Source organism: Myotis nattereri, assembly GCF_964212035.1.
Source record: "Myotis nattereri genome assembly, chromosome: 17".
In the NCBI taxonomy this organism is placed as follows: domain Eukaryota; kingdom Metazoa; phylum Chordata; class Mammalia; order Chiroptera; family Vespertilionidae; genus Myotis; species Myotis nattereri.
Window position 1 is genome coordinate 3,606,092 of NC_138092.1, and position 52,299 is coordinate 3,658,390.

The 52,299-nt window shown below is 58.2% G+C and overlaps 1 protein-coding gene across 1 annotated transcript; it reads left to right on the forward strand.

The window, feature by feature from the left end:
- The first annotated feature begins 3,155 nt into the window (after positions 1–3,155).
- On the forward strand, positions 3,156–44,049 carry NDRG1 (N-myc downstream regulated 1). The gene is made up of 16 exons (XM_081111725.1): positions 3,156–3,205; positions 16,676–16,756; positions 18,957–18,992; positions 26,010–26,115; positions 28,128–28,248; positions 28,768–28,830; positions 29,852–29,912; positions 30,550–30,636; positions 33,005–33,061; positions 34,579–34,682; positions 35,456–35,512; positions 36,303–36,354; positions 37,591–37,638; positions 38,504–38,539; positions 40,295–40,346; positions 42,151–44,049. The coding sequence occupies exons 2-16, from the start codon at positions 16,694–16,696 to the stop codon at positions 42,390–42,392; spliced, it is 1,185 nt and encodes a 394-aa protein (XP_080967851.1). The 5' UTR covers positions 3,156–3,205; positions 16,676–16,693; the 3' UTR covers positions 42,393–44,049.
- Positions 44,050–52,299: the final 8,250 nt, after the last annotated feature.

Below are 52,299 nucleotides of genomic sequence, written 5' to 3' on the forward strand. Positions count from 1 at the left end.
CCCGGCGGCGTGGCTCAGTGGCTGAGCATCGACCTATGAACCAGGGGATCATGGTTCGATTCCCGGACAGGGCACAGGCCCAGGTTGCGGGCTCCATCCCCAGTGTGAGGTATGCAGGGGCCAGCTGATCAATGACTCTCTCTCATCATTGATGTTTCTCTCTCTCTCTCCTTCTCCCTTCCTCTCTGAAATCAAGTAAAAATACATTAAAAACAAACAAACAAATAAAAGTTTGATGGTTCCACTCCCCCACGTCCTCTGTGGGCACATGGAGGAGGTGGATGCACAAAGAGGTGGGGTAGCCGCCCAGGGGACCACAGCCCCCAGGTGCTGAAATAGATGTTCTTCCCCATGAACTCCAGCTGCCCCTTGCGTCTCCCTCCGCCCGGCGTACTCACACATTCTGAGGAAGAGGGTTGGGAACTGCTGACCCCTCTGGTCCTTTCAGTTCAAACATCCTAAGATAAAAGCGGAGGTGTTGCTAAATATAATTCGCTGGGGGACATTCGTCCAGAAAACTCAGCCTCACCTGTGGTGGATTTGCAGCACATGCACATGTACTAAGCGATCTAATTCCATTGCTGACCAGCGAGAATGAAGTAATTAAACAGCTCAGTACAACCGCGCCTGCTTCGGGCTCCAAGGGCTGCCTCCGCCGGCCTGGGCTGGGGACTGAGGTGTGGGCGCCTCTCAGTTCCCAGGGTGGGGGGCCACTCCATTGAGTGAGCATCCTACACCTGGGTGCGCACCAGGGTTGCCCCGAAGCCAGTCTTCCTGGAGCATCGCCACACAAAAACGGCTGCATGCAGCACTCGGTGGGAGAAGCCACAATCCATCCCAACAGGAAGACGCTGGCTGAGGGGGCCTAGGAGAGGGAGTGTGGGGTCCGCGGGCACCGTCCACAGCACTTTTCCAAGCTGATCTGGACTCTGCAAGGGTCCCCTTTTCACCCGGGTTTTATTTTATTTTATTATTATCTTTTAATTCTCATGGGAGGATATTTTCCCATTGATTTTTAGAGAGAGTGGAAGGGAGGGGGAGAGACAGAAAGAGAAACATCGATGTGAGAGAGGCACATCGATTGGTTGCCTCCTGCATTTGCCCCAACCAGGGCCGGGGATCAAGCCCGCAACCAAGGTACATTCCCTTGACTGGAATCGAACCCGGGACCCTTTGGTCCACAGGCCACCACTCTATCCACTGAGCCAAACCGGCTGGGGCTACCCTGGTTTTAGAAAATCCTCCTTCACTGTTTTAATTCTTTTCTCCTCCCTGTGCTCCTGGAACCACCCCTCTCCTTACCCCTATGATCTCTGCTCATTGTCGTTTGGAAATCTGGGGCTCCTCAGCACAAACCCAGACTCCCATTGTGCAACTTGGGGGCCCCTGGCTGCAGGTCTGTGCTGCTCTGCCCCAGAGACTTCCTCAAAGGGGCAGGAAATGACCTCGCCAGGCAGAGCGCCCTGCGCCAGCACCCACACGGGGTTTGCATGCGTTCCTGAAGGAGTAGGCGTTTGAACTCCACGCTCTGTACCTTGGGCAGGTAGCAAACCACAGGTGCTCAAGACATGGTTGCTGGAAGCCCAAGCAGTCGAGGTCAGTGCGATGGGTGAATGTGAGGGGGTACAAGCACGCTGCTAGAGAGATGGCTGGGCATGGGAGGGTCTGCAGACAGCAGGTGGCTGTGGAGGTGGCACGCTTCCGGTCACCGCCCTGCCCCCAGGTCCTGCATGGCGCCTGGACAGCGTGGGTGCCCGTCCAGCGAAGCGGCGTGGCTGCCCTTTCTGTGCGTGGGGGCATTGAGCACCAGGCTCTCGGCTGTGCCCTGGAAGGACAGGACTTTGCCTTTTCGGTGTTTTTCCCAGTGGCTGAGCACAGAGCCTGGCTCAGCAGAGGCTCCATAAATATTTGTGGAGCCCTAGCTGGTTTGGCTCAGTGGATAGAGCATTGGACTGCGGACTGGAAGGCCCCAGGTTCGATTCTGGTCAAGGGCACATGCTCAGGTTGCAGGCTTGATCCCCAGTAGGGGGGCGTGCAGGAGGCAGCCGATCAATGATTCTCATCATTGATGTTTCTACCTCTCTCTCCCTCTCCCTTCCTCTCTGAGATCAATAAACATACATTAAAAAAATATTTGTGGAATGACAGGGAAAGTAGATGTCAGGGACCAGGGAGGTAATGGGGCGCCCAGGGGAGAGCCAAGTCCCCAGCTCTGAGCAGAGGGAGGAGGTTCCCAAATGCCAGAGGAGGGTGGGTGGTGAGGGCACGGGAGCCTGCACATGCCAGGCGAGCAGGGGGCTGGACAAGGACGGTTGATGACATCCCTTTCCTCTGCAATGATGTTCCTCCAGCGCCGTGTCTCTCCCCAGGGCTGCACATTAGAATGACCTGGGGAGCTTTTAAAACACCCCCAATGCCTGCTCTGCACTCCCTGAGGTGCTCCCCTTCCTACCTTGTTAAAGAAGATCCGCTGGGGATTCCAGTATGTGATGCAGGTTGAGCACAGAGAGGCAGCCTTTAAACAACCCCGCAGAGGCAGGCTAAGGCTGGGAAGGTGTTGGAGAAGTTCCAGGAACCAGGAGAGGAGCCTTGAGACTTCCCAGCCAGGCTGGGGGGAAGGGGAGAAGGCCTTGGGGGCAGAGGGACAGGTGGGTTTAGAAAGGGAGGCGGAGAGGAAGGGCCTCCCCAGGCAGTAGGATGGGGCGGGCAGGAGGGGTGAGATGACATGAGATCGAGGATTTCAGCGGAGAGCTGATGCAACAGGAGGGGCCTGGAGTGAGAACGGCAGGGCGCTGGTGGGGGCGGGGAGCGCAGGAGGCAGCAGGGCAGGAAAGCCGCCACATGGGGCTTGGGAGCTAAGACCTGGAAGAAGTCGGGGAGTCGCCCCAGAGGGATGTCAGCGGGTAGCGCGACGGGACTCAGAAGAAGGAACTCGGAGGCCGAGATGGGGGCCACTCTGTCACACGGGGACACACGGAAGTCCACATGCACACACATGAGCGCGCGCACACACGCACACGCACAAGCACACAAACGCATCCCCGTGCACGTACGCCCACTGCAATCGGAGAGGTCCCGGCCATGCGGGAGAGGGAGGGGACGGCGGAGCCAGCGGTCCCGCCCCGCCCCGCCGCGCCCCTGCTGGGCTTGCGCAACAGGCGGCGGATCCGGCGGGCGCTGGCCGAGCTGCCGGAGCGGAGCCGAGGTGGGCGCGGGCGGGAGCGGGAGGAGCGGCCGGGAGCCGAGCGCGGGGAGGGGTGTGTCCGGCGGGGCGGGGCGGGGCGAGGCGCGGGGCGGGGCCGCGGCGCCTATAAAATCTCCCTCCTCCGGGACATAAACAAACCTCGCCTGGCTCTCCGCTTGGTCTCCGGAGTGCGCGCACGCCCATCCTCGCGGTTCCTCTCCGTTCTCGCCTGGCACCGCCAGCCTCTCTCCAGCGCCTGTTGCCTCTCCCTCTGCCTTGGGTAAGCCCATGCCCTCCTCTCGCCGGGCAGAGGGGGTCTGTCGCCTGTGGGCGCTGCTGCAGCCCCTGGACCGTGCTTTGTGGTCCCAGGAGCTGCAAGTGCGCGGCGACCCCGGGCGCGGGTGTGTGGAGGGCTTTGGGGTGCGCGCACCTCCGGAGCGGGAGGCTTCCACTAGGGAAGAGGAGGGAAAAAGACGAGTCCCCGCGCTTCTTTCCTGTAGCTGGGGATGCGGGGTCCTGAGGGTCGGGGAGGCGGTGGAGAGCCGGCGGGGAACACCTGGATCCCCCTTCCCAAGGTTCTCCCAGAACCACCGCTGGCCGCGCTGAAGTGGGAGCAGGAGAAGGGCCTGGGGGTGTGAACGCCTGTGTGTGGAGGGGGCTGTGGGGGTCGAGGCTGTGTCGCTGGAGTGGGGTGTCTGGGGAAGGAGGGATCGCGCGCGCGTGTGTGGAAAGGAGGTGGGTAGAAGCTGGAGATGTGGCTGGAGAAGGGGTGTGGCTGTGTCTGGTTCCCAAACTGACTGAGCCAGAAAGGATACGTCTCTGCAAAGCAGGGGCTGATTGAGCCTGGACGCCAGGGTGGGGTGTGTGTGTGTGTGTGTGTGTGTGTGTGTGTGTGTGTGTGAGAGAGAGAGAGAGAGAGAGAGAGAGAGAGAGAGAGAGAGAGAGAACGAGGTGTGTTACAGCTCCCACAACATGCGCAGGAGCCAGTGTGTGCGTGCGCTGCTGGGCAGGGTGCGCCCCCAGAGGTGGCTGGGGTTGGCGCTGTGGCGGCGCGTGATAGGTGACCTGGCCCGGAGGGGTCCTGCGGGCCCCTGGTGGCCCTGCGCCCGCTGGGTTATGAATGGCGTCATTTTCGCCTCCACCCACCCTCCCCCGCTTTCCTCCTTGTCCCTGCCTGGCCTGCCTGGCCTGCTCTCCAGGGGAGAGAACAGCTGGAATGGCTCGGCCATCCCGGGGAGCGGGAGCGCCTCCGCGGTCTCTGATTCAGCCCTGGGCAGGGCGTGCGCAGCGTGGTGGGGTCAGGGGAGCGGCGCTGTCCCCGCCTCTGTCAAAGAGTAGCTGAAGCTGGATTTTAGTGGCTGGTTCTCTTAACCCACCCCCCACCCCATCCCTCTACCCTCACCCCCAACATACAAGCTCCCCCTGCCAGCCCAATTCTGCTGTCTGTCGCCTCTGCCTCTGTTGTCAGACACCCCTGCAGGCAGCGGCAGCCCCCATCTGTGGCGGGGGAAGGGGGAGGTGCCTTGCAGGGTGTGGGGCAGCCGTTATCATGGCCAAGACCAACTCTTCACTGATGTCCTGGGCACTTGAGGTTGTTGGGTGCCGTTAGGTTCCTGGGAAAGATGGAATGTTCTGGCCCTTTAAATAGACTTCCTCATGTTGTGACCCAACCATAAAATTATTTTCGTTGCTACTTCATCACTGTCATGTTGCTACTGTGATGAATCGTCATGTAAATATCTGATGTGCAGGATGGTCTTAGGCGACCCCTGTGAAAGGGCCAAAGGGGTCGCGACCCACAGGTCGAGAACAGCTGTTCTAAGAGAACCCAGCCCGTGGCCACACGGGAGGGCTCCAGTCGCCTCGTACGTACCACCCACCCGCCGTGCCAGGCTTCTCAGCCACCTCGAAGGGAACAAACGTCTAAATGCAAACCTTCGCGCTATGAAAACCCAGTTTCCCCGGCCCCGCCCAGCCCCGCCTGCTCCTGTTGGCGTCTTTACTAAGTTTCCCGAAGGCGAATAGAAATAAGCAAGGCACAGAGAGAGCAAGCCCAGAGCCTGCCTGCAAGGGGCTCACCAGCCCGGGGAGAAGTGGGGGAGGCACAGACCACAGGCCTGGGTGCCCAGTGCTGAGGTGGCACAGGCTGGGGTCGGGGTAGGGAGACTCAGGAATTGAGACACCTCCAGAGGAACAGGGATCTGGTATCAGGAGCGAAAGCTGGGGTGCCCCTGACCTGTGACCTCCAGGATGAGCTGCAGGAGGGTGAGGAGGAAGGCTATGCCGGCCGCGCCCTGTCACCTGGCGCCTGGCCCAGGGCCTGGCACGGGGGGGGGGGGGGGGGGGGCGGGGGGGGGAGCTCGGGCACTGGATGCCCAGGTGGTCTCCGCAGACAGCACAGCACGGGGTTTGGCTTCTCCTGGGGCAGCCAGCAAGGCCAGGTCTGCCGGCCGTTGCTTGGATCGCTTGGGATGGAGCTACACATTCGCACACCTGGCTGGCCCCCCTGCTTCCCATTTTACAGTTGGGGACTGAGGCCCAGGGACAGGGAGCAACTCGCCAGGCCCAGGTAGCACTGGAACCCGCCTCTCCAGGCCCCGCTCCTGTGGGGGGGGATTGGAGGGGTCGGAGATGCTATCAGAGGGTAGAAGTCAATCGATCTCGAGCAGTTTCTGGTGAGGAAACGTCCCGGACAGCATGTGGGCGGGTTTCGTGTGTTTACATGTGTTTAGTGCACAGCAGGTGTTCTTGAGTCACCAACAGAAGCAGTCTGGCGAGAAAGAGCGCCGCACGCCTCCCTCCTCCCTCCTCCCTCGCTACCCGCCCAGGGGTGGCTGCTGGGTCCAGGCTGCCCCCTCCAGGTTGGACTGAAGATCTGATCTGAGCTGGGGCCCCTGGGGTGCCCGGAACCTCCGGACCTGAGCCGCCTCGGTGCGGATGGGAAGGAAGGGTTCCATTGTGCTTCTCTGATGGGACCCAGCTCCAGGGAACCCCATCCAAGGCATGACTGAAGTTCCCTGAGCCTCCCAAAGGAAGCCAGGGCGATGACTCAGCATCTAAGATTCCAGCGGGAGGGGTCAGGGGACGGGCAGGACATCTCTCTCCAGGTCAGCTGCCGAATCCCCTCACCCCTAATGTCCTCGAAACAGCTCTGGTTCTGCCTCAGCCGCGTTGGCTCCACTGAATGGATGAGCAAACTGAGACCAGGGCTTTGAAGGGACTCGCCTGTAGCCAGGGGCTCCGAGTGGGAGAGCCAGGCTTTGAACCCAGAGAGTCGGACTTGAAAACCGGTGTTCTTTTCCCTGACACGTTGGGGTGATTGGAGAGCTGCCGGGGTGAGAGGCGTAGACAGGCAATTAGGGGCTCAGTGCCTCAGTTTCTTCCCCTGGAAAATGGGAATAATACCCTTGGCCTCATGAGGACGTCTAGTATTAACTGAGTTAATTCATGTTCAAGAGTTGAGAATAGGGCTCAGTTGAGAATAGGGAACACCACGTAGGTTTCTGCCAATAATTCGCACACATGACCTTCTCAAGGCATCTCCTCGGCCTGCATCAGGGACCTGGAGCTGTCTTTGGACCATGGACCTGGTGCCCTGGTTCATTGCAAGCTGCCCTTCCTGCCTCCTGGTCTCAGTCTGGTCCCGAGCCTGCCCTCGTATTTGTCCCTTCTCTCTGCAGCTGACGACAGGGACTGCTGTGTGTCAGGCTCTGTTGCAGACCCGAGGATGAGTTCCCGAACGCTGCCCGGCCTCCCGCTGGGCCGGCGCAGGCTTGCTGCAGGGGGTGTGCACAGAGGAGGGGGGGCTTGGGTGCCAGTGGAGCCCAATGATGCTCTGGGTGGGTGTCCTGCGAGGAGAGACCTGGGCCCCTGGGTGCCTGCGTTGGCAACACGGAATGGTACAGATTACAGAATTCGGGGCCACCGGCAGGTCTGTGTGGGATCTGGCCTTTGACTTTCCTTCCTGACAATTCCTGTAGTCCTGCCCACACCGCCCACCTCTGGGGACCCTTCTGGAGACCTTTGCAGCTTCAGGGGGCGTTCCTCCAACTGAGGTGGGAGCAAAGGAGACTCCGTAGCCGTCTGGAATGCCCGTGCCGGAGTTCATCCACTTTATACTCCCGCCTCCTTAGACCCGTGGAGACCTCTAAAGAAGTCTGACATGTATACCCAGGAGCAGCTCTGCTTACAGAGGTGATGGGGACCGGGCTTTCATCCAGTTGCCCCATCCTGAGCCCGGCTCCACCCCCTTGGCTTTGAGAAGGTTCTAGGTGGCCCTCTGAGTGTGGGTACAAGAGGCATTCTTGAGGATGAGGTCTTTGTAAGGCTCCAGCCCGGGACCCTCACCCTGCCCCCTGTCCACGCCATCGCCCGGCTCCCTGCTCTCTCCAGACGCTGTCCTGCAGGCGGGGTTGGGCGCCCTCCAGGTCCCCATGTTGCCTTCCTTGGACCATTCTGGACTGTGTTTCTCTCCTCACCCCCTGGGGCCCGAGGGCCTGGCACTGAGCAGGCACTCCGAGTGGGTCAGAAGGAAACCTCCATTCGAGAAGGAGAGGCCTTGGGCCACAGTGTTAGGAAAGGTCGGAAGGCCCCCCCGGACAGAGGGTGGAAGGACCGTGGTGGCGGGGAGGGCACTGTCGCCGTGGCGAGCATCCCATCTCGGGTCACGGGGTTTGTAGGAAGAATCTGGTTCCACTTCCTCCGCGAACACTGGCCCCGTTTGTGTGCGTTCAACACACTACCTCCCGGGCCGTCCAGCGAGCTCAGCCTTGTCCCCCAGATTCGCAGAAAAACGCTGTAGCCTGACCCGTGGCCTCGGCTTCTGGTTATTACACGCGTCCCCTCAGACCAGGGGCGGGGAGGGCCATTGGGATGTTTATAACGTCATTTGCGGGCCATACACAATGATCCACTTAAAAAGCAGCCTGATATTGGGTCAAACATCTCATTAACTCACCCCTACTGCCTTGGCAGGGCCAGACCACATGGTTTCGTGGGCCTTATGTGGCTGGCTGGTCGGACGTTCCCCACCCCTGCCTCAGACAGTCTGCCAAACAAATCGTTCCTGCTACCTCCTGGCCAGTGTGGCTCAGTGGGTTGAGCTCCGGCCCAGGCACCAAGAGGCCACGGGTTCGATTCCCAGTCGGGGCACATGCCCGGGTTGCCCACTCAGTCTCCAACAGGGGGTGTGCAGGAGGCAGCCGATCGATGTTCCTCTTGCATAGATGTTTCTATCTCTCCCTCTCCCTTTCTCTCTCTCTCAAATCGATAAAAAGATATTTTAGAAAAAAATTGTTCCAGCTGCCAAAACTCCACCGAGCAGCTGCCTGCAGGTTTCGGGGTGGCGCTGCAGAGAAGCGGGTGGGCAGTGATGACCACCGACCCTCTGCTTCCTGCTGCCTGGGCCCAGACCCTCTCCCCGCCTCTCCGCGGGCCTGGGCTCCGGGGAGCACAGAGGAATGCCGTGCCAGCTCCAGCCTTGCACCCGGGGACGCGTGCCGTCGGCGCGCTCCTGCTGTGCACGTTCCTGCTCCGTTCTTGCCACACCAGAGCATTCCTTGAATGCTGCCGAGTTGCAGGCTCCGTGCAAAGCACCGGGCGCCCCGGGAATTCCTGGTCTGGCTGTCTTCTCAGGCATCACTGCCTGGACTTGGAGAGCTTATTCTCCACCTTCCTTCCCCGAGGCTGGAGGGCGTTCTCGAAGGTCCTAATTGTTGACGAGGTTGATTACATAAGAAGAAACATGGAGAGCCCCGCCGGCGGGGCTCAGTGGTTGTGCGTCGCCCTGTGAACCAGGAGGTCCCGGTTCCATTCCCGGTCAGAGCACGTGCCCGGGTGGCGGGCCTGACCTGCAGTGTGGGGTTTGCGGGAGGCAGCCGATCCATGATTCTCTCTCATCATTGATGTTTCTATCTCTCTCTCCCTTCTTCTCTGAAATCAATAAAAAACATATTATTTTAAAAAGAAAGAAAAACATCTAGAGCGTGAAGGCCCCGAGTTTCAAATGTGCGGAAAGCACCCAGAACCCGTGAACGGCCCCGCAGCTTGTCGCCAAAACCTCTTTGGCCAAGAAAGGACCGAGAACATATCCACAGCAAGGTGGGGTGTCCAGGGCGTACCCCAAGGCTGCTTTCCATGAGGCCCGTGGGGCCCCGGCCTGTTCTCTGGAACCTTCCGGGAAGATGCCGAGCCCCTTCCCCGCTCGTCCTAGAAGCGCCCAGTGAGCTGGAAAGAACTGTGGCTGGGAGCCGCGCGCTGCGGCGCGGACAGCAGCCGGGCCGGTGCTGCCAGTCACAGTCGATGCCAGTTGTCAGCGATCTCTCTCCCGCCCTCTTTCTCTGCCTCATTAAAGACTCCAGTAGGCCGTGGCCCCCCCTTCCCCCCACACCTGTACCCACATCCTAGGGGGGAGTTTTCATCTTTCTCTGTGGGGAGCAGTCAGGCTTTTAGGGAGTCACATGGGCCTTTGCCCTGGGGCCTCAGGTCCCGCGCCCCCCCCCCCCCCCCCCCCGTGAGTTGGGATGATGACACCCACCCTCCCGGGCCTCCTTGCAGAATGAAGCCGTGGCCGCTCTTTCAAAGTGTGGAGTTGGCAGTTCCAGGAGCCCTCTGAGTCCTTCGAAGGGAGAAGAGGGAAATCTAAGCGGTGAACTTTGTCTGAAGCCTGGCCTGCTTGTGGCGGCACCTGGGGACTTTGGAGGGTAGGGGGAGATGCTGTTGAGCCCCCCCGCCCCGCCTCAGCTCCCTTCCTTAGAGCATCCTACCTCGGCTAAGGTGGGCGCACAGTGTGTGTGCACATTTACTGCGAGCGGAGGTCATGGTCATCTGAGCTGTGAGGGTTGTTTTCACCTGTGCCGGCATGACGCTCAGTGACTCGGGGCACACTTCCTACCGTCTCTGTGCCTCAGTTTCCCCATCCATGAAATGGTGCCTATTTGCTAGGGTTGCTCAAAGGGAGGGCAGAGTTCGGAGCCCAGCAAGCCCCACAGAAGTCGCCCCTGTTGCTGGGATCATGGGCGTCCGTGTGGGTTGCTCCTGGGCCAGTCCTGCTGGGGTGGCCGCATCCCAGAGACCCCTGCGCGTGTCACCAGACACCACCTCTGCCCCCATCGTGGAAGTTCCAGGGGCCCAGGAGGGTTTGCTGAAGAGGGTGTGTGCCCCGAAGTGCCCTAGGTGGGTGCCCCTAGGTGCCCGAGCTGGAGGGAGGCTCCCATCTCAGACAGCGAGGGGCCTGAGTCAGGAGCGGGACAGGGACTCCCAGGCAGATCCAGGCAGTGCTGAGCTGGGCCGCGCCCTGGCGAGACGCCTGTGTCCATGGCCTCTTTGCCAGCCCTGTCCTGCCTCAGTTCCCATCTGCCCATGTTTCTCATGGACCATGTGATGCGCATGGAGCACAGGCTGCCTATTTTACAGATGGGGGATGAATGCCATGGTCAAAGTCATGTGGTGAGAGGGTGGCGGCGTTCCCACGCCCTATTCCTAAGCCAGGGTTCCCGCTGCTCCACCGCGGCTTTTGAGAATGGCGGGCTGTGTCCCTCTCTTCACAATTCTTCAGCTCTCATGCGGCCTCAGCGTGCCCGAGGTGCCTCTGCCCGCTGCCCTCCAGTCCTCAGGGTCACGGTCTTGCCTTCTCCCTGCAAATCCCAGGCTTGGCTTCCCCTGGAAGCCAGGAGGCCCAGCTCCTTGCTGACTGTCCCCTGGACCTGTTGGACTGGAAAGGGATCTGCCCAGCCCCTGGGCCTTCCTTACTCAGGGACCAGCGTCGCTAATGGAGAGGAGACCCCCGAGGTGGCATGTTGGGTCCGATCGTTGAAAACTCATGTGGTGTTTGCCAGGCGTCTTCTATGACCCCCTCCCCCCATCCTTGCTGGGTCGCTGTGAGGCTAACGGCGTATAAAACACAGGCTGTGTCCTCATAGATGTCCCTGGTGTCTGAGGCAACCAGGAAGGGAAACTGCACTGGTTAATTAAGCAGCTATTTAGCAGGTTCTATGTGCCAGAGTTTAAGCCCCACTGGTACTCACCGGGAGCAGGATTATTTATGCCCATTTTACAGGTGAGCAAGCCGAGGCTAAGAGGTTAGAAAACTTGCGGGGAATCACAGATCTAATACATGATGACAGCCAGGTCTGACCCTCCAGTCTTCTCCTAGCTCCTGGCCACCTGCTGCTTATCTGATGTTGGTTTTCTCTGAATTCCTTCTGGGAGGGCAGAGCGAAAGGAAGACGTGGTGATAGGAACCCGTCGGGCAGCTGGTGGGTGACGTGGGCCCCGGTCATGGCACCGAGTGGGTTTTAGTGGAAGGAGCCCGGGCCGACTAACTCCCTGTCTGGAGGGCCTTCCGCCTGCGCTTCCTGGAGGGACCGCACCATCCACCCTCCTGCCCGGTGGAGCGGGAGGCCCGGGAGGGGACATCTGGGCTCCTACCCACGGCGCCCCATGTGGCCTGGCCCTGCCACCCGGTCTGCTGAATGGTCTGCTGAACGATGACCTTGGCCCTTTCAGCCCGACATGCTGGGCTGGGACTTTCCAGGAGGCGGCAGAGGGGGGCGGGCACTGGCATCCAGCGCTCGGCCTCAAGCCCAGGGGAGAACCTGCTGAGCCAAGCAGGGCCTTGAACGGTGGGGGGTGACCCCTGGTGTGGGCGGTGGGGGGGCATCAGCGGAGCAGCCCCAACCAGGTAACCCCCCACTGCCCCTCCCTCCCAGCGAAGGAGGTCCACGCGGGACCTGCTCCTTCCTGTGGGCCTCCTGGTCTTGGGGTTGGTGCATTTGAACCCACAGCGAAACTTCTGGAGGGAGAGCGAGAGAAGCAGTAAGAGTGTGACACCGCATAGCGGCCTCTCGTCCCGGCCACCCTCCTGTGCTGGCCGATCTCAGGATGTGCCTCCAACCCCTGGGACTTCAGCCTCGTCCTCAGAAACCTGCAGCTGGTGGTGTGTGTGTGAGAGAGTGTGAGTGTGTGTGTGAGAGAGAGAAGTGAGTGTGTGAGAGTGTGGGTGTGTGAGTGTGTGTGTGAGTGTGAGAATGTGAGTGTGTGTGTGAGAGAGTGTGAGTGTGTGAGAGAGTGTGTGTGTGAGTGTATGTGTGAGAAAATGTGAGTGTGTGAGAGCCTGGGTGTGTGAATATGTGTGTGTGAGTGTGAGAATGTGAGTGTGTGAGTGTGTGTGAGAATTTGAGTGTGTGTATGTGAGAATGTGAGTGTGAGAATGTGTGTGTGTGTGTGTGAGAATGTGTGTGTGAGTGTGTGTGAGTGTGAGAGTGTGTGTGAGAATTTATGTGTGTGTGAGAATGTGTGTGTGTGAGTGTGTGTGTGTGAGAGTGTGTGTGTGAGTGTGTGAGTGTGTGTGTGTGAGAATTTATGTGTGTGTGAGAATGTGTGTGTGTGTGTGTGTGAGAGTGTGTGTGTGAGAATGTGAGTGTGTGACAATGTGAGAGTGAGAATGTGAGTGTGTGAGTGTGTGAGTATGTGTGAGAATGTGTGTGTGTGAGTGTGAGAGTGAGTGTGTGAGTGTGTGTGTGTGAGTGTGAGAGTGTGAGAGAGAGTATGTGTGTGTGAGAGTGAGTGTGTAAGTGTGTGTGTGAGTGTGAGAGTGTGAGAGAGTATGTGAGTGTGTGAGAGAGTGAGAGTGAGAGTGTGTGTGAGTGTGAGATTATGAGATAGAGTGTGAGAATGTGAGAGTGTGAGTGTGTGAGTGGGTGTGCAGGCACACGAGATAGAATAAAAGTCGGATCTACCAGATACTCTGCATTCATACAGGAACCGCCCTAGGCCAGTGGTTCCTAACCAGGGCGGTTTTGCCCCCAGAGGGCATCTGGCAAAGTGCACAGATGTTTTCGGTTCTCACCGGGGGAGGGGAGGGTGGGTGTGGGCTATTGGCATCTGGGGGCGAGGCCAGGGGGCGGCTGACCTGCAGTGTAGCGCCAGCCTCCACCACCAAGGATGACCCACCCAGGCCCAGGGTGGGCAGGTCGGGGTGGGGAACTGCCCTGGAGATACGGTGGTCACGGAGGCCACATCCGCCCCAGCCTGCAGGACAGCGCGGCCTCCTGGGCCAGGGCCGTCAGGACTGGCCTGATGGTGGGCGGTGCTGGGGGACCCCGGGGCGTACCTGCCCCATGAGCTGGGGGCTCCGTGGGCCAGGCCCAGGTCTGCTGATTCGTGGCCATGCCCCCGCTTGTCACATGGTAGGGCCCCATCCACAAGGCTGTTACGGGTGCTTCGCTCCGTGCTGGGCACATGAGGGCCTGGCCCAGGAAGCCACGTCCGGATGAGTCACGGTTTGGAACTGAGCTTCCTGAACCCCAGGGGTCTTTGAGGTCAGGTCTTGCCTCATGGGGTAGGGACAGGTGGGAGGGAGGGGGAACCCGGGGCTGCTGGGGGGCGGGGGGGTCAAGCTTTTTTCCCTGGCTTCATTCAAAGCATGTCTGCCTCCCCCCACCCCTTTTTCCCCCTTTTTTGGGGGGAAGGGTGTATGTAAGTCTGTTTTTTTATATTGAACTTCCTTATAAGATTTGCTTTAGACAAACAGCCTCAGAAATACACGTTTGCAGAGTTCAAGGCAACAGAGATAGGGCAAGTGTTGGCCTTCAACCGGCCCAGGTTGGCAGGATGGGGCAGCCAGCTGTCTCCCTGCCCATTGCCCCGGAGTGGGCAGCCTCGGGCATCGGGCAGTGACCTAGATGGAGGGCCAGGTCCCGCCCTCCCTGCCGGGGCATTTGCACTCATTAAAGGCAGGCCGTCCCAGGCCTGCCGCGCCCCCACCCCAGGGGACAAAGAGTGCAGAGGCTGCCTCTGCTGTGCTCCGTCTCCCTGCAGACTCGGGGTCCTGGGGCGCTTCCTGGTGTAACCAGGGTGTCAGCTCAGCTGTAGGGGCCAGAGGACTCCGCTCTGGAACTGTGCTGTGCCCCGTCGGGTGATTAGCTGGTCATCCGCATCGTGGTCTCCACCCACTGGACGCCAGTAGCATCTCCCAGTCATGACACAAGTGTCTCCAGCCGGGCTGGCATGGCACAGTGGTGAGCGGTGACCTATGAACCAGGAGGTCACAGTTCGATTCCCGGTCAGGGTACGTGCCCGGGTTGCGGGCTCGATCCCCAGTGTGGAGTGTGCAGGAGGCAGCCAATGAGTGATTCTCTCTCACCATTGATGTTCTATCTCTCTCTTCCTCTCTGAAATCAATAAAAAATATTTTTTAAAAATATCTCCAGCACAAGGCTGGGCTCCCTGAGCCCCCTCCGGCTCCATACTCAGTAATTCTCAAATATTTAAGGGAGACTGGCCAGTTTTCAGCCTCTGAGTTTAGCCCTAGCTGGTTTGGCTCAGTGGATAGAGCGTCAGCCTGCGGCCTGAAGGGTCCTGGGTTTGATTCCTGTCGGGGCACATGCCTGGGTTGGGGCTCTGTCCCCAGTAGGCGGCATGCAGGAGGCAGCTGAACAAGGATTCTCTTTCATTATTGATGTTTCTCTCTCTCCCTCTCCCTTCCTCTCTGAAATCAACCAAAATATATATTTTAAAAAAGAGTGAATTTAAACACAGGCCTTGCTAGTAAGCTGCATAAACCCTGTTCATCTATTCAGCAAGCGAGTGGTGGCCCCACTTTGCCCCTGGTGGAATGGCAGGAGCCACAGGTGGGCCAGGTAGCGATACAATTAGGCTGCCCTCCTCAGAGCCCACGGGGGTGGGGGTGGGGGCTGAAGATGGCCTGGGGGGGGGCTGAAGATGGCCTGGGGGTTAGGGGGGCTGTAGAAGGGCTGCCTGAGCCTGGCCGGGGGGACAGTGGCAGACCCCACTCTCACCCTGGTCCTGTCACTCTCTGCAGGGGGTGGCACTGCCTGGGCTTCTGGAAGGCTCTCTAGGCTGTGTAGGCGGCGTGGCCGTGGGGCCAGAGTCCCGGGACCATGAACACGCTGAGTTAGCGAGGCTGTCCGACCTCGGCTTTCATGCCTCCGGCCTCCGGGCTGGCCGCTGCCCAGGAATGCTGGCAGATATAAAACCGACTTTGTTTTCAGAATGTTCTGGAACCTGGACTCCAAAGGCTGCATTCTTGTGGGGCTGCTTATCGACTGGGGAATTATATGGGGCCCAGACCGGAGCGTCGCAGGGGATCTGCCCCCAGAATGCCATGTGTCGGCGCCGGGGCGGGAGGAGGCGGCCGGGCTGTGCTGCTGGCTGACCTCTGAGAGGCCTCGCCAGGTGGGTCCGGGGGGTTCCAGGGGCCGGGCCTCGGACCAGCCCACCTGGTGGGATTTCAGAGGCTGCGCTCTCTCCGGCGTGGCGTCCCTGGGGCCCTGGGGAGCTGGGGGCCTGGGTTTCTGCTCTGGAGCATGACAATGGAGGGCCTCGCCGGCCTGGTCTTCAGCAGGTTGCCTGGTCAGTCCAGGATGCAGGAGGCCGGGTCTGTGAGCGGGGACATCTGGACGCCTGTGGCTTCCTCCCTGTCCCTGCCGCTGCCAGCTGTGGCGCTCACCCTCACTCTGGGACTGTGTGCCTCGCCCAGTGTTGGTGGGGGCTTCACTTGCCTTTATCTGAGAATAAATGTTTCTATCTCCAGCTCCCAGACCAAGCTCCCGGGCGTGTGCTCAGTACACGCCCCGCCCAAGCCCAGCTCCTGGGGAGTGGGTGACGGCAGATCCACCCTCTGGGACCCTGTTCCTCGCCTCCGTCCTCTGCTCCTGCCGCGCCACAGCCAGCGGGGCCTCCTCTGGCCCCCAACCCCAGCTGCTTTGGCTCCTTTTGTTTGAAAATCCCACCTCCAGCCTGGCAGGCCCTGGGTTTGAGGCTGCCCCTGCTGGGGACACGCGGAGGGTGAAGGAGGAGGAAGTGTGTGCCATGCCTGCACATGGCGGGCCTCCCGTGACCTCCTGTCCCCTTTTGGCTGTCAACCTGGGGATGCAGTTCTCCTTCTAAAATGCAGCGAGAAATGTCCTGGGTGGTGGGGGGTCTGGACTGGATATGAGGACTGGTTTTGAGAATCGATCTGTTTCATTAGCAACGTGGTTGCTTCCATGAGCCTCAGTTCCTGTCTCAGGGGCAAGGCTGGGATGGTGATGTGGGTATGAGGGCCCTTGTGGCCTGTAGGAGGGGCTTTGTGACTTGTAGGAGGGGCCTGGTGACGTGTAGGAGGGGCTTTGTGACCTGTAGAAGGGGCCTCATGACCTTTAGGAGGGGGCCTCATGGCCTGTAGGAGGGGCCTCATGGCCTGTAGGAGGGGCCTCATGGCCTGTAGGAGGGGTCTGATGGCCTGTAGGAGGGGCCTCATGGCCTGTAGGAGGGGTCTGATGGCCTGTAGGAGGGGCCTCATGGCCTGTAGGAGGGGTCTGATGGCCTGTAGGAGGGGTCTGATGGCCTGTAGGAGGGGCCTAGTAACAGGTGCAGAAGGGAGAAGCCGCGGGGCAGAGTGAGGGCTCATTTTCGAGCCTCGGATCTGCTTCCTTCAGGAACCATCTCTGAGCAGGAAGTGCTAACCTCCTGGCCTTTGTCCCCTCCCAGGCAGCTGACAGCAGGGACATGTCTCGGGAGCTGCAGGACGTGGACCTGGCCGAGGTGAAGCCTTTGGTGGAGAAAGGGGAGGTGAGTGGAGATGCTCCTGGTCCCCCCCATCACATGCACAGTCATACAAGGGCACACGTGTGTGCACAACATGAACACATACACACACGCGTCCACTACTTCCTGGTTTCCACGGGTCTCCTTGTCCAGGTGTGCAGAGGCACAAGGTACCTGTCCCAGGCCCAGCGTGGCCACTACGTGCTCTGGCACTGCGGGCCGGGCCCCTGCCCACAATCTGGGCTTCTCTGAACACACCTCCCTGATCCCATCTGCAAAGAAGGGCATTGAACTAGAGCTCTGGTAGGCGCCGTCCACCTCTGACATCTGTGGTTCTGGAACATGCGACCGGAAGCCCACTGCCCACAGGCTCTGTCTACCCCCTCGTTTCGAGGTGAAGGTCATACACATCCCCTGGGCCCGCCTGCCTGGCTTCAGATCCTGGCCCTGACACTCGGCAGCTCTGTCCACCGCTGGCAAACGCGTCAACCTTCACGCTCCAGTTCCCCAGGTTTCCACCAGTGACACTGGCACTCATGTCCTGGGGCCACAGTGAGGATGGAGTGGCTGCTGCCGCCGCCTGGCTCGGGGGAGATAAGCTGTGCGCCTGAGCTCCTGCTGCTACAGCTCTTATCGTCTTGTCGGCCAAACCTTCCATGTCAGCCAGGCCTCCCTGGGAAAGAGCCGGCCCTGCCCTGCGGCCGAGCAGGCAGGTCCCTCCTGGCCTGGCCTTTCCAACGTTGGCTTTCCATTATGGAAATGCGACGAGCCTTCACATTTGCTGTAGAAGTGGCATCGTCTTTTAAACTATGTTCCCTTCCCAGCTCTCACTGAGAGGCAACACCGCCTGTGAGGATGCCTCTTTTCAAAAATGTAAAGTTCAGGCTCAAAAGTGAAGTTACCCTAAGGCAGGGGTGGGAACCATTTTTTTTTTTTTGCCAAAGGCCATTTGGATATTTATCACATCATTCGCAGGCCATACATAATTATCAACTTAAAAACTAGCCCGCTGTATTTGGTCAAGCATTCAGTGAACTCACCCCTAATGCCTTGGCAGGGCCAGACCCCATGATTTCGAGGGCCTTACACGGCCCGCGGGCTGGACGTTCCCCACCCCTGTTCTAAGGTCAACCAAATGCTTTCCAAGTAGGAATCAGCATGAAGACCAGGTCCTGCGAGCCTGGGCCACTGCGTCCCTTGGGTTCTCTCGTGCGAACAGCAGGATGAGAACTGGGGTTGTTCCCGTTTGACAGAAGAGGAAGTTGAGTCTCATGGAGCTTGAATGTCCTCGGTCACGTAGTTCCACTGTGTGCGGGCCTGGAGCCAAGCCAGACCAGCTGCCCATGGCGAACGGACTGCTCATCGGGCTCCTTGGTGACGCTGGGTGTGGTCGCTCTGGTTTAGCTCGGTCGCGTCACAGACTTTCCCTTCCGAGTTTTACAGACACAGACACTCATCTCTGACGGGAGGGGAGCTGCCCGCGTGGGTGGCAGCTGCGTTTAGAAGCTGCCAAACCCTTGTTATGATTGTACATTCGGGATCTGCAAGCATGTTCTGTGAAGGGCCACCTAGGAACTACCGTAGGCTCTGGGGGCCATACCATCGTGGCACCACTCAGCTACACGATTACAGCATGAAGGCAGCCATAGCAACATGGAAGTGAACGGGCCTGCTGTGTTCCAGTAAAACTTTATTTACAAAAGCAGGCGGCAGGCCTTCGTCTGCTAGCCCATGCTGTTCACCCTGCGTGCTCCACATCCGGATAGCTCTGGGCGAGATGGGCTTTGGGCTGGAAACAGAATCGTAGGACTGAGGGAAATGCGCAGAGGTCTCTGTTCTCCGTGTCCATTCAGGAGAGACTGAATTTTAATCCAGAAGACGGGCAGCCAGGGAAGAAATGTGAGGAGAGTGGCATGGTCGGGCCTGAGATTTTACAGTGTAGCACATGGGTGAAGGTCAGACCAGGTCATAGGTAATTACAGTCTTGTCTCTCACAAGCTTGTGGTCAGCTGAGACCTTCAGATCTTTTTCGCACGGAGGCAGTCGTTAAAAAGGAACCCAGCTAATGTGTCTCCTTTCCTGCCGGACTGTTCTTTGAGATGAAAAGCCTCCCTTTGTGAGGAATTAGGGAGGCTCCGCAGAGGAGGGAGGGTAGACACAGGCTCAGGGTTTGGAGAAGCAAGGAACCTTGATGAAACTGACCATCTCCCCCTTCTCTCCACAGACCATCACCGGCCTCCTGCAGGAGTTTGATGTTCAGGCAAGTAGAGGCTGTGGACGCCCTCCCCTTCCCACTCTGTTCCCTCTCCCTCCTCCTCCCACTGGTGCGAAGTAGATCATGGTTCAGACACTGGGGGCGAGGGGAGAGGGGGAGCTAGTTTCTCACACTTGGCTCCTCCCTACAGAGCAGCTGGTTGGAGTTCTGGTCAGGGAAGCCTGTGGCAACAACTCCCCACGGAACCCCCTGGACACTGTCGATCTGGGCAGAGCTGTGGGGGGGTGGGGGGATGGGGAGCAGTGGGTGGGTTTGGGACCCTGTGATGGGAGGGAGCAGAAGCAGGCTCGATGTTCTCAGCTCTGCCTGGGAAAGCGAACCTGGCTTCTTCGTGGCTCACTGGCTCCATCGCTGCTCAGGGCTGGCCTCAGGCGGTGGGAACAGCTGCCTCTTGAGTGTTATCCAAGAACAAACGTTCAGGACAGTGGGCTGGCTCTCTTGGCTGAGGGGCGGGTCAGAACCTCAGGACCTGTCATTCCTGGACTCATTAGTGATCCCAGAGTGTGGGGGCCCCAGGCTGTGCTGGGCCCTGGGGATGGGGCAGGAAGCCTGGGCACAGCGGGGCCCTGTGGGCTTCCCCGGAGAAGAGGGGGGACAGGAGCAGATGCAGGTGGATGCACATCACTCAGTCTCCCGCCTCCAGCCCCTCTGAGCGCTGCATCTCCACCATCTATTCTGCTTCCTTTCCCCCAGACAACTCCCCTCTTCCTCCTGGATCCCATATTTCAGTGACTGGCCCACCACCCGTGTCCAGAGGCTGGGCGTCTGGGCATTGCCCTTGGGTGAAGGGGAACGAGTGGCAGAGGGCTTGGGAACGTTGGCTGCTGTGAATAATGGGTGCACAAGTGTCTACCTGAGTTTGACGTTCAGGCAAGTAGAGGTTTGCCCTTTCTTGGCTCTTTGATGCAGAGCAAGTTGCTTCACCTCCCCTTGGCCTCAGTTTCCTCATCTGTGAAATGGGGCAAGTCCCTCCAAACTTGTTTAAGTGGCGGTGGAGATAGGACAGTGATGGCAGGGACCCAGATAGGATGTTTCCCACATCAGTGTTGGGCCAGTAACACCCCCTGTCCACTAACTCTTGTGACGGCCTTTTTCCTCGGCGTGTGTGTGTGTGTGTGTGTGTGCGTGTGCAGTTAAGTACATATAAAGTGTACCATCTGAACCATTGTTCAGTGTACATTCAGTGGGTGGCATTCAATATGCTCACATTTGGGGGCAGCTGTCACCACCACCCATCTCCAGACTCTTCATCTTGTGAAACCTGAAGCTAGTCCCAGTTAGACACGAAGTCCAAGTGTCTTTCCCTGCAGTCCCTGGCAACCGCCATGCTACTGTCGGTCGCTATGATGCTAAGACTTTAAGTGTCTCACGTAAGTGGAATCCCACACCATTTATCACTTTGTGGTTGGCTCCTTTCACTTAACGCAGTGCCTTCAGGGCCCATCGTACTGCAGCACGTGTCAGCGTTTCCTTCCCTCGGAGGCTGGGCGATACTTCACTGTGTGGATGGGCCACAAGGGGTCATCCACTCATCTGTCAGTGGGCACTCGGGCTGCTTCCACCTTCTGGCTGCTGTGACTAATGGCTGGACAAGTACCGGGTTGAGTCCCTGCTTCTAATTCTCTTGGGTACATGCCGGGAAGTGGAATTGTTGGGTCATTGATTTGGAAACTGGAACACGTTTTTCTGTTCCCTGGGAAGATCATTCCTCACTTTCGTATTGTTCTTGACAGTTTGCAAAGCCCAGCTCTGAGTTCCTGTCCTCGGGCACAGGTAGCTGGTAAGCAGAGACCAGCCTTCAGGTTGGCCTCCCGGGGCAGGGAAGAGTCAGGATGAGGTCTGCCCACATTGGGTACCAGCCTGGGCTGAGCCCTCTCAGCTAATCCCAGCACTGTCCTGTGAAGTTGGGGACATTTTGTCCCTTTAATAAATGCCTGCTTTAACCTACTTTCTAGACTGAGAGCTCAGCGTTAGTGAGCATGGAACGCACTCCAAGCTTCATTCTGAGTGTGTCACACCTTTTGCTTGAATGAATCTTATACCCATTTTACAGGTGAGAACCTGAGGCACAGAGAGGTCAAGTCACTGGCCTGAGGTCTCAGGTTTGGGAAGGGGTAGGGCTGGGGTGTGAACAAGCCGTGTGCTTGACTGAAATCACTCCTCTGACTCCCTAGAAGGGGGAGGCAGACACACACATGAAAAATTAAGTGAACAGACAATTCCAGCTCCCGCAGGGCACGGAAGGTGACAGAGCAGCTGACGTGGTACGGGTGGCCTTAGGTTGAGGGTCGGGAAAGGCTTCTGGGGGAGGTGACATTGAACCGAGACCTGAATGACAGATGGAGCCAGGCCTGTGACCCGAGAAGATTAGGGATGGTCGGTCCATGCAGAGGCTACAGCATGGAAAGGCCCTGGGCTGGGTTTGGAGCCAGCCTGGGGGGCGCGGGGCGGGGAGTGAGCTCTCCCTGCAGCTGTTCATGGGCGCAGCCTTCCCGACGAGTCGAGTCACAGCTTTGAGCTGAACGTGGCTGCTGAGGGACACCTTGTCAACGGCAGTCCCATCTTTGTATAAAACAGTGTTGCTTCGGGTTTGGCTCCCAGATCGGGCTGACTCATGATATTTGTGGAAGTTCCCCCGGATTTCCAGGAGTTTCCAACATCTCGCCTGTGGGTCGCGTAGGGTTTCCCTCGGAAGATGCTGCACCATGTGAGACTGGTGTGCTCTGTGCGCTACCAGGGACTGCTCACAGTGCTGGGGGCAGAGAGGAGCCCTGGTCAAGGGAGGCAGCGAGGGCCACCAGCCCAGGGACAAAATGACAGTCGCCTGCCCGCTAGGACGTCGGCGTCCTCTGATGCGTCAGGCCAGGCTTTCCCCTGCTCTCCTGCTGAGTCATGCGGGACTTGTACCATCACCCCTCCTTACTGATGGGGAAACTGAGGCTCACACATGGCCTCAGTGAAGGGTCCGCAGCACCCTGCTCTGTCTGACCCACCCCGTTCTCTCACCCGCGATGCGTCACTGCAGTGCGACACGGGAGGGCCCAGCAGGGCCTGAGGGCCAGACCTCAGCTCACCGCTGCTCTTCCTATCAAAGCCCCTCTGCCCAGGCAGGCCCCCTGCACGGAACTCGGATGGACTGGGGTCCAGGTGCCTTCATGGGGACCTGCTTCCATCTCTTCCTTCAGTAGCTTCTCACGGCCCATGGAGACGGCCCCGTCTGGCCCGTGCCTTGGGAGTCGAGTTTAAGGAGTCAGAGCCGCCTCACTGGGTGTGTCTGAAAGCAGCCGACGTTACTTCTTGAAAAATATTTGGTGCCCACGCAGGCGGACTCGTTCTTCCTTCCCCAGAGTAGCCGAGGATGGACGGACACATGACTCAGAATAGACAACATATGGTAGCCCACAGCCCAGCGGCAGCGGGGCGCTGCGGGCGGGTCCGCGCCCAGTGGCTGGGTGGCCCGTCTCAGGAGACGGCACAGCCGCCGGAGCAGATGGCCTCTGCCTTATCGCTCCCGGCTGACATCACCGTGGGGTGGGCTGTTTGTTTTGGCCTGGGTGACGGTTTAAGGCGAATCGATTGGTGCCCCCGGGCCTGTGAGTTCTGCCGGTTGCTCCCAGGACCCCGGCTTGGCCCCTGGGAGAGGCTCCGGAGCCCTGGGAGCGCGGGCCTGGGTGGGCTGCTGGCCAGGGGTGCCGTGGCCGCAGGAAGGACGCCTGTGATCTGGTTTTGCCGAGACCGTCTGGCGTCAGGTTCTGGGCAGTTGTGTTTGCCAATTTGATGAGGAGAGTCGGTGGGAATCCAAGCGTCCCCGACGTGGCGGGTGCTATGTGACTCAGCCCTCCCCCCTCTGCTCCAGGTCGGGGGGCTTTGTGGAAGGCCCCCAAGGGAGGGAGGGAGCGAGGGAATAATTGTATCCCACTCATCCCTCAGGCCTTGCCTGCCAAGCAGGAGGTGCCAGACCCGTTTGGAGAAACTTGCCAAGAGGATCTGTCGAGCTAGTCCTCCATTTCGGCTCCTCTGACTCCTAAATCTGCAATAAACACGGGAGCCGTCTAGCTGGTGTCTGTGCCCCAGAAACCGGGCTGACCTCTCCTCCTGCATGTCTCCTGTAATCCGTACCGCCCTTCACGGGAGGAATTACTGCTGTCTTCATGTTATAGCTGAAGAGCCAGGTCCAGAGAGGGCTTAAGAGATTTGCTCAGTGTCACTCAAGGAGGAGACAGATGATGCAATCGGACCCGGTCTCCGCGTCCAGAGCAAAGTCCATGTAACTCATGGGGGGCGGGGCGGCAGCGTGGAGAGCAGCATCCTTCACTCTCCCGGTGCCGTGGCTGCTTCTAATTCCTTCCACCTGGATCTCTCCGTGCTCTGATGGTCTGATTTGATTTGGTTTCCATGGAATCTGTTTGCATCTCACCAGGGCCCTGCTGGCAGGGAGCGGAGTTCCCGCGGTGGAGGGAGCGAGCGGAGCGGCTGGGGCAGGAGGGCGGTGGGCAGTGTCCGCGGAGGTCTGGCGCCTCTCTGGACGGCCCTGTCTGGCGGAACTGGGCCAGGGGGACACCTGATCCCTGTTGGGGGCCGGGTGGGGTGGGGAGGCTGATGTCCTTCCCTTCACTGGGAAGCAGATCCGCTCCCGGGGAAAAGGGCAACGGTGACCTTTTCCTAATTCCTCGCTTTCCACACAGTCGCTGCTTGTTTTCCCGCCCCCCTGGCTGACACGGGGGAGCAGTCAGAGGCCTGGGCATCCTCAACCCCCCTTTCCCGGCTCCCCCCTCCGCGCCCTGCTCCCCAGCCCCACTTCCTAGGAAGTCGCTGGGACTTAGAACGAACCCCGTGGCAGATGGGGGTGGCGCTCATCTGGGTCAAGGTGAAACCAGCTGCGCCTCCTCTGCCCTGCTCCGCGGTGTCCTGTGTCCTGTGTCCTGTGTCCTGTGTCCTGTGTCCGGCACACCTGTGGCACGTTCTGCAGTGTGGGCCAGAGGCAGGTTGGGGAGCAGCGGAGGCTAAGCCTCTATCCTGTGTGCCCGTGTACCCCAGGGCGTGCCCGGGGCTAGCAGCTTCACAGGGACTCTGGGGAGACACAGAGCCATCCACAGCCCCATCCGGGGGACCTGCCTCAGTGCGTCCCTCTCTAGGGAGTCACAGTGCACGGGACTCGTTAAAGGTCCCCTGTCTTCCCGGGCACCCGGCACAGTGTGCGAAGCAGATATCAAAGGCCCAGGCTCTGCCCAGCCAGTGTGGCTCAGCGATTGAGCATTGACCTATGAACCAGGAGGTCACGGTTCATTCTAGGTCAGGGCACACGTTCGGGTTGAGGGCTCGATCCCCTGGGTGTGGTGTGTAGGAGGCAGCCAATCAATGACTCTCTCACCAATGATGTTTCTCTCTCTCTCTCCCTCTCCCTTCCTCTCTGAAATCAATAAAAATACATATTTTTTAAAGGCACAGACTCTGGACTTGGCGGTCTCGGGTTCAGACCCTGCTGCACCATCCAGCTGTGTGACCTGGGGAAAGTTGCTTACCCTCTCTGGACTTCCATCTCCTGGGGACAGTCAATACCGAATGGATCCTGAGCACCTGCTGTGCGCAGGAGGCTGTGCCAGGCCCGAGGGGCGATGGGGGGTGGGGGGAGGTGGGGTGTGTGTAACTGAGCAGGCAGAGGCAGCCCAGCCTCTCGGAGAGAGTCACTTCGGGCTCCACAGCTGTATAAGTTCAAGGCCTCCCAAGTGATGAGTCAGCATCTGTTACTCGCCCCCACCCCTGGGGGCTGCCAGGGACAGACATCCTTGATGCCAACCTGGGCTGGGCAACCCATACCTGCCACCAAGATGGTGCCCAGGCCACCACGTTCTGCAAATGCCCTTCCCGCCAGGCCCCAAGCTCACCTCCTCTGCTCAGGAACCTGGTGGGTAGGAGGGGGCGTGGCTCACTATCCGGTTACAGGTGCTGACCCCGGCTCAGGGCTGTGGGAGGGTGGCACTTGGGTTTGAACCCTGGTGTCCCAGGCTGGTGGGGGCCTGCCTGGCCAGGCCTATTGTTAGAGGGCGCCCTGGGGTCAGCTGGGGAGACAATGGAGAGTGTGGCCCCCATAATGGACCATTGTTCCTGCAGCAGCTTCAGGACGGGCTGGGCGGGCAGATGATCCCCAGCCCCCACTGGGGCTGGGCCTTTGCTCCAGGGTCTGGGTTTTTCCAGGGTTTCCACAGCAGGAGCGCAGGGCTGGGCAGGAGGAGATGTGGGGGGAGCTGCAGGGGGGGATGTGGGGGGAGCTGCGGGGGAGATGCAGGAGGAGATGCGAGGGGGCCAGGGCATCCAGCAGGCTCCGAGCTCAGTGGCCCAGGAGCACCCCTGGGCTGGGAAGCTGGGGTTCCCCTTGCTGTGCCCTGTTTACCCCCATCAACATCAGGTCATAAGCACGCAGGCTTCCCCTGCCACACTGTGAGGCTCTCCTATGGCCCACTTCCCACAGGCAAGGGCCCCGGGGAGAGGTGCCACCTTCACCAGCGTCAGGCCTGCCTGCCTTGGGGCCTCACAGGGCAGGCCAGGGAGCCCGTCACTCTGCCTGGGACTTGAAAAAAGTGGGTTCTTGTTAAAAACAGAGATGATGCCCTTTCCTGCTCTGGAGGGGGAGCCTGGGAATTGGGGTTAATTCCTCCCTCCCTCCCTCCCTCCCTCCCTCCCTTCCTTCCCCATGCCCCTCAGATGGACAGCCATGGCTTCCACAGGATGGGAGCCTGCCTGGTCCCCTCAGCCCAGCCCCGGGCCCAAACCTCTTGCTCTCCATCGGCTATTGCCCCTCCCCCTCCTTCCTGACCCTTGGGCAGGGCTCTCTGGGTCTCGCGTTGCCACCTGAAGCCCAGTGCTCTCCTGACCAAGGGCAAGGCCCTGGGCGCGTCCTCAGAAGCCGTGTTCTAGGCCTGGACGCTGGTGTCCCCTCCGGTTTAAGCCACGCCGACCTGCACACCCCGTGTGACAGCCCCTCCGCCTGCTGTCTTTCTCCAGGAGCAGGACATCGAGACTCTGCATGGCTCCATCCACGTCACGCTGTGCGGGACCCCCAAGGGAAGCCGGCCCGTCATCCTCACGTACCACGACATTGGCATGAACCGTACGTTCCAGGCCCCGGGCTGCCAGGGGGCCTGCTCCCGTCCAGGTGGGGGCGGGGGGCTAGGAAGGGCCGGTGGCAGGGAGCCCGGCTGCCTCCCTCTTGCTGGGCCTTCCTGGAGCTATTCTGGGAAGAACTCTTGCCACAGACTAGAAGATTCTAGAATGCAGTGCCCAGAGGCCCAGAGTTGTCTGTGTGCCAGGAGCTGCTGGGAACTCAGGGAGCCCCCCACCGTCCATCTGTGTGACAGTGACCTCTTTTAATGAAGGAATACAATGGTTTCCAGTGTTTGAAGAGTTGTGCAACCATCATCACAATCCATTTATGCACAGTATTACTCCAAAAAAAGAAAAATCCTGTTGTCTTACCTATCGCCCCAATTTCCAACACCCCCAGCCCCTGGCCACCATTTTCTACTTCCTGTCTGGAAGCACCTGCCCGTCCTGTCATTTTAGAGCAATGGAGTCACACAACACGTGGTCTTCCGTGACCGGCTCCTTGCATGCTGTTCTCACGGCTCATCCACACGTAGCACATGCCAGGACGGCGTGTCTTTTGCCAAGTGATTTCCATTGTGCGGAGAGGCGATGTTTGTTGCCCACTCTTCAGTCAGTGGACATCGTTGCTTCCTCGTCTTGGCCCGTGTGAATACTCGGTTGTGAATGTTTAGACTGAATTTCCAAGGTGTTACCCATCTGGGTTCCCCATTTTCCACAGACGGGCATGGCAGTGACGCAGAGTAGAGCGACTTTGTGTTAACGTGACGCAGATGGAGGTGAGGCGTCCTGTGAGGGTTCGGGAGGCACTTGCAGGCGTCCTGGCCCAGTCATCTCTGTAAACTTGCACGTGGCAAGCCGAACACTTGGTCGATTTTTGATTGACAGACGGCCTAATGTACCTCCCCCTCAGTTTATTCATACCCTTGAGGCTGGAGCTGATGGCAGTCCCTGAAAACCATTTATTTTCTCCACCCTCACATCTCTTACCTCTCTTCTTCCCGGGTGTCCCCCGGGGCCATTATGCGTCAGCTGCTTGCTAGGTACTTTGATGGAGGTCACCTCCGTTCACTGCACCCCGGTGAGGGGATGGAACTGCATGTGGTGTGAAGCACCCCGTTTTAGAGAGGCTCAGGGGTAGAGTAAGCCAACGGCTGTAGCAAAAGACCGGAACTTCTGCGGCTTCATCCCATATATGATATTCCTCCCTCATTTAACAAGTCAGTGGGCGTTCACTGCGGCCCCTTCCACGTGGTGATTCGGGGGCCCAGGCTCCTTCCAGCTGCGGCTCTGCCATCCCCCCAGCCCCAGAGGCTTCTGCTGGCTCCTCTGCATCTGGCACATAGATGACCTAAGAGAGAGAAACCCAGAGGATTGGGGAGCAGGTATTCTAGGGAAGCAGCAAGCATCACAGGCTATTGGCCAGGACCCGATCACGTGACCGCCTCTAATTACAAGGGAGGCTGGGAAATGTAGTCCAGCTGTGTGCCCAGGAAGAAAAGCTGGCCATCTTTGCTTCAGACTCTCAACAATTAGGAGACTCATCCACAGTCTATAGGAAGTGGGAGGTCTGCGCTTTATCGCCTATGCTCCTCCTCCTGTGCCCTGGCCAGTGTCCCCGATGTGAGAGTTTAGGGAACCCAGGGAGAAAGAGAATGTCAGTGGAGTAACCCCCCTCCTGCTGGGGCCATGATGGCCATAAGTGACTGGGAAGAAGCAGGAGGCCCCTTCTGGGGTTAAACTGGAAGCTCATCCACCAGGGGGTACAGTACAGTGTATGGACCGTCTCCACCTCCCCGCGCACTCCCTTGCCGTGGCCTGTTCTTGCCTTTTGTCGCCACAGGAAAGTGGGACAGGGGAACAAAAGATGGGCATCCTTGCTGTGAGTCCCTTTCCTTCTGCTGAATAGGAGCAAAACAAGCAAACATGCACGCGCTTTGCAGGGAGCAAGCCAGCTCATTCCATCCTCACTCACCCCTCTCCCGTCTCCGCCCCCCCCCCCCCCCCCGCCCCATGCAGACAAAACCTGCTACAACCCCCTCTTCAACTCCGAGGACATGCAGGAGATCACCCAGCACTTTGCCGTCTGCCACGTGGACGCCCCTGGCCAGCAGGACAGCGCGGCTTCCTTCCCTGTGGGGTGAGTGGGGAGCCTGGTGCCCCAGGAGGGGGAGGAAAACCTTGCAGGGTGGAAGCAGGTGGTGGGGAGGCACTAGACTGGCTCTTCATTTTTTTTATTGCGGTAACATACACTCTTCCGTGGAGCCAAGTCTCTGATACAAGCCCTCAGCCTCAGTGACAGTTATAATCTTTATATGGGGGAGAGCATAGCAACCCCATCGAGTAGTCTCAGGGATTAAAGGAGCTTACAAAGCTCACCACATGCTTGGGGTGGGGCCTGGCACACAGGAAGCAGTTGTAAAGGCTTACTTTACAAAGAGGAAGGTGGAGAACCAGGGATGGAGACCTTGCTCACCAGAAAAGGCTGTGCACCCTGAGGGGTGTTCGCAGTGAGGGCCACAGGGGGGCGCTGTGGGGCGTCGGCACACCTGGGCCAGGTTGCCCCGTGGTCCCTCCCCTTCCAGCCTGTTCCTGTTGACATTGTTAATTTCCTCGGGGTCCAGGCTCTCACTAACTCCTCTGTGTGGCTTCTCCCAAGGTACATGTACCCGTCCATGGACCAGCTGGCCGAGATGCTGCCGGGAGTCCTCCACCAGTTTGGGTAAGAGTGAGGGATCCGCTCCCCGCCCTCCCCCCACTTCCCCCACCCCAGCCTGCAGGGAGAGCGGCTTCCCTCATGCATCTGCTTTTCCTTTAGCCTCCATCTGGCCTGACCCCGACATAGGCTGCAGTTTAAATAGATTTTTATTGATGTTAGAGAGGAAGGGAGAGGAAGAGAGAGAGAGAAACACCAATGATGAGAGGGAATCATGGGCTGCCTCCTGCACGCCCCACACTGGGGATCGAGCCCCCAACCTGAGCATGTGCCCCGACTGGGAATGGAACCATGACCTCCTGTTCATAGGTCGGTGCTCAACCCCTGAGCCACGCCAGCTGGGCCAGGCTGCAGTTTAAAGCTCAGGGGAGAAATGCGCTTGGCTCACTGTCCTCGCTGATTTCCGCTTCCTCTTTATTCCCACTGCTTCCTGCGAGTGGGGCTTTTCTCCTTGAGTGATGACATCACCCGATGCCAGGCACCCCCCATCCTTTCCTGCTTTCTCTTCTTTCATTGTTTTCTCTTTCCCATGGAACATTCTGGAACGTTTGGGAACGTTCTGAGTTCCCTGAGCCCTCAGCTCCCCTCTCTCCAGGCCCTTCTTCCTCCAATGCTCATTTCCTTCTTACGTGAGCCTTTGGTGTGATGATGACACCTCAGACTTCTTGCCCGGTTTATTTTCATGCCAAGTTTTTGAGTCCAAAATAAAGCTTAGGAGTGGGAAGAAGCGGGAAGGTCTTCCCGTAAATGCCGGGCAGTCAGGAGAGAAGGGAGGAAGTGGGACGAGTCCCTCAAGGTCACGGCCTTCTGTGAGTCCATAAAGCGTGATGCATTTCAGGTCTGGAGGGCCCAGCAGGGCAGCGGTCCTCACGTTGTCCCGCCTGCTAGCCTTCCTCAGTGGCAGCCCGGACAGACCCTGGGGGAGACGAGGTTCCCCGGGGACAGGGCGTGGGGGAGGGCGTGAGGGTGCTCAGGGCTCCTGGCGCTCACATCTTCCGTGACATCAGCTTTTAATTTCTGCTTCCAGGGTGAAGAGCGTCATTGGCATGGGGACTGGGGCTGGCGCCTACATCCTCACTCGATTTGCTGTGAGTTCTTGGGCATTTCTAAAAAATTATGTTTTAAGTAAAATTAATTCAAGGTGAAGGAGGAAAATTGGACAAGCACCAAAAATCCCCAGAGGGAAAAAGAATGACCTATCATTCCATTTCCCAAGGGAGAACCACAGTTGTGTGGTTTAGAGTTGTGCATGCATGTGTGGTGTTCGTGCATGTGTGTGTGTGCGTGCACGTGCACACGTGTGTGAGTTTGTGTGCACATACATGTTTGCAGTGTGTGCATGCATGTGTGTGCATGTGCACGTGTGTGAGTTTGTGTGCACGTACATGTGTGCAGTGTGTGTGAGTTTGTGTGCACATACATGTGTGCAGTGTGTGCATGTATGTGCGTGTGTGTGTGTGTGTGTGTGTGTGTGTGTGAGCTTTTCTTTTTCCTGCACTGACCTGCCATCCTAGTCGTGTTCTTCCATCGTCGGCTTTGCTCACTTAGCAGCCGGCTGTGGCCGGTCCCCTATGCGCCTCCTTGGGGGCTGGAGACTCTGAGAGCAGCACGTGCTCTGGGGCCACGCGAGCCCTCTCCCAGTCCTGCTCCCTCTCTGCTTTGACGTGTGAAGTTCGCGCTGCCTCAGGTTGCCGGGCTGTCTTTCACCTCGTGTCTGAATTGCAGCTGAACAACCCCGAGATGGTGGAGGGCCTGGTGCTCATCAACGTGAACCCCTGTGCCGAGGGCTGGATGGACTGGGCGGCCTCCAAGGTGAGCCTGGGCCGGGCCGGTGGGGTCCCAAAACGCAGGGGCTGGGAGCCCTCACCCCGGCCCTGAGGACTGTGGGACGAAGACCCCGCCTGGTGGCACCCTTTCCTGGGACTCCCCACCCCCAGAAAGAGAGCAGCTTCCTCTGCTTTGCTTAGAACGGTGCATGACCCCAGACATCTGCCATCAGGCACCCATAGGACAGTGCGGGCCAAGCCAGTAGGGTCAGGGACCTGGGCTGGCTCGGACTAGCATCGTCTGGGTAGGAGTCTTTGCCGGGGATGGAGCAATGGCTGGGCTTTTCTCAAGATGCTGAGAATAGAAAGATGAGCAAGACCAACGCCTCTCAGCCCAGGACCCTCCTATTCCTAATGAAAAAAAAAATTTGCATTTGGTACTGACCTTATGCCACTCAGTTTGACATAATAATAATTAGCTAGCATGTAGCAGGGGTGGGGAACCTCCGGCCCGCCGGCCCTGTAAGGCCCCCGAAATCGTTTAGTAGGGCCCTGCCCAGGCATCAGGGGTAAGTTAATTAAATGTTGGACCCTGTATTGCAGGCTAGTTTTTAAGTTAATAATTTTGTGTGGCCTGTGAATGACGTTATGCATATCCCAATAGCCCTTGGCAGGGAAAGGGCCCCGCCCCTGGATGGTTACCAGGCGCTAGTTCTGCTCCCTGTTGCTATGTGTGCCTGGCCTGTTGAATCCTCTTCCCTTCAGGAGGTGGGGCTGTCATGCCGTTCACAGAGGGGGAAACTGAGGCTCCCCGTAGGTAAGGAGGCTGTGCAGAAAGAGAACTGGCTGACTGGAGAGCCCTGGGCCTCCCCACCTCCTCCCCAGGGCTGTGCTCACAGCTCCCAGGCAGCAGGTGTCCAAGGCCCACCCCCACCCCAGTGCCGCCGGGCTGGGCACAGAAGGGGCTGGGCACGTCCCTTCCTGGACACGGGGGGCCCTCATTGTCTCGGGAAGCTCTGCTCTGGCTGGTGGCCTAGGGTTCCTTGTTTATTTAAAAATGATGATTGTTTTTTCCATAAAAGCCCCTGTATTTGCCAAGGAGATGGGGACATAATTGAAGCAGGACAGAGCCTTTTAACCAGGGGTGATCCTGGCGTCTCATTTTGACAGTGTATTTTTGCCAATGTTGGGGTGGCCGGCGGGGACAGGAAGATGAAAGGGGTCGTGCGCCTCCCCCTCCTCCACCGCATCCTGGCCAGCCAGCCTGATGCTGCATTTCTCCCCGGAGCACTGGGCCAGCAGGCGGGAGCCCTTCCCTCCGGCCTGCGTGACATTTGGGAGCGGAACACACTCCCTGTTTTTTATTTTATTTTCCAGCAAAGGAAGTGACATTCTACTCAGCCAGTTTGGCTCCTGGGTAACTGCTCTGAGCCAGACGTGGAGGGCTGGGGACATCAGCCATTGGCTGCGTGCAGCCTGAGGAATGTTTGTGGGGTTTTAATATCTGCACCATATCCTTCCTTTCGACCCCAACCCTGGAGGAAAAAGACCTACATCAGAGGTCTACTGTATGTCAGGCACTGGGGTCAGATCCTGTGACATGTGCGGCCGCTCCCACAATCCTCATCGTGGCCGGGCACTTTGAAGTTCCTGGCAGCCCCGGCTACCGACCGGCAGTCTGAGGTCCAGAGGCTTTGCAGCTGCCCTGGGCCACACAGTGGGGCCCTGATAGCACGCATTTATGGAGCTGCTGCTGTCTGTCTAGGGAGCCCCTGTGATATTCCTAGCATTTATGGAGCTTGTGCTGCGTGCCTAGCATTTATGGAGCTTGTGCTGTGTGCCTAGCATTTATGGATCTCCTGCTGTATGCATAGCATTTATGGAGCTCCTTCTGTATGTCTAGCATTTATGGAGCTCCTGTTGTATGCCTGACATTTATGGAGCTCCTCCTGTGTTCGGTTAGCCTAGCACTGTTGTTAGATAGAAAGAAGGTCATTGATTTCTTTAGTAACCGCAGTATATTCAGAGAGGCATGTGGCTTAGGGACAATGTGGAGGATGAGCTCGGCAGATCTGAGGTGTGGACTCGGGGAGCCTGTGTTGAGAGCAAATGGATGGGGTCCTTCCTGCTGACCACTGGTGCGCTCCGGCGCAGGGAAAGCTGGGAGCAGGCGGGTCCGTTCAGCACAGCTGTGCGTGCACCTTCTGCGCCCGGGCTCCGAGAAGAGTGATGGGTGGAGAGCCAGGCCCTGCCTTCTGGGGGCTGCAGGTCTGGAAGGTAACCAGAGGCTGTGACCAGTTCCCGTCCCTGGGGCATCCTCAGACGGAGTGCTGGAGCCCCGAGGGCACGGGGTTGGGCTGGCCTGTCTCGCCCCTGCAATGCCTTCCTCCTGATCCCCCTGTTGCCCTCCCCAGATCTCCGGATGGACCCAGGCCCTTCCGGACATGGTGGTGTCCCACCTCTTTGGGAAGGTGAGTAGGGGGCCTGGACTCGGTCAGTTCTCCAGGTTCTTTGGGCTGATCTTTTCTTTGAACAGCCAGTTGGCCTCTTTGTCGCTTAAATGCTCGAGGGCAGTTTTGCCAACAGCTGGGGCTTGACATCGGCCCCCTTCCTCCCACTCGGGCTCGGGCCGCTTCTGATCGCATCAGGCCGTTCGGTGAGACCTACCCCGCATGCCGTTGCCCAAATGAGAACCAGAAGCAGCTCCGAATGCATTTGTCCAGCGTCACATTCAGAAAGGGACCAGGGAGCGGGGAGGCCGAGGCCCGCCTCTGCGAGGCTCCGCTGGCCCCGCGGGAATCAAGCGTGTCCTTTCCGCACCTTCCCCCTGCGTGAGCTGCTTCTGTTTTGCAAGCGTGAAAATCGTCACCATTAAAAACAGTCCTTGGGGATAGTTGCATCGATGGGTCCAGTTTCCAAAGGCCTTTCCGAAGTGAACAGCCCCGTCAGATCCACCACCTGGACACGTGGGTCACATTGATCCCCCCTTTTCCGAGACACCGAGGCCCAGGCTCGGGCACGCTTCCTAAGACGGGCAGCGACGCCGTGTGAGGAAGGGAGCCGTTCTCTCCTCCCTGCACGGTTCTCTGGGCTCATCTACTCACCAGATAGACATGAGCCGCATGAGCGAGAGAAAATGACCAGGGGTAACTGCAGACGGCGGTACGGGAATCCGCATGTACAGGAGAGTCAGAGACGGAGGGGAGATGGGGTGCGTTTGACCTTCTGAGCTCAGGCTGAGGCGGTGCACGTCGGGGCTCCGGAAGGAGAACGCGTGTTGGGCTGTTAGTCCTTGGACCCGCCACACCCTCGGAAAGGCCATTCCTGGTGGCGGCTCTTGCCATGGGCCAAGCTAGTGGTGTGAATGCCTATAGACCAGTGATGGAGAACCTATGACACGCGTGTCAGAGGTGACATGCGAACTCATTTTTTTGGTTGATTTTTCTTTGTTAAATGGCATTTAAATATATAAAATAAATATCAAAAATATTAGTCTTTGTTTTACTATGGTTGCAAAGATCAAAAAATTTCTATATGTGACAGGGCACCAGAGGTAAGTTAGGGTTTTTCAAAATGCTGACACACCGAGCTCAGAAGGTTCGCCATCACTGCTCTAGACAGTTAAACAGGGGGCGCGGACGTTTCTTCCGAGTCCCTAGGGTCTCGGTGGGCCATTCGCTCAAAGTAACGTGCACCCCCCTGAATCACATCTTGGGGCGGCTTGTTCTGAACCCCTGAAGAGTCAAGCCCCAAGCCCAGGAGGACTGACTTCGAGTCCGAACTCCAAGCGCTGAGCCCCGAGGGAGGGCGCGCTTTGCCTGTCTGACCACAGCCTGCGTGTGTGTGTGTGTGTGGCGGCCACAGCCCCGATGCTTCCCGGGCCCCAGGCAGCATGGCCTTCAGCTGGTGCCTGAGTGACTGGAGAAGGCGAGGATGGGCCTGCCCCTGACCGCGGGGCCCGTGACGGACACGTCTCCTCTCGTTGCAGGAGGAAATGCAGAACAACGTGGAGGTGGTGCACACCTACCGCCAGCACATCCTTAACGACATGAACCCGGGCAACCTGCACCTGTTCATCAACGCCTACAACAGGTGCGGGGCCGCGGCCCACACAGCCAGCCCACCAGCTCCCTCCGCAGGGCGGGAGCGGGGGGTGAGGCAGAGGGGGTCGTAGTGACTGTAGGAGAGGCAGCCCCTGAATTTGAGCACGTGGAGCAACGGGACCGGGTGCCCTTGGCCAGGTGTCTCCTGGAGTGCTGAGCGCTTGGCCAGAAGCCGGGCTACCACTCCACACCCGGGGGATGCCGACACAAGTGGGACCCAGTCACACCCTGAGGGCTGGGAGTACGTGCCTGCGCCCATGGTGACCCTAGGAAAGGACAGGTGTGAGGAAGGTGTGAGCACAGATGTGAGGACAGATGTGAGGACAGATGTGGGCACAGATGTGAGCACAGATGTGAGGAGAGCTGCGAGAGAAGCAAAGCACTGGGGATGGGAGGAATCCAGGGAGGCTGCTGGGAGGGGGTGAGTCATTGCCATGATCCGTAACGCCTGCACACGGCCTCTGGTGAGGACTCAGGCCTCTTATCCGTAACTGGGTGCCTGTCCAGAGCTCAATTCGAGGAGGGGCAGCTCAGGGCCACGGGTGCGAGCCCGAAGTTCTGGAACTCAGGGAGCTCGCTCAGCCTGCCGAGCCAGCGCTACCCGGCTCCCCCAGAGGGGCCAGAAGTGAGCTCACAGACTCTGTCTCCTCCTCGAATGGCCCATGGCAGGACCTCCTGGCTTTGGCTCAGTGGGAGGGCTTCCCCGATGGATGGGGAGGCCCTGCTGATGTAATTAATGGTGCTTTTTTCCGCCCTCTGTAGCCGGCGGGACCTGGAGATCGAGCGGCCGATGCCGGGAGTGCACACGGTCACCCTGCAGTGAGTTGCTTTCTTCCCCGTCTCTGTCTGGTTTGCTTGGTGCCCAGGTGCCCACACGGCCTTCTTTCCGAGTTTGGCAGGACTGCCCTGTGCCAGGACATCGCCATCAGTGAGAACCGGATGTGCCCCCCCACCCCCCAGGGCAGGGCACGCCCAGTCTCACTCTTCTCCCTGTGCAGGTGCTCAGCTCCCGGGTGGCCCCGAGACCCAGGGTGGAGCTTGGGGCTCAGAGAAGTGCTGACTGCACTTTGGACAGAATTTATTGAGCACCTACTTTACGTTGAATACTGTGCCTGCCTTGCCTCACAGCGCCTGGGGATGAAGGGGGCGCGGGACCCACCCTAAGCGCCCTCCTAAACCAGGGGGAGAAGACAGTCTCAGAAACAAGCAGCTGTGTCCCCCCGAAAGTGACTGTCATTGTTTGGTTCCTTGAGGGAGCCGTGTTATCCCACACCTGCACTCGGCACATGCCATTCCCTCGTCGGCTTCGTCCTTGGTGTCTCTGAGCTTGATTGCTGACCACGTCCTACTCAGCCTTCCTTGAGGAGAGGGTGTTTAAAATGGAGGAACATCAGAGCATAGAAAATCTCTGGTGAAATTCATACTAAAGTGTAAATGACTTACCGATCGATTTTATTCTAAGAACAAAGCAGAGGATGGAGGGAAATGAGTCAAAGGCTCTGGAGAAAACAAAATAATGTTGTGAGGACCTTGGCAGGCCTGGGAGTGTGCGGATCTTTCAATGAACCGTGTGTTAACCCCCGCCCCCCCCCCTTCTCCCTGCCCCCAGGTGTCCTGTGTTGCTGGTGGTTGGGGACAGTTCTCCCGCCGTGGATGCTGTGGTACGTAGACACCACCCACTGGTTTTTGTGCTGAATTCAGCATCCACACCCTCCCCATCTCTCTCCTTTCCTCCGCCATCCGGACCGGTGACGTCTTCTAAATGCCATACGGGCCTTTGGGCAGAGGCCCAGCCACCAGCCTCTTTCCCTGGTGACTGCCAGCCTGGGTGCCTGGCCGTGGGCCCTCCGCCTCCCCTCCCAGGCCCCCTCCCTGCCCATCTGCCTCCCGCCGGCTTGTTTCTGTGAGCGTGTTTTCCACTCGGCTTCCTGGCCAAGACGCTTCCCTCCCATTTGGGAGGCCTGGCTGGTGCCTGATTGTCTGGCAGGACAAGAGGCACCTGGGAGCTGGCCTTAGGCATGGTTTTCCGGCTTATTTCACCCTGTAATTCCCACCAGGGGACTGCAGGGCAGGACGCCCTGGTTCATGTCACAGAAACCAGGCCTTTGTGGTCACTGCCCCAGGGTCAGAGGGGTATTGTTCACATCAGGGGGGAGGAGGTTCTCCCGCGGGCACTTGGAACGTCACAGGACACGAGCTGGCCTTCTGCCCGGTGCCCATGTGCTGTCAGGGGGGCCAGGATGTGGAAGACAGGGAGCAGCTTGGCGCAGGGGGTAGCGTATGAAGAATGATATCTGGGACTGGGGTGTCCGACCTAGAGACTCACCGGCCTCAGGTGGCTGAAGAAGGCCAGTCATTTAGTAAATGTTTCTAGAGCACCTTCTACCTACTCGGGAGTCTTCCTAACCACCCCTCAACTGTCGCAGCCTCCGTTTATTGATGCGGGGACCGAGGCTCAAAGAAGTTAAGTGACTTGTCACACAGCTAGGGATGGCAGGGCTGGAATTGAAAGCCACATCGGTGTATTTTATAGATATAATTTCAGAGAGGAAGGGAGAGGGAGAGAGAGAGAAATATCAATGAGAGAGAATCATTGATGGGCGGCCTCCTGCACTTCCCAAGCTGGGATCGAGCCCACAGCCCAGGCATGTGCCTGACCAGGAATGAAACCGTGACCACCTGGCTCATAGGTCCACGCTCAAACACCGAGCCTCGCCGGCCGGGCAAAAGCCACATCTGTTTAATCTCAAAGCCCCTGTTCTTCTGTGCCCGTGGGAACACTGCAGTCTCTGAGGACGGTGGAGGGGGGGACAGGGGGTGGGGGAACAGAGGGGGGAAGGTGGTGACTTGGGCTCCAGTAGGAAATTAACAGATTTCTCCTCCCTCTCCTTGTCCAGGTGGAGTGCAACTCAAAGCTGGACCCAACCAAGACCACCCTCCTCAAGGTACAGGGAGCGTGAGGAGGGTTGGCACGCATCCTTAGAAACTCCCGGGTTTTCTGCAGAAATTGAGTTGTGCCTGGTTTAGGCAAAGCTGGGGGTCAGACAAGATAGAAATAACGATTTACTGTCTGTTCACACACTTCTCCTGGGTGCTGGCTGGTAAGGTGAGAGGTCACAGGAGAGGACCCCTCCGTGGGACCCCAGGAGTCCATTGCCCTTGGGATCTGACCTTGACCCTGAGCTGTAGGGTGGGCCAGAGTCACCCGCTCTCACTGACCCCTTCCGGCCCGTTTCCCTCAAAGCCATCCGTGTGCTGCTGCTGGGGGCCCCTGGGCCAGGCCCGTCATCGCCCCTCCTGGGGACATGCCACACGTGGCTGCAGTGGCTTTAAGAAGTGCCCAGGGCTTTAGGTTTGGTGATTCAGTGGCCACTTGGGGAGTGGGCACATTTCCCAAGGGCGGCCCATGGGGAGCCCCTTGAAGCCGAGGTCTCGAGCCGAGGGGGGTCTCTTCCCGAGGGGGTCTGTGCAGGCCACGCGTGCCAGGGCCTCCGCCAACTCTGCCTGGCCCAGCTGCTGCCGCTCAGGTGGGACAGTGCCCCCTGGGTTCTCAGGGAGCAGAGTAAAATGATCGATGGGCATATCAGAAGGTACACGTCACGGGCCAAGAAAGGCAATGCCGGGGCCAATAGAAGTAAAAGCAGCCTTGCTGGGTGGGGCTGGGCGTTTGCCTCCTGTACTGTGCCAGCCCCCTCAGCAGCACAGGCAGCGGGCAGGGCGCAGGCAGGGCGGTGCCCATTTGGAGCCGGTTCGCAGGGCGGGGATCACCTCCGCGGGGGCGATCACACTAACCAGCCTTCTCTCTTCCAGATGGCGGACTGTGGCGGCCTCCCGCAGATCTCCCAGGTGAGTCGCACCTGCCACCGCCCTGGTGGAGGCCAGTGCCTCTGAGACCGGTCGCTGCTTTCCCCTCCCTGCCTGCTCGCCCCCCGCCATGTCCTCTGATGACACACGTTACCGTTCACAGCGCTTGAATGAGAGGACTCACTGACCTCCCAGAGCCCCTGGGAGGAGATGCCAGGGGCCCCGGGTGAGGCATTCGTCCAGAGGACACAGCTGGGCAGCCGGGGGCCGGGGTCTAGGTCTGCCCGGCCCAGCGACCACAGGTTGCCACGGGCAGCTAGGGGTGACCCTGTGGGGAAGGGACCAGCTCTTCGATTCATGGGGCCCCGCTCACTTCAAGGCTGTCTGATAGAAAAGGGAGAGTCATGCCCGGCCGGTGTGGCTCAGTGGTTGAGCATCGACCTATGAACCAGGAGGTCACAGTTCCATTCCAGGTCAGGGCACAGGCCCGGGGTGCGGGCTCGATCCCCAGTAGGGGTCCTGCAAGAGGCAGCCGATCAGTGATTCTCTCTCAGCATTGATGTTTCTATCTCTCCCTCTCCCTTCCTTTCTGAAATCAATAAAATCATATTTAAAAAAAACACAAAAGAAAGAGCAGGGCGAGTCTGGGCTCTGAGCTCCAGTGAGTGGACGATGGCTCTGAGGTCCATGGGGTGCAGAACCAATCTCAGCAGGTGGCACTGTCTCAGCAGAGGACAGGCCTCCGTGCGGGGTAGGGGGTGTCTCACTGGGCGCCTGAAGAAGAGGCCGCTGGTCCCACGGCGGTCCCGGCAGGTCCGCATCAGGCAGACACCAGCCCCGGCCCGCCTCAGGCCGCCTCGTACCCGGCACTCACAGGGGTGTGGGCACCGTGGCTTTGCTGGCTCTCTTAGCTTCTCTGCACCTGTGTCTGTGTCCCACCTACTCCCACTAGACTAGAACAAAGGTATTTTCAGTGTCTTAGCTGTTGCTATGTTTGCCCACGTGACAGGGAGCAGATGGGCACCCCGTGGGGCCCGCTTAGCTGTGATCATGGGTTAACGCCCGCCTCTGGTGATGGCACCTGCTGCCCACCCAGCCCGACCCTGAGCCACCTGCTGAGATGGCCCGCCTTCAGGGCCCTGAGGTTGATGGGGAGAAAGGGTGCCATTTTCCCTTCCGTCTCCCCTCCCTGCCTTCTTCTCTTTCTTGCTCTGCTTGAAATAAGAACAGCTGCCCCAGCCATAGTGGAAACATGGTTTACACGTCCCGGCAGGAGCTGAACTGGCCCAGGGTTCCGGGCCATGAGCCCCGGGCGGCCATCACCACGCAGCTTTCCCCCCCGCCCCCACCCAGACATGTTGGGTGTTGGGCGGTGTTTACACAGGGCGTTTTACCTTCCTCCCACTTGATCCTGGCGGCAGCCTGAGAGGTGGGAAGAGGGAAGTGAGACCAGCAGAGGGGAGAGATGGCCCACGGTCTCCCAGGGGAGCCCAGTCTAGGCCCAGGCACCCCCATTCCAAGCCCGCACTCCTTCCCCGGGCCCTGCAGAGACCTCCCTGGCCCTCTTCAGCCCAGCGAATTTGACATTTCCCCCCTCGTCAAAGCTAATTCGGTCCCTACAATGACCCATACTCCTTCCTGTACTTTGTGTGCGGTCATTGTAGGGACCAAAATTAGCTGGGCCTTCTCTCTTGGGCCCAGGTCTTTGGTGGAGGTGACCACAGCCACAGCTCACGTGGCCATCCGTGACCCGGACCCCCGGGGACTGACTCCCCTGTCCCCTCTTTTCTCTCGCAGCCAGCCAAGCTCGCGGAGGCCTTCAAGTACTTCGTGCAGGGCATGGGATACAGTAAGTATGGCATTTCCCGGCGGGCGCTGGGCCAGGGCTGGGTGGGAGCTGGGAATGCGATGCCCTGAACCGGGTTCAGATGAGAATTCTGTCGTCCTGGCCAGCGGCGGCGCTTGGCACACGGGCGGGTCGGGGAGAGATAGGTGTAGGGAGGGGGAGCTGGGCAGTCTCCCTGGCCCCATAGCGGCTCCTTCGCCCTCCAGGCTTGAGCACAGTTGTCTCACTCCAGGGGGTGTTTTTAGCTTTAGGGGAAGCCTCGCCTTCTAGGCACCAAGAAGACAATAAACAGTGAGACCACGGAAATCTTTTTAATTCAGATTATTGCTTTCTTAAGGGACTTTCCATTGTCGCGATGATGGTGATGATGAGATTGTTGCTGCTGGTGGTCATGAAGGATTATTAATGAATCCTTCATTTTTTCCCCCCCATTGAACCATCCCAATAATCCCACGAGATACTCTAATTCTCATTTACAAGTGACAAAACGGAGGCAAGGGGCAGAGCAGGGATCTGTGAAAGTTCTTTAAAAAATACAAAGCTCCAGAAAACAGAACTAAACAAAAACAAACCACTATAAAGCTCCGACTAAGTGGGTGATCGAGTTGCCGCTAATTAGGACCGAGCGTGTCTTTGCTAAAACAGTAGATTTGGGCCCTGGCCGGTTTGGCTCATTGGATAGAGCGTTGGCCCTCGAAGGGTCCGGGATCCAGTTCTGGTCAAGGGCACCTACCTCGGTTGTAGGCTCCATCCCGGGCCTGTTCGATGGATGCGTCTCTCTCACATCAATGTTTCTCTCTCTGTGTCTCTCCCCCTCCCTTCCACAGTCCCTCGCGCCCCCCCCCCCCAAAAAAAAATCCCCAAAACAAAAAAACCCAATGGAAAAATATCATCGGGTGAGAATTAACAGCAGCAAAAAAACCCATTAGATTAGGGAGTTGACGGGTACACAGCGGCATGATTCAAGAACGGCTGCTTCCTGTGTCATGCTCACGTGTATTCATCAGACACTTGCAGTCCTTGTTGGAAAGGCAGCCCAGGACCCGGACAGACAAGGCCAAGGCCGAGCACCCCACCGGGCCGTCCTGCGGCTGGTGCTCGGAGGGGCATGGGCTGCGGCCTGGCCCGAGGTGGCGTCTCTGGCTCTGCTGCCCACGGCTCGGGCTATAATCCACGTGCCCATCTGAACAGGGGCGTCTTTGTACGTCTGATGTCGTGCACTTTTTTCTCGGAGGCTTCAGCTGTTTGCTCATTTTTAAAATAGTCATGGTGCGTCTGACCGCAGCTCCAAGGCGGGCCTCAGCCACGCTTGTTGTCTGTGAGGCCGAGAGCGGATGGACGAGCTGACTTCTAGGCTGTGGGTGGGGTCCGTGTCCCCAGGTGCCCTCTGCCAACAGAAATCAGCCCTCTCCGTGGGAATAGCGCCGCGGCCCTGCTCGCCTTGCAGGGTGCGAGCTCGACCCCTTATCTGGGCCTCCGCTGGGCTCAGATTTTTGCTCTGAAAGTGAATTCTGGCCCTGGCTGGTTTGGCTCAGTGGATTGAGCGCAGGCCTGCGGACTGAAGGGTCCCAGGTTCTATTCTAGTCAAGGGCACATGCCCGGGTTGTGGGCTTGATCCCCAGTAGGGGGCGTGCTGGAGGCAGCCGATCAATGATTCTCTCTCATCATTGATATTTCTCTCTCCCTCTCCCTTCCTCTCTGAGATCAATAAAAAACATAGAAAAAAAAAGATGATCGAGGCCCCGAGGCTGTCGTGTGGCTGCTCCTAGCGTCCTCCCACCCTAACGGCCCTCTCCTCTCTCCCCAGTGCCCTCTGCCAGCATGACCCGCCTGATGCGGTCCCGCACGGCCTCGGGCTCCAGTGTCACGTCCCTGGAGGGGTCCCGCAGCCGCTCCCACACCAGCGAGGGCACCCGCAGCCGCTCCCACACCAGCGAGGGCACCCGCAGCCGCTCCCACACCAGCGAGGGCGCCCGCCTGGACATCACCCCCAACTCCGGCTCCACTGGGAACAGCGCCGGGCCCAAGTCCATGGAGGTGTCCTGCTAGGCGGCCTGCGCGCCCCGCCGCCCCCTGGACTGTGGGACCATCGTAGCTGCCCCCTCCTCCCGCCCTCCCCAGCCCCTGCCGCCATACCGCACGCAACTCGGTATTAACCCCAAGCTAGTTTTATAGGAGGGAGCTCTGGCCATGACTTTAGATGGGATTTGTCCAGGGCACCCCCTCCACGGCCGGGCGGGGTGGACCAAAGGAACGTAAGCTTCTTAGTGTCCCCTGTGCATTGAAGAGTGGCCTGGTGGCCGCTGGCTTCCCCTCCCTCCGAGATGCCAAACCGCCCCAAACAAGAAACACAGCAGGAAACGGGTCCTAATCCAAGCCTAGGCCGACCCCGGCATCCAGGCTCTCAGGGGCCTTTGGGGGAAGTCAGCCCACCTGCTTGTTTCCTCTCCTGCTAAAGACAAACCCACCCAGTTTCTGGAAACAATACCCTCCTCTGGTTTGGGGAGGAGGGAGCAGGGAGCCCAGGGGGGTGGGCTGGTGTAGGCAAAACAGGCATTGGGAAAAGAGGCGGAGCTTACTGGGAGGCTCAGAGTTTGGAAAAGCAAATCTAGGTAGCTCACCTGAAATCGATTTTTAGAGTTCGCGCATACACACACTTTGCAATGCCAACGCACGCACGCAGGCTGCTTTCCTGACATTTGTTTTTCATGAACACAAAAGCGGAGACAGATCCTCCTGGCTTTGCTGCAACGACAACAAAACCCGTGGGCAAGTGCTTGGCATCATGGAGTTAAGGCTTTGGCTCTGCTCTCTCCTCCTCCCCCTCAGCCCCTGCTTCCCACCCTCAAGACAGGAGCGAATGGTTATTTCCTTCACGGGGAAGAGCCTCTAAATATGGGGGTGCTTTCCTGGAGATGGAGGGGACATTCCCAACAGCTGTGCCCGCTGCCAGGAAGCTCCATGCTGCGGGGCGGGGCGGGGGTGAGGGTGGGGGTGGGGTTTGGGCACCAGATGTAAATAACAGACTCTTGTGGTTGGGATGGAATCCAGGGTAGTTGTGATTTCTGTGGATCTCCTCCTGGTTTCGAGCGAGACCTGTGATTGAGTTCAGTCATGGTTGAATCTGAGCTTGTTGGCCCAACCTTTCTGACCCAGTTACATTCCTGGATCTTCAGATAGACCTTTTGGCTTTTGTAGGGGGTGGGGACTCCCGGGGGCGGGGGAGCAGATGTAAGGGTTCTGGAATGTGTATCCCCTGGGATCTCCTTCCCTGTCCTGCCTCCCGCTCCTCCCTGCACCCCTAACCTCCTCTCTCTGAATGGGGCGGCACCACTGACATGTTTGGGTCACGTTCCCGTACTACTGCCTTTCGATTCTCATCCCGGCTAACCATGCATCTGCTAGGGAGTTTGATCAGAGGGAATGGGACGTTGTGAATCGGCCGCTGGGACCCCGTGGTCTCTGGGACCCTGGAGTTGGTGGAAGGGAGTAATCAGGCCTTGCAGGCAGCGTGAGGGGTCATGAACGAGTCCATCCACCTGCCGCCTTCTAGGGGAGGTGTCCTCTGACCTCGAGCAGAGGGCCAGGGGTCAGGGGAGGAGTGGCTGGATCGAGACGGAAAACTGCTGTGTACGCGTCTCTCCAGAGGAGTTTCTTAACGAGATATTTGTATTTATTTCCAGACCAATAAATTTGTAACTTTGCAGTGAGGTGTCCTTTTTCTCTGCGGAGAGCGTGCGTGCGGCGCCGTGGTTTAAGGGCGGCCTTTCCCCCCTGGGCCCTGGCCACAGGTCCCTCGCCTGTGGCTCATAGAGCATCGCTGCCCAATAAAAATGCAACGTGAGCGCCCCATTTTCTTTTTTCTATTTAAAATAAATATTTTTTATTGATTTCAGAGAGAAAGGGAGAGAGAGAAAAACATCAATGATGAGAGAGAATCATGGATCGGCTGCCTCCTACACAACCCCCACTGGGGATCGAGCCCGCAACCCGGACATGTGCCCCTGAACGGGAATCGAACTGTGACCTTCCAGTTCATAGGTCGACCCTCAACCACTGAGCCACGCTGTCCGGGCAGCGTCCCATTTTCTGGTGGCCACATGAAGAAAGAAAGAAGAGGTGCATTTAATTTTAGCAGTGCATGTAACCCAGGGTATTAGGATACTCCCGTTTCAGCGTAGACTCAGTGTAACAGTTATTCAGGGGTGTCATTCTTTTCTTTATGCTACAAAACAGCGTGTAATTCACACCACAGCAACCCCAGGCCAGCACTCCCGAGCCTGGACGGCACAGCGGCGGTGGGTACGGCTCCTCGACCTGCACGGACAGGGAAATAGCCCTTTCACAGTTTCTTTTCCTTTTAGGAACGTCTGTGGAAAGGCCACTCCTTTCCTCACATCCAATCACAGCCACTCCAATGCGTGTTTCTACTGAGAAAGAAAAAAGGAAATACAACAGGTCTTAGTACAACCTCTCATTTTTATCTCAACTTAAGATCAGTTTAAAACTCACAAAACAGTGACAAAGATAGGACGGTGAGCTCCCAGAGACCCCTGTTAACGTAAGAAACATTCAGAATGTTAAAACATGAAACGTTTTTGTGAGTTTATTGGAGCCACACTGTCGACAATTGCTGGGAAGCAGAATCTCATTGCATTGAGAGAACGTTCTGGAGAAGGGCGGTTTTGCACCAGGTTTTATCCATTGCAATCAAAGGAGGAGACCTTAGTGGGTTAGATGAACTCCATTGGTGCTAGAATAGGGAGGCGGGAGAAAGCAAAGCAGGGAACCTCTGGGATTGGATAAAAAGTGAAATGATGGACACATGCCTCCTTTACTCAGGTGAGTGCAGGACAGTTAACAGTCAACAAAGAACAGGATAACAGCAGGGAGTTTGTGGCCCCCGCCCTAGTGCCTTGGCTGTGCCCTGAGGGGTCCCAGAAAAGGGAAAGGGAAGTTACAAGTTACCCTTGGCTGTGCCCTGAGGGGTCCCAGAAAAGGGAAGTTACAAGTTACCGGACATTCCACAGGTATGTTACGTTAGATGCAAAAAGACCATAGACTCATAGTTGGTCTTTGTCAGGGAAGATACTATACTGGCCTAGGACATGACTACCCACTATAAACTGCTTTTTAATTTCAAAAGTTTAACGGCAGACCATCCTTTAGGTCTCTGAGTTTGCAAGGCCGCCACGCAGGCCCTCCCCGAGTTAGTCAGGTTCCCATGTGGCCGTTTTCGTCCACGCCCCACACTGTTTCCCTTATTATTATTTTTAATTTTATTTTTATGTTTGAATTGATGAGAGAGAGAGAAGCATTGATTTGTTGTTCCACTGACTCATGCATTTCTTGGCTGCTGCGTGTATGTGCCCTGACCGGGGGTGGAACCCACAACCTTGGTGCATCAGGCCGATGCTCTAGTGGTCGGCAAACCGTGGCTCGCGAGCCACATGCGGCTCTTTGGCCCCTTCAGTGTGGCTCTTCCACAAAATATCACGTGCGGGTTTGCTGACCACGGCTCTAACCAACCGAGCTACTCGGCCAGAGTCCCCTTGTTCTTATTAATGTCTCAGGTTATTGTGGCACGTCGGTCACGACTATGAAACCGACACTGATACGTTATTATTAGCTAAGCTCCACGCTTTATGGGATTGCACGAATTTTGCCCACTGTCCCTTCCTGCCCCAAGACCCGCCCAGGACACCCAGGGCCTGTGGTCACGTCGCCTTAGCGCCTGGCCTGTGACAGCTTCTCGCTCGCTGTGGTGACCTGGAGAGTGTGAGAAGCCCGGCCAGGCTTTGGGTGGGGCGCCCTCCATGGAGGTGTGCACCATGCTTTCCTCTGGTTCCTTTAGGGTTTGCGTCCTCGGACTGAAGGCCCCGGAGGCCCTTCTCATGATGGGTCAGCAGCGTTTCTCGCCGATGAGCTTAACCTTGACCACCTGGCACAGGTAGCCTTTGCCGGGTTTTTCCGCTGTCTTTACCTTTTCCACTCCCCTTTCCAAGCGAGGCACCAAACGCAGCCCACACTCAAGATGCCCTCCCTTTTATTCCATTTTTCAAATGTGTTTTTATTGATTTTTAGAAAGAGAGGAAAAGAGAGGGACAGGGAGAGAGAAACATCATGAGAAAGAAACATCATCAATCAGCTGCCTCCTGCACGCCCCAGCTGGGGGAGTTGAGCCTGCAATCCAGGCATGTGCCCTGATGGGGAATCGAACCGGCAACTTCCTGGTGTTCAACCACTGAGCCACACCCGCCGGGCAAGTCATGCACACCCCCACCCCCCTAAACAGCGCCATGCTGTTACTCATTCTGGTTTTTCTTCACGTGCCCTGAGGAGTGTCTGAGTGGGTCATCGGCGGTAAACACAAAGCCGGCCGCATGGTGTGGAGTGGACGGGCTGCAGTCCGGCCCGTGGCTCAGGAAATGGGTCTGGGAGTTGCGAGAGTTGCTGATGCAGCGCGGAGGGTGAGACAGCATCCCAGCCGGGGGGCCCGCGTGCACGCCAGCACGGAGAGTGGGAGGCGCGTGCCTGCATGAGAAAGCCGTGGTCCAGACCCGGGTGGTGACTGTGTGTGTTGTATGTGGCCAGAAGCCAGGCAGGGAGAGGGTTAGACGCCTAAAATAAAATCCCTAGGATTACAGAAGCAACCACGTACAGTGAAGGAGAACTGCCCAAGTGTGGCAGTCGGGGGACATAGCAACACATACTTCTTTTTGTTTTTCTTTTCTTTTAAAGATTTTTATTTCAGAGGGGAGAGGGAGAGAGAGAGAATCGTCAATGAGAGAGCATCACTGATGGGCTGCCTCCTGCACGCCCCCTACTGGGGACGGAGCACACAACCTGGGCTTGTGCCCTGACTGGAAATTGAACCTTGATGTCCTGGTTCATAGGTCGATGCTCCACCACTGAGCCACACCGGCTGGGCTCAACGCGTACTTCTTTACGAACAAGTTAGATAGTAACGAGGAGGCGGGCTCCGTGGAACTGCCAAGCGGTGATGCGCACAATACCTGGGGTCCCCACCCCAACTGTGCTAGGAAAACATGTGACCTCAGCGGGTGAGGTCAGGGTTCGTGTCTGTGTGGAGACAGAGCAAAATGCTCAATGGCAGCTAGAGGTCAGTGAGAACCAGTCTGTGGCCTGTTCTCCCGTCCAGTCCGTGGCCCCTGAGTTCCCTCCGTGGATTCCTGGTGGGAGGCTCCCAGGTGAGGAAGCCCGGCTCCAGGCCCAGGTGGGCACGCGCAGGCTCCAGGCCCAGGTGGGCAAGCGCAGGCTCCAGGCCCAGGTGGGCACGCGCAGGCTCCTGCGGATCAGCACGCACAGTAAGGGCCTCTCCAGTGTCCCCTCCTGAGCGGAGCAGAGGAAAGGCAGGTGACAGGAACACCAGCGAGTGCTGGACACCCACCAGCTTTGGGGTGGAGCCGGCACAGACACCCTGGACCTGCTTCCACCAGCTCCCCGGGCTCAGGCCCCCACGGAGGGAGGGAGGGAGCGACCGCCGGCGTGTGCAGGTGTTTGCTATTTGGAGTCGGTGGCCGGAGGCTGTTTTGCCAGCTGGGACCCGCCTTTGTTCTCCCGGCTGCTGGTTTTGGTTTCGTGCCCTCATCTGTGGGTCTCGGCAGCAGCTGGAGACCCAGTGTGCACCCAGATCGGCCACCTGCCGGGTGTGTGTGGATAGCCGCGGTCCCCATCTGCCCGCTCAGAGCAGCCTCGCAGTACAAGGCATTCTGCTGACTCCTAGATGCAGCCCCAATCCATCTGTTTGCCTTGGGCTCCCCAGGCTGCATGGGACCCTTCACCTGTGTCCCACCTGGAACACAAGGGCAGAAGGGGAAGCCTGACCCTATGGGGCTGCAGATGGGATGGGCGGGGTCCTCCCAAGCAGACCAGACTCCTTCTCCCTAAAGCCAGATTGGCCTGCATCTCAAGCACAAAGTGGAGGCCCTACCCCGAGGACTACATGGCCTTCGGTCCTTGGACCCAGAACCCGTGAGGTCTTTGTGTGCCTTCAGGGGGAAGAATCTCATTGGCCCAGCTGGGCTTAGGTGTCCACTCACTGGCCAATCAACTATGACTGGGTTCACTCTAGTCCCGCCCCCTCTCCCCTGTACAGGCATCAGGGGCTCCCAGGAATGGATGCCGTTGCGGCAGGTGAATTGCTATGTCCATTGTGGAATTGCATCCCGTGGCTGCAAACTCTGCTGCAGGTCGGGCCCTCCCTCACCCCTGCTCGCAGCAGCGTTTCCTGAATGCCCCTCCCTCCCAGGGAGCGCTGACCCGGTGACAGGGGCGCCTGGCAGAGGCGGCCTCGGGAGGACACGTGGCTTTTATAACGTCCATCCCTTACCTTACCTTTCCCCATCGCCGGCATTGCTTTCGTATCTTCAGCGAGTGTCCAGCACATAACAAGAGGTTGTTGCTCAGTGAATAAACACGTCCTTTAGGAAGAGTAATACTTAGCATGTTTTAGTTTCCTCCCCCTCTTCTCTCTCGCTGTGAGACTGAGTTATCCTGGCTTCATAGAGTAAAATAGATCCAAGGCTCAGGAGATTAAACGGCTCGCCCAGCCCTTTCTAAAGCAGATGACACCCTCCTGCCTTTGAAACGGCTCCGCGAGCACGTGACTGACGAGAGCTCCTATTGATGCCCTGGGATGAGCGCACCTGTGGGGACCTGGGCTTTGATTGCCTGCAGGGGCTCTTGTCCTTCCGCTACACAGTCCCGTCCTGGTGGTGGCTTTCCTTTACCGGGTTTCTGTCGGTTCTCAGTCCCTGTGTCTCCTCAGCTGGCGAGCTGAGGTTTTCTCACCGCCATGGATCAGCCTGCCTCTGTTCCAGCAGCGTCCTCGCCCCTTTTCTGGGATGGACGAAGAAATCCGCTTTGTTAATGCTGCGGGAAAGACCGGAGTGGTCAGGTTCAGCATGGAGGTCTGGAAACGTTTTTCACGGGATATAATTGACGTCCAGGGGCTTGGTGCCCAGCCTCCCATCTGTGCTGGGCTCAGAGGGGGCAGCCATGGTCCCTGACCTCACAGTCCCAGGTCTCGGTGGGGATATAGAAAAACGCTGAATACATGAGCAAGTGACTGAGCGAATGAGTGAAGGAAGGAAGGAAGGAATGGTAACATTTCCAGTTTACATTTAAGGGAGGTGTCTGGACACTGTAGCGCTGGTCTCTCCTGACGGCCGCAATCCCCGTCTCCAAGTGCATCTCCCAACTTCCAGCTGTTTCCGTGGCATCTGCAAAAGGCCTGGGCCCCGAGTTCCGCCACCTGCCTGTGGGTGACCGTCCCCGAGGCTTCGTCCTTGTCTCGCGATCACCGACTGCACAAGGAAACCCACCAAGTCCAGGAAGTCGCTGTGCTGGTGGTTTATTGCTTTAAGGAGGAAAGCCATAAACGGGGAATTTGAACAATGAAAACGTGAAGTCCTTCACGTTGAACAAGTACGTTTACGCAACACAGATCACGAGCAAAAGGAGGGATGTGGTGAAAGGTGACAGACGCCCACAGGCCGCGTCTCTGCTGGGAGGTGCCCAGGCATTTTCCTGTGTTTTCTTAGTCACTTACGAACCTGGCAGGAGGAGCACTTAAATATTAAGTCACAGCTTGAAAATCGATATACACATTTATACACAGACCACGCATATGTGCAGACACACACCATCGATCCGCGCGACCATTCGCGAGTCCCAGCTGGGCCGGGTATCCCGGCAGTTAGTTTAGATCAAGGAAAGTCCTTCAGAAGCAACGACCTCACGCAATGTGATTGCCACAGACCACGTCGCTTCCCACAATCCCTCCGTGGACAGAACACGATGCTAAGGCGATTGCAGACGATGACGTCATCGGAGCCGGCTTCCTGTGATGGCCCCCCGAGTCCCTGTCCGAGTCAGAGCTGCAGCTACTGAGAGGACAGTCTCTCTTGTCCTGGACTTGGTGTCGGGAGAGGCAGCTCAGGCACCTGATCAACTTTGGTTCGCCATCCGGGTCTGCAGGTCAGCAGCTGGTGAGGCGCTGAGCAGATGACTGAGCCTCTGTGAACCTCAGCTGTCTCATCTCTAACGTGGGGAGATGACAACAGGCCTCATCGTAAATGAGAGATGGCAGGAAAGCACCCCGTGCAGGCCTGGCACAGAGGAAGTGTCCATCGGGTGCTTGCGATGGGGTTTAGCCAGAATGAGTGGTTTGGTAAAGCAGCTCCCACTCCCCCACCCACACCCGAGCACCCCAGCAAAGCCCACCCCAGGCGGGAACGTGAATTCCTCCATCAAAGGGTCTCTGGTCTTGGGCGTCTCTTTCCGGTTTCCGAGGACATGGAGCTACAGGGACAGGCGAGGCGACCCCTCTGAGGGACCCTGTCTCCCCTGCTGTGGTGACAAATGTGATGTCCTTCACATTGGGGTCACTCACGCTCTGCCGGCATGTCGCCCTGAGAGCAAGGCAGAGTGGAATAAGCTGAGATTTGGGCTTCGGCTTTGCGGGGCTGATTTCTGAGCCTCTCTGAGTCTCAGCTGTTCTACTTATAAAATGGGGAAGAGAGACTCACTCAGAATTGCTGTGATCATGAGTAAGATCATGAAAACTTAGTGCTCGGCACCCAGTAATCTCAATACAGGGACATTTTGTCATTGTGATTGTTGTTCTTCGCTTTTATTGGCGTGCGGCATGCCCCTGCGGGCTGATGCTGACTGCTTCCTTACTGGGCCCAGGTCTCTGACCCCACACGGAGCTGAGACGTTCCAACGGGGGCCGTTTCTCAAAACAACTGCTACCTGGGGCACTCAGGGCCCCCAGCCCTTCCCACCCACTCCCGGGGTAACCCCGATTCCTCCCACCAGGCTTCCTGTGACCCCAGGAGCTACAATTCATTTCCCAAACTGGAGCGCCTCTTCAGTGAGAACCGAGCTCTTGGGTCTCGGCTGAATTGGATTCCCCGTCACGGAGTCTGATTTGTAGGGGGCTGGTTTGGTAAAGCAGCTCCCGTTCCCCTTAAGAAAACCCGGCACGGCCCACACAGACTAGAAGAGATTACTCATGGGGTCAGTTCTCCTCACACAGAGTTTCCCCCCCAATAACCCATTTTCCAGGTCTCTGTTCCTGTGGCCCTTAAAGGAAGAGTCAGCGGATAGACATGAGGCCGTCACGCACGTGTGGAAGGGAGAGCTTCTGAGTAAAGGTAGGATCACAGGCCGCTTCTTTTGTTCGCCAGCTGTGTGTGCACCACGGGGCGCCTGGCACGGCCCAGGCACTCAGGAGGCCGCAGTGCGGAGGACACAGTCTGGCCCTTGTGTCCCGGTGGGGAACCCCTCTGCAGGCCATGCACATCCCCTTCGCTGCGCATCGCAGTGTGCAGTGCTGGGCGAACCACGCCGCCTGTGAGCGCAGGGCCCGGTTCTGGGCCGCAGGAGAGACGGTCCGCTGGGGGGGCGTGGGATGCTGCCCATCTCGCACGCTTCTGGGCACTCGGCACCTCAGTGACCCGAATGCCAGGTTCCCCTCTTGGAAAAGGCCCTAGAGCAGCGCTTCTCAACCCGTGGGTCGCGACCCCTTTGGCGGTCGAACGACCCTTTCACAGGGGTCGCCTAAGACCATCCTGCATATCAGATGTTTACATGACGATTCATCACAGTGGCAGCATTACAGTGATGAAGTAGCAATGGAAATAATGTTATGGTTGGGTTACAACATGAGGAACTGTGTTTAAAGGGCCAGAAGGTTGAGAATCACTGCCCTAGAGAGACAGTGAGGAAGGGCAGAATAAAAAAAAAACGAGAACGAGGAGTCGCGGACTTCGACGTGTTCTCCTGCCCTGATGCGCTTGGGAGCCCTGAGAGGAGGAAAGACATCGGGGTGATCAGGCCAGTCAGCGGGGGTTGCAATCCCGACACCCTCGGACCAGCTGGGCGGCGGTGGCCCCGTTTCCTCATGGCTCTGAGCTTCCATTTCACA

Coding starts and splice junctions, on each gene's coding strand:
- NDRG1 (XM_081111725.1), top strand. CDS start 16,694: ATGTCTCGGGAGCTGCAGGACGTGGACCTGGCCGAGGTGAAGCCTTTG. Junction 30,637..33,004: donor TGGACTGGGCGGCCTCCAAG/GTGAGCCTGGGC, acceptor TGCCCTCCCCAG/ATCTCCGGATGGACCCAGGC. Junction 35,513..36,302: donor GTGCACACGGTCACCCTGCA/GTGAGTTGCTTT, acceptor CCCTGCCCCCAG/GTGTCCTGTGTTGCTGGTGG.